The sequence below is a fragment of the Lactuca saligna genome, chromosome 7 (genome assembly GCF_052625555.1).
Source record: "Lactuca saligna cultivar CGN05327 chromosome 7, ASM5262555v1, whole genome shotgun sequence".
NCBI classification, from domain to species: Eukaryota; Viridiplantae; Streptophyta; class Magnoliopsida; order Asterales; family Asteraceae; genus Lactuca; species Lactuca saligna.
In genome coordinates, this window is record NC_136423.1 from 1,206,157 (window position 1) to 1,278,245 (window position 72,089).

Below are 72,089 nucleotides of genomic sequence, written 5' to 3' on the forward strand. Positions count from 1 at the left end.
ACAGCTAAAAATTGAAATACAATTAAATGAAAATAAAAATAAAAACAAAAATAAAAGAATAAGAATGAAAATAGAACGAGATAACCTAAAAACATAATCTCAAGAATTTAACCACTGTGACTGAATTTGTGACGCTAGGATCAAAGTTGTTGGACAGCCTTATTCCACTTGTCGGTACCCTTATCTTCACATCTTCGTCTGATCGATCACCAGTATTGTCGTCCACTTAAACACGAAACATTTGTGACAAAATTTGGATAATTTACCAATGACATGATACATGCATATATCTAAATACAACTTTATTATCATGATTGGCCCTAATTCTTAAATAGATTTTTCTTATGACCATTTAACTGACTACAACCAGGGATATTGTTTTCCACCTAAATTGAGCAGCAAGATCTACAGACAACCTGTATGTGTTCAATTTTAAATGTACTAGAACGTGTTTCCTGCTTCCTGTATGCCCCAGCCATCAAGGACTTCCAGAGTACTCCTTACATCAGGTGAGCAGACAATCATTAGGAGAGAGGATAGATTCAGATTGTTATTACTTATTACTTATAGTTTCAGAGGGATTGAGAAGTAGAAGGTTGCATATGTTGTGTACCAGGTCGGATGTAAGTCACGCAAAGGAGACAACATATGACTAACAGATAAGAAGACTTTCATAGATATTATTTGCAGAGAAATAGAGTTGCATATGTTACAGTCCAGGTCGGATCTCCCGATCACGCAGATGAGGCAACATATGACTGACAGACAGAAAGAAAGAAAACAATTTTCTACAGACCTAATTCATCGGAATTTACCAGTCACCCCATCCAACCGGAATTAAGGACAAATCCGCACATCGAGGAAAAGTGAATCCACAGTTCTAGATACGGGTTATTTAATGTGACCAGTAGATTCCCATGTATATCTCCCTGCTCAACCTATCCGAGCGTCGTGATGCCAGGCTAAACGGTTCTAACAAGGTCAAAGTTTGTCAAGTCCTTTATTTTATTAAGTTTAACTCTCCCTAGTCAAGTCCATTTAAAAAATTTCGTGCCTACCAACGCATCGAGTACAGAGCGTAAACGATTCAACTTAGGTACGTTACGCAGATTCAGATTGCCTGTTATCACCTGCTAATTTCATTTCCCATCACAACACCTACAAATAAAACTATCAACAATATTTTTGATTTTATGAGTTTTTATAGTTTTTTTTTGGAATTTTTTATTGTTTTTCGATTGTTGATTATTTCTCCCCCTAAATTTGTGCATGGGTGAGAATAGAATATAATAAGAATTAAAGGAAAATAAAATGCGCAAATTTAATCTATCCTAAGAAATTAAAAAGATAAAACTAAAAAATAATAAAATTAAAATAAATGAAAATAAAAAATAAAATAGGAATAAAGAAATAAAATTGAAGAATGAAGAAAAATAAATAAAACTTAATCCTCAAAACGAATCATTTTCAGAAAACCCACAAGCACATCGAAGCGAGCTTTGTTAAATGGCTTTGAAAACAAATTCGTCACATTATTATCAGTGTGGACCTATTCCAGCCGAATTAGTGAACGTTCATAACAATCTCTGATAAAATGAATCTTAATGTCGATGTGCTTGGTTTTACAATGTTGGACTGGGTTTTTGGCAATTTGAATAGCAGCTTCATTATCACAATAAATGGGGGTTTCTAAAAAATTTAAACCATAGTCCAACAACTGATGTTGGATCCAGATAACTTGAGAGCAGCACGCTGATGCAGCAACGTATTCCGCCTCCAATGTGGAAGTTGAGACAGTGTGTTGCTTCTTGCATTGCCACGAATTAGTCTGTCACCTAGGTACCGACATCCTCCAGAAGTTGATTTCCTATCAAGCTCACAGCCTCCATAATTACTGTCAGCAAAAGCATAAAGATCAAATTCAGAATTCTTCGGATACCAAAGACCCAACTTTGGGGTCCCTTTGATATACCGAAAAATTCTTTTGACAGCAATAAGATGTGAAAGTTTAGGATTAGCCTGATAACGTGCGCATTGACAAACTGCAAACATGATGTCGGGTCGGCTTGCAGTAAGATACATCAACGATCCGATCATTGATCGATAGTGAGTCTGATATACGGATTCGCCTTCAAGATCTGGAGCCAGAAGAGGTCATTTAGCCATTGGTGTTGAAGCAGATTTAGCATCGTGAAACCCGAACTTATCAAGAATATCCTCCACATACTTGGCTTGATGTAGAAGGATTCCGGTCGAATTCTGTTTAACATGAAGCCCCAAAAACATGGTCATTTCTCCCAACAAACTCATTTCAAACCGTTTCTTCATTACACATTCGAATTCTTTACGGAGCTGGGGACTGGTCGACCCAAAGATGATGTCGTCAACATAGATTTGCACTAGAATTTGATCATTGTCGACATGATTGATAAACAGGGTCTGATCGATGGTGCCACGAGAATAGACATGCTCGAGAAAATGCTTTATTAGAGTTATGTACCATGCTCGATGAGCCTGATGTAACCCATACAGTGCCTTGTCCAACTTGTAGATATGATTAGGAAATTTTGAGTTAACGAATCCAGGAGGTTGATCAACATATATTTCTTCCTTCACCTTTCCATACAAGAAGGCGGTCTTGACGTCCATTTGATACACGGTAAAGTTCATGTAAGAAGCATATGCTAGAAAGATACGAATAGCTTCCATGCGAGCTACTAGAGCATAAACTTCTGTGTAATCAAGACCCTCGACTTGCCGAAACCCACGAACTACCAGTCGAGCTTTATTTCGCACAATAACCCCTGAATCGTCCTGCTTATTGTGATAAACCCATCTTGTGTCAAGAGACTTCTTGCCCTTAGGTAACTCAACTAATTTCCAAACACCGAGTTTTTCAAATTGACGCAGTTCCTCATGCATTGCATCTACCCAACTAGGCTCATTTAGAGCCATTTTAACATTTTTAGGCTCTATTTGAGAGACAATGCAAGAGTAGAGACATATATTAACATCTCCACTCTGACTTCTTGTTTTAACACCGTCGCCCAGCTCATTAATGTTGTTATCGATCGGATGACCGCGTTGAATTCTTGAAGGTATCTCTTGGCTGATATCATTGAGAGAGACAGGAAGAGTGTGAATGTTGATACCTCCTTCATTTGCAGATTGAGCCGCTCCAGAAGGCTCTACCACAAACTCATTTGAGATAGATTCAGGAAAGAGTAGTTCCATAAAGGTTGAGGTAGTTGCAGAAGCATCATTTTGCATGAACTCTCTCTCCATAGGTGTAGATGGTGTAGCTTCAGCATCACGAGTATTAGTTTGGACTGAAGACTTAGGACTATCATGTTGCACAGATGACTCCCCCTCTGGTGTAGCAGAGGATTCCCCCTCTAGTGTGGCAGAGGACTCCCCCTCCGGTGTAACGGAAGACTCCCCCTCAGGCGTAGCGGAGGACTCCCCCACTGAAAATAACTTCTTAGACGGAACTAGGGACATCCCTTTGAATGATGAAGAGGATGCAGATGGAGCTTTGTAGATAACTTCTTCGTCTTCGTTTTCGTCTTCATAAATCTTCTTCCAACCAGAAACAGATCCAGATGAACCACTCGTAGACACACTTATTGATTTGAATAGCGATGTGTAGTCAAACAGCCAATCTGGACCCACTCTAGCGTCCGTCTCATTTTCTCCCAACCAACGCACGTCATAGGATTCCACAATCTATTTTGTCTTTTTATTGTAGACTCTATAAGCAATGCGAGTGGCATACCCTACAAAGTAACAATCATCGGCCTTGGCATTAAACTTCGGGTTGGTATCTAAGTGAAGAAGGGTACAAGGATATCCAAACACACGGAAATCACTGATTGACGGCTTGTGATTATATAGAATTTCATACGGGGTCTTCATCTGAGCTTTGTTGATCAACACGCGATTTTGAACGTAGCAGGCAGTGTTTATCGCCTCGACCCAAAAGAAGACTAGCAGTTTTGAATCACACAGCATCGTCCTTGCAGCGTCCTTTAAAGTTCTATTTCTTCTTTCAGCAACACCATTTTGATGGGGTGTGTGAGCAGAACTGTATTGACGCATGATGTCCTTTTCTGCGCAAAAGTGGTCGAGAACAAAATTCTTGAACTCTGTTCTGTTATCAGTACGAAGCGCCTTCACCCAATGGTTAGTCTCGTTCTCAATTAATACTATGAATTTCTTAATCAAGTCAGCAACTCCAGCTTTGTTGGATAGAAAGAAAACCCACGTAAACCGAGAGAAGTTATCAATCACAACCAGGCAATAAGAATTTGTGTTGATGCTGAGAACATTTACTGGTCCAAACAAATCCATATGAAGCAATTGAAGCAACTGGCTAATTGAGTTAACCTATTTTGGCAGGTGTGGTTTTCTATGATGCTTTCCTTGGGCACATGACACACATTTTTCAAACGTAATGAAGTCCTTGACAGGCAATCCACAGACCATCTCATTCTTCGCAAGACGATTCATGTTCTTGGCATTAGCATGACCTAGTCTTCTGCGCCACAACATTGTAGTTTGTTCGGAGATCTTGGAGAAAAGGCACGTACTTTGTTCATGAAGATTGCTATTCATATCAATGATATAGGCATTTCCATCCCTTTTAGATTTTACAAGAATCCACTCTTCTGGGATGACAAAGCCTGGCTTGAGAATCATGCATTCCTTATTAGTGAAATACGTAGAATAGCCCTTGTCACGAATCTGAGAAACACTTAACAAACTAAGCTTTAGCTCGGGAGCAAAATTAACATTCTCGAAACTTAAAACCCCATTGGAGATAGTTCCTCTTTGAGTAATTTTGCCACCATCTCCACCTGCAAAGGAGATCTAACGCCCGGGTTTCAAGGCTAAGCATTTTAGACAATGTAATAGTCTAGGTCAACTCTTGTAACTCTTTTTGAAGTAATAAAGATGAAATATTTGAGTATTATGTGAATTATGTGTATTTATGTGCTTATTATTTAATTATAAATGTATAATAAATAAAAGATAAAAATAAGCATCAAAATTAAAGTTTGATATAAGCCCTATATCTTTACATAATGTTGTAGTGGTCGAAACAAGGATTTCAAGGATATAAGGAACGCCGAAATCCGAGTTATAACGAAGAAGTTATGACCCGTCGAAGTTTCGCGACAGAACCGGCACGATACCGGGAAGCATAAATAGTGAATTTACGATAGAGCGAGATTTATCCTTAGCGATCTAAACAAAAGTCGTAGAATATGTTAAACTAAGAACATCGATAAAAAGAACGCCCAAATCTGACTTCTTATGAAGAAGTTATGATTTTTCGAAGTTTTGGATTAGCAGTGTACAACCCGAAATTCGAATATTAGATCGAGTGATTTTTAGCCAACACGACCTAAACGAGAATCGAAGATCTCATTAAGAGTAGCGTAACGAGAAAATGATGGGCGAAAACGGATGTCGGATGAAGAAGTTATGAGGATTTAACGGACCAATCCTGTCCCGGTCTGTTAATAATATAAAATTTAAAATCGAGTGAAAATTAGCCGACGAAGTCTAAACGAAAGTTCTAGAGTACATTCCCACCTTCGCGTGGATATAATTAACGTCGAAAACGGAGCTCGTATGCGAAAGTTACGAATTTTTAAAGTTAGAAAATGAAATTGTGAGACCTGGTGCGAAGTAGCTGACGTGGCAGCGCCACAGCCGTCCGATGCTGATGACAAGGCTCGCTTCTGATCAGCGCCACATCGCCTCGCCTTCACCCTACGCCCCGTGTACGAGATCCGGTACGCGCAGCGTACCTTCGGGTCTTATCCATCCGGAGTGGGAGACAGCTGGCTGCGAGCTGGCATCCATATCTGAGACTACGCCCAGCGTAGCCTCGGTACGCCCAGCGTTCCGAGAGGCTTCGCCCCTATAAATAGATGCGAACTCTTCCGGATTTTTCACACCATTTCTCATTCTCTCTCTAAAATCTTTCTCTCTCTAGGGTTTTGAACCCTCCCTAAAGTCTAGGTGAACCCCTAGCACCCTAATGAAGCCCCGAGGCTCCCGGAGTCCCGAGAAAAAGAAGTCTTTTGGTTTCGAAACGCTGCTCCAATTAAGTTCCGGTTTTCGATAAAATTCGTTGTAAGTGTGCTATGCTTACACAATTTTTAATATAGCTTTCAAATAATTATAGTAATGTTATTAGGTCCTTAAAATAATTATTTGGGCTATTATTATGAGTTATATTGAGTGTTATTAACGCTTGTATAATAATAATAATAGTCAGACTAATTAATTTGTCGTGGTTATCGTTAGACTAAACCCTAGTGGTATTGGTACTAGGTTTTATGAAAGGAAAAATCGTTTTGAGAGTATCGAAGCGCTGTCCGAGTGCTGAGTCACCACCTTTCAGGTGAGTGCATAGTTACTTTCAGCTTACACATAGATATGAAGTATTTTTATATAAATTACATGCTATGTGTGCATATTATCTGAATACTTGTTATCTATGCTGGATGAACGTTTTTATACATGTTTTCAATGATTTAAACTGTATATGTATTTTATATCTACGAAAATGTTGGGGTAGAACATGGGTAGATGTAATAGGTGATGTGTGATAAAATGATGAGAGGCCTCGATGTTGTTGTTGTTGATCCAGTCATTTAGTGGAGTATAGATGACAACCACGGACTCTTCTATATAGTCCAGTGGAACGCTGGCAGGCTCACAACCTGTAGGTGTTTGTGAACAATGTGTTCACCGCTGTTGAGGAACCCCCTTAGCAGTAGTGTCCATCCTGATGATGATCCTTAGGATAGGTCCCTTATGATAGATGTTTAGGGATGTAATGTGAGGATAACGGGAACGGGTAATCGGGTTATTGTTGATTGATGAAATTAATAAACTTATTTATTGTGGGTTGAAAACCCTATGTGCTCACCAGGATCCCCAGCCTGACCCACTCAGTTTCTTGTATTATAGGTAGTGGCGCATGAGCATAGATGTGATGTTTTGGACGAGGGATTACGGATATAGGCCTGTAGATATGAAATAATGTAGTAAGGCTTATACTGTATTGTTTATACTTATGTACTTTATCGAACATGACATCCCGAGTCTTTTAATGAAATACATTTCTAAGGAAATGCTTTTGATAACGCTTTATCATAATATTGTTTTGGGACAAATTCCGCAACTCTTTTATTAAAAGATTACTCTGATTTTGAAATAAAGTATACACAAAACCAGTCTTTTCTGGCCGTGATTTTGGGGATGTCACAAGAGATATATCGCCCATTAAATGATTGAATGTTGTGCAGTTGGGCGATATCTCCTGTCATATGCCGGGAACAGCCGTTGTCGACGAACCAGAGTCTGACAACATTTCCCCGCAACTGTCCCTGCAAAATGTGCGGGTTTAGTTAGATTTGGGAACCCAGGTCATTATTTTCCTAGGTGGTCCCGATGCCTTTTCAGATTGATAATTTTTGGACTTTTTAGAGGACACGGAAGATGAGTTGGAAGTTAGTTTTGGCAGCCATTTATAATTAGGTTTTCTAAAAGTCCTGGGTGTTTTTGAGGTTGACTGTTCATCAGTTTGCTTAAAGCATGTGAATTTTCTACCAGATTTGGTTGAAGACTCACTGCTGCTTCATGACAAAACCGACCTTGGCTTGGTCATGCTCGGTTTTGGCAAACTGCCTCGGACTTTGTGATGAAAAACCTTTTTATGCTTTTGAACAATGATTCGTTTTCTACTCTGATTATCTTCCCAATCATCATTCCAGGAACGATTTCTAGAGGACTTTCTAGTTAAAGACCTTCCCCTGGATCCATTATCTCCTCTTGAAAATTCGAAATGTACAAACATGCGATTTTGACAATTTCGAGCTATATGACCACCAACACCACAATTGAAACAAATATGTCTGTTATTTTTATAACTTGTGCTACATTGATCAGGTTTGTTTCCCATACTATCACACTTGCTTCTCTCACAAGAACATGAACAAGAAATAGGTTCTGAGGCAAGCGAGGGTACTTTAGATGGAAAAGTTTGTGGAATTGGTGGTTTTTCAACATTATTATCACACACATCAGAATTGTCAACCAAATTATTCAAACTAGATACTTTCAAACCATTTAAAACACCATTCAAAACAATATCAGAAGTAATAGAAACATCTCCAGAAAAAAACATTGTCACTTAAAACATCAGAAAAATTATTGTCTTTATTAAGAACTAAAATTTCAGGTTTGGACTCAGTTTTATTGTAAGAACACAGATCCTTCAACTTCGTTATGTGACTGATTCAAGGATTGATCTGCAGGAGAAGTAGAAATGTTAGTACTTTCAACATTAATAAATCCTCCCAAAACAAAACCAGATGGCTTTCCATAAACCATGAATGATTCATTGGTAATCTCTTCTTTGGACAGGGGCTTATGGTGATATGAATGATTAAAGGGAAAAGGCACTTGATTATAACCTAGACCCTTTGATTGATTTTTCTTAAATTGCATGCAATGGTCTATCATATTTACAACTACCTCACTGTAGACATCAAATTTCCTAAAGTCAAAATCAGCGGTTTCAAATTTGCCCTTTAAAGATTCAATTTCAGCCACTAGTTTAGTGTTCTGTTTCACTACATAATCATAGTTTTTGCATTTATTACTGTAGTCTTCCTAAAGTTTCCTAAAGTCTTTTATTTTTTATTCAAATTGGGATTTAAGTGGTTTTTGACCTTTTCTAAGTTGGTAACCTTCATATCTAAGGTCCACTGCTTCCCTTTTTAATGAGTCATTAAGTTCGCGAAGAATCTTAAGGCTTTTTACCTCACTATCTAATATCTCAATTTTCTCATGCAAAATTTTAACATAATCAATACAAGCTTGAGAACATGATGGTAGACTTACCTCAGTTGTATTAAGCTCATGAGAGGAAGATACCATCAATGCAAATTGCAGCTCCTTTATCTAATCTTCAGCTGCTACAATCTCTGTCGGAGCATCATCACAAACTTGTGCCAGGTGGGCATTTTCAGGTCTAGACAAGTTCAACGCCTGCATCTGATCCTCCCAGTCAAAAGACTGAGCGACCAAAGCCTTCTCATTGTTTGTTTGAGCACCACTTCGATTGTTTCCGACTGCAACTATTGTCCTGTCATTATTTAATCTTCTGTTTGGCTATGGACAATCACGAGCAAAATGCCCTGGCTCATGATAGTTAAAACATCAAAGTTTTCCCTTGTTGAACCCAACCTTCTTATCAGCACCCATTCTCCAGTTGTTCTTTCTAGTCTTTTTGGCAAACTATTTTTCCCTAAATACTGCCATGGCAATTTGCCATGTAATATCCATCTCCTCAACGTCTTCAGGGTGAATCTGATCAAGATCGACAAATGATAGTTGAGGTGGGAGATCTCCGGCTACGAGTGCATTGTAGCAATTGACAAGCCCTGAAGCAAGCGCAAGATTTTCATCACTCTCCTTTCCCTTTGAATAAGAAGCCCCAGTTGAAGATGATGCAGAGGAAGCTGATGGAGTGGGAAAGGTCTGCTTCTGAGCTTGTGGAGCAGTAAATGATTGACCTGCATAAGGAAGAGAAAACGATAGGGATGAAAGAGCATTGTTAGAAGAGATGCCAAGGTTCGCAACTGAATAAGAGTTCACATGGTTGATTTCCCGCTGCTTGTCATCAATATCACACGCCTTGATGACTGCCATTACTTCAGCGAGAGAGAGACGGTTGAGATCCTTAGTCTTCTTAATGACTGCTACATTCATGTCCCAAGATTTTGGGAGAGCATTCAGTAGCTTCTTGTTTATCTCTCACTTTGTATAGAAAATCCCAGCCACAGTCATTTTAGTATTGAGAGTTGTAAATCGTTGCAGCTGTGCTTTAAGAGTCTCACCAGGAACATAATTGAACATATTGAATTGTTGTCGCAGCATGTCTTAGCGACTCTCTCGCATGTCTTCGTTCCTTTCATAAACCTCAATTAGAGCTTCCCACAAAGCCTTAGCAAACGTATACTCTCTGAAACCTTGACCAATATCTGGTGACAGAGCCATGGTTAAGATAGCCAATGCCTTCTCCTGTTCTTCCACACTCTCAAAGTCCTCATCAGTGTAATTCTCTATCTTTTTGTCGACCACTTGCCCAGCAACTGTAGCGGTGATTCTGACTGGATCCTTGATAATGAGTTTCCAGATCTTGAAGTCTTTCATTTTTATATATTTCTCGAATCTGTACTTCCACTCGGGAAAGCCATCAGCAGACATTAACCTTGGAATTCGTGTAGTGGTGCCCATGATAGCATCAAGTTCTTGAAAATGAGTTTGACTTTGAGATTCCATTTTTTTATTGTTTAATAAATGTGAAATAAAATAAATTAATTAATTAATTAAAAAAATTTTGATTTGCTGTTAAATTGAGTTTACTGCCTAAAATTGGTTTGCGGCCATAAACTCGAAGTTTGCGGTCGAAAGGGAATACGGTCCAAAAGTTCACGGTTCAAGAATACGGTTGAAGATTCACGGTCCAAGAGGTTTGTGGGTTAAGGTTACTGTCGAAGAATCTTGATGAGATTACGGCCATAAACTGGGATTACGGTCGTAAGCTCTAACCGTAAACTCCCTTTTTGCAGATTCTCAATGAGACCAAAAACCCTTTTGCAGAAAAATGCGAACTTAGTCTCAAGCCAATAAGAACTTGCTCCAAAATTGATTGTAGAATGCCTTTGACACTGGTTCTGCTCTGATACCAATTGTAAAGTCCAAATAAAGGATCTTACCAGAGATCAACAACAAACACAATCACATAAAGCAAAAATAGAGACGAAGAGAGAAATAAAATAAATTAATTAATTAATTAAAAAAATTTTGATTTGCTGTTAAATTGAGTTTACTGCCTAAAATTGGTTTGCGGCCATAAACTCGAAGTTTGCGGTCGAAAGGGAATACGGTCCAAAAGTTCACGGTTCAAGAATACGGTTGAAGATTCACGGTCCAAGAGGTTTGTGGGTTAAGGTTACTGTCGAAGAATCTTGATGAGATTACGGCCATAAACTGGGATTACGGTCGTAAGCTCTAACCGTAAACTCCCTTTTTGCAGATTCTCAATGAGACCAAAAACCCTTTTGCAGAAAAATGCGAACTTAGTCTCAAGCCAATAAGAACTTGCTCCAAAATTGATTGTAGAATGCCTTTGACACTGGTTCTGCTCTGATACCAATTGTAAAGTCCAAATAAAGGATCTTACCAGAGATCAACAACAAACACAATCACATAAAGCAAAAATAGAGACGAAGAGAGAAATAAAATAAATTAATTAATTAATTAAAAAAATTTTGATTTGCTGTTAAATTGAGTTTACTGCCTAAAATTGGTTTGCGGCCGTAAACTCGAAGTTTGCGGTCGAAAGGGAATACGGTCCAAAAGTTCACGGTTCAAGAATACGGTTGAAGATTCACGGTCCAAGAGGTTTGTGGGTTAAGGTTACTGTCGAAGAATCTTGATGAGATTACGGCCATAAACTGGGATTACGGTCGTAAGCTCTAACCGTAAACTCCCTTTTTGCAGATTCTCGATGAGACCAAAAACCCTTTTGCAGAAAAATGCGAACTTAGTCTCAAGCCAATAAGAACTTGCTCCAAAATTGATTGTAGAATGCCTTTGACACTGGTTCTGCTCTGATACCAATTGTAAAGTCCAAATAAAGGATCTTACCAGAGATCAACAGCAAACACAATCACATAAAGCAAAAATAGAGACGAAGAGAGAATAAACCAAACTTGCACACGTTTTATATTAATAAACGTCTGGTACAACTTGATGAAAGACCGTGAACTAAAAATCATCAACAACATCTAAACGTCTAACAAACCCTCTATTTATAGGGACTATGACCGAGAGGAGTTTACGACCGTAAAGTGTTTACGACCATAAACTCATTACAACCGTAAACCAACCAAAACTCACTACTAATACACTTCCTACTATTACATTGCAAAGCCTAGACCAAATCACTAAATCGGGCCCTTCAAATGTTGTTCAAAATAAGTGGGGAACGTTTATGAGGATTGTCAGTATTTAGGGCTTGGGAAGTAACTAGGCCTTAGACACAAATATACGCATTGCGGTGAGACATAATTGGTGAGTACAAATCGGGTTATTCTGTGTGGTGTTAAGGAATTCAAAACATCATAATCAACATGGGAACTCTTTACAACGTGAAGTGAAGAATCATACGCATAATTAAGTTGCTTGATAAATCTATAAGTAACAACAAGATAATCCTCAATTCCACTAAATCAGTCAATTAGTTTTTCCTTAAAGTTCTTGTTTCCACATGCATACACTTCACTGTATTTTACTATTTCCTTCCCAGTTAAAAGAATTAATTATAAGGTGCAGGGACTAGTTTGCAATTATCTAATAGTTGAGTGGAAGGCTCTAGAACCCCCTTGGATAAGGGTGGACGAAATCTTTAGGGGAAATCCTAATAATTTCGTCCATAGGGGCTTGGATAAGGCCCTTGGGTTTGCTTAGGCCCTAAGCAAAGGATAACTAGGGTTTTCCTAAACCCTAGATCCCTCAGCTATATAAGGAGCCTCCTGGTTCATGTTTTGGTCACTCTTTTCTTTGGAAGAAACCCTAAGGGCCGAAATTTTGCATACTCCCTCTTCCCCCTCTCCTCTAATTTCCTTCTTGCTATTTTGGGTGTGATTCCATTAGAGGCATTACACTTGTGGTGCTAAGCTTCCAAGAAGATCAAGATCAAGATCAAGGGAATCATCAATTGTTTACTATAACAATTGAAAGGTATGTAATTACTAAACCCTAGTTTGTAGATTTCGATTATAGCCTCTCTCCTCTAGGGTTCTTGTTTTGCAATTCAAAGTTGTATGTTCAATAGATAAAACATAGATCAAAAGTAGGTTGCATGTGAACTTAGGAATTGTTTTCTAGTTTATTTGTTTTACCTAAAACCAATCACTTCCTACTATTACATTGTAAAGCCTAGACCAAATCACTAAATCGGGCCCTTCAAATGTTGTTCAAAATAAGTGGGGAACGTTTATGAGGATTGTCAGTATTTAGGGTTTGGGAAGTAACTAGGCCTTAGACACAAATATACGCATTGTGGTGAGACATAATTGGTGAGTACAAATCGGGTTATTCTGTGTGGTGTTAAGGAATTCAAAACATCATAATCAACATGGGAACTCTTTACAACGTGAAGTGAAGAATCATACGCATAATTAAGTTGCTTGATAAATCTATAAGTAACAACAAGATAATCCTCAATTCCTCTAAATCAGTCAATTAGTTTTTCCTTAAAGTTCTTGTTTCCACATGCATACACTTCACTGTATTTTACTATTTCCTTCCCAGATTCTCTATCCATATGCACACACATCACTTTCAAATTTAGTTTATTCAGTGATTGCACTTTTATACTTTTTGTTTAACTCGTGCCTTAGAATCTAGGCAAAGCAGCTAAGTTAGATAGAGAATATCACTTACTTGATCATGAAACATCCTTAGCCAAGTGGATCATCTTATGATAATGGATCATCCTCTTCAAGAAAACCATATGTGTTTGTATTGGTTTATGCATCATTCTTGTATATTATGAAGAAGGTCAAGACCAAAAGCTTTAAAGAACCATCTTGAAGCAACTTCGTGCTCTTGGACCAAATTTGGAGCAACAACATACAACTTGGACCCTCTTGGATCATCTCCTCATCTTTGGACCAACTGGACGAATGAATAAAGCATCTTCATTCATCTTCATCATCTTGAGTCACGTTGGACAATCTTCATCATCTTGCAACATCTTCATCATCTCGATCAACTGGAAGTACCTTGGAGCAATTTCACCAACTTGAAGGATCTTGATCACTTAGACTAGCTTGAAGCATTTTCAGTCATTTGGAGCATGTTCAAAAACATTGCACCATGTTCAACAACATTGGAGCATGATCAAGAACATTGGCACATGATCAACAGCTTGAAGCATCTTCAGCCACTTGATGCATCATGCCTATGTGGCTCATTAAGTCCACATAAAGTATAATAAATGTGCCATGATGTTTTGAATATGCCATACAAGTTTTTAATAAGCCATGCACGTTTAAAGTTATCCATGCACGTTTCATGTCGACCATGCACATCTCAAGTAGGCCATGCACATGTCAAGCATGTCATGCACGTATCGAGTAGGTTTTTCCTTAGGTTCCATTCACATATCAAAGATATCATCCATGCATGCACCACCTTTTCTTTCTTGATTCTCAAGGCATCATTCACGCGCTCAAGTTGCAATTCTCCTATTTATACATGAGTACCATCCAAGCCTTATGGGCCCACAAGTTGGCCCATGCAAGCCTTATTTCGGCCTATTGTGAAACCCTAGAAACCTTTAATTATAAATACCTCAATTCTACTTCTCATTCGTTCCTTTTCACTTTCTCAAGAATTCTTACTCTCATACTAGCTTGGATCAACAAGGGTTCGTGAACAACAGACGCGTATGCAACAAGAAAGTTCAGTTGGTGAGCAACAAGCAGCCTTGGCACAACAACAAGTTTGGATCAACAACAACCCAATTTTCAAAAATCACCTCTTGAGCCACAAGTCATTTCTTGTTCCAAAACCCTAATTTTGCTCAATTACCTCAATTTTGAAAATCACTCTTGAGCCATAAGTTTGTTGTTGCAAAACCCTAATTTGGCTTAACAACTTCCTTATTTTCGAAAATTCACTCTTGAGCCATAAGTTTCTTGTTGCAAAACCCTAATTTAGCTCAACAACCTACCTATTTTCGAAAATCCTCTCTTGAGCCACAAGTTTCTCTCAAAACCCTAGTTTGGCTCAGCAAACCCTAATTGTGATCAACAAGAATTTTGAATGCTCTCTTGAGCCATCCCCAAAAACAAAACCTTCTCTTGCTGATCAAGTAATTTCGAAACACTTTTTTTGGCAAACCCTAATTTCAAAACCCTTCTTGAGCCAAACCCTAATTTTAAAACCCTTCTTGAGCCAAACCCTAATTTCGAAACACTTCTTGAGTCTAACCATAATTTCAAAATCCCTCTTGATCCATCACTAATTTCGAAATTCTTCTTAACCCTCAACAACCCTCTCTTGCTCATCAAGTAATTTCGAATTCCCTCTTGAGCATCACTAATGTCAAAATTCTTCTTGACCCTTAACAACCCACTCTTGCTCATCAAGTAACTTCAAAATACCTCTTGGGCATCACTAATTTCGAAATTCTTCTTAACCCTCAACAACCCTCTCTTGCTCATCAAGTAATTTCGAAATCCCTCTTAAACATCACTAATTTCACAACTCCTCTTGACCTAAAAACCCTAATTACACCTTTTCTCTCTTGAGCCACAAGTATCTTTGTCATCAAGAAAAAACCTAAATCTTCTTGACCCTTCCCTTCTTAACTCATCAACGCCACATCTCTTGATCCCCACCATTTTTTTTCATGATCAACAAGTCAAAACCAAAACCCTCTTGAGCCTTCCCAACTTGCACCACTTTCTTCTTCTTCTTGAGCCACACTCTTGATCTCATTTTCTTATGTATCACTCAACCTTCAAAAACTTAGATGTGTCCTATATATACTCACTGTACAATCCTCTTGATCATCAACTAAATTTTGTAATCATCAACAAGACCATTCACCACTCTTGAGCCAAAAAAAACCTCTTGATCATCAACAAGATTTTGTGTTCACCAACAAGGGAATTCACCACACTTGAGCATCCACCCTCTTGATCATCAACAAGATTATGTGATCCCCTTTTGATCCACACTCAAGTTTCGATACCTTCTTGATCCACCTTCAGGTTCCGAAACCCTAATTGATTCACCTTCAAGTTTCGAAACCCTAGTTGATCAACATTCAAGTTTTGAAACCTTACCTGATTAAGACTTAAATTTCGAAAACCAAGTGAGCATCAAAGTCTTGGAGCAACATCAATTGATCACATCATCACCTCTTGAGCTACTCACAAACCCTAGGTGATCATTTTTTTTAAAAAAAAAAAAAACCTAATTCATTTTTTTTGAACTCTAGATCATTTTTTTGTTTTGTACAAACCGTAGTTTTCTTTTCTTTTGGATCATCATCAACTACTTGTTGGAGAATCACCATTCAACCTCTCTCATGTGGATCATCTCAAAAATCTAAGTAAGCATCATAATTCTTTTGTGAAACCCTAGTTGTCACAAATCAACCTCATGAGCATTATCATATGCTACATGTGTATTTATTTTTTTCCCTTTTTTTCTTTGTACATCATAGTCAACTTAACATTGATTATTGAATCATCACGTGTTTAGTGTTTATCATCATGTGGTCCATCATCATTTTCTGTTGAGCATCACATTCCTTGATCACTCTAGGTAAGTGTTCATTCTTTCTCTTTACACTCTATGATGAGCATGATGTACACCTTCTAAAGTTTTGTTTTCTCTTGACATAACATAGATTTGAATATCTCATGTGTCATTTGTGTTGACTTATCTCTCTGTCACTCATTGATTCAACAAGACATCGACTGGTAAGTAACATCTCTCTCGCATGTTCACATATCGTATATAATAATGTTACCCATCCTTAGTTGATGATTCATGTCTATACATATGTTCCTATGGTCAGGTTCCCCTAGCATTGGCCTACCACTTCTTTTAAGTGAACACCTCTTCTTTTTCAATCATATTGGGTGAGTAATTTTTTATTTTATTTCCATTTCTTATTTTTTTTATTTTCTTTTATTTCTTCTTGATCATTTATTCATCTTCACATACCATGCTTAGGTTATTTAGTGTTGAGTCTTTGATCAAATCTTTCTTGTGAGCATTATACTTATTGGTGCATATCTTGCTTTTCATACTCACAAGTCTATTACCTACACCTGTCTTCTTTAAGGTAATTTCTCTTCTCTTACTTTTACGTGATCTTTAATTTCATGTCTTTATATGTTATTTTAGGATCAACATATATTTTTTTCTTCCATTTTTCAACTTTATCTAAATCCGTTCACAATTCTATGTGTTCTTGGATTTACATAAATAGTTGTTAACTACTGTCTCTATGATACCTAATTTTATGCTAGTTTCTAAAGACATTTTCATTTGATGTACCGTAGTCATCATAGTCCATGACTTAGCAACTTTACTTGATCTTTGCACTTTTGCTATGATTAAGTAACATCAATTTTTTTGTGTTATTTTATATGACATTAATTTCTTTCTTTCCTACTCCAACTTGTCATGTAATTTGGTTTATGGCCTATACCCAGTGAAAATGAATTTGCACATTCTTCTTGTGCATAGTTGAATCAACAATACTACTCAAGTCACAATCTTGTTTAGTAAATTCAAATTCACACATTTCCACCCCCCCCCCCCACACACACACACACTTTTTTTCTTTAGTTAAGATTATAAGCTAACTATTTTTTAGCTATATTTATTTAACACACAATTCATTTTATTCTTTTTTGTTTTTTGTTCTTCTGTTTTCTCAAGACATGGTTTCCAAAGAAAGATGGCCAGACTTCTAAAGCAAAGTCTTCTCATAAGGCTTCAAACACTCATGCCACTAGACCTTCAACTAAGAGACACTCATCATCACCTAAAGTTGAAATAGCTACATCCAACTATATTGTACTTCTCAACACTCAGGAACAACCCAAAGAAGTCGGTGTCATAGTTAAATATCTGCATAAATGCCCATTAACATATGCACTTCTTTCTACTTCTCCAACTCCACAATCTCTTATCACAGAAGTCTTTCAGTCAACAATCATCTCCACAAGAGCAAGGTCTAAACAACTTGATGTTGAATTTAATCTTTTTCAAGCTACTTTGGTCCTAACTAAAGAAGAGTTTGCAGTCAATTTAGGTCTAAGCGATATTCCTCCTAAACCTCAGACATTTGTCACACCAACTTCTGCTCAATTGTTGACAATGTTCAAGGAAATGGGGTATAAATTTGAAGACGAACAAGAACCATGCCTGTCAAGAATTCAGAAGTTTTGTATTCCCACACCATGGCACTTTCTCAGTTCTGTCCTTACTAGGTGTCTCTTCGGATCAGTTGGTGGACGCAGTCGCGGTAAAACAAACCTTTGGATTCTTATGTATGGGCTCTTCTACGACATCAATATTTACTACGTATCTATTCTCTGGGAAGGTTTCCTTAATTTTCTCCATGCCTCAAAGAATAAGTTTTTAATTCATCATCCTCGCTGGTGGTCAATCATTATTTATGACGTCATCCATAATAGCAATCTTGCACCAGGATGGATTCCAGACGGCCCACAAACACATTTCTTATGTATGACACCATATCGGATTCGCACAACATTTGAATCTGGATCTTCATAACCAATCATCATTCTATATTCTATACTTACAAAGTTGGATGAAAATAGTGCTTCTCTATGCTCATCCCAGAATTACATCCAGGGAATTATTTCGCCTCCTAAAAAGAAGAGGAAACATTCTGATCATGCATCCACGAAGTCGGCAAAGAAGAAAAAGAAATCCAAATCAAGTCAACCGCCCTTACCTTATCTCCAGCCGTCTCTGATGATAATCATGGAGTAGATTTAGAGGAACCATTCTCTTCAGCTTACGTTTCACCAGCATGAGTTCAATCGGTTCTAGAAATTCCAAGCCATCATGTCTCCTTGGATTATGACTCACTTGAGGACAATAACCAAGATGATGATAAACAATCCAAACCGGAAACTATTCCTCAAGGTTATCCTGTACATGATAATCTCGATAAGGATACTCCAATGCGGACGGTAGATATTCCTTCCAGTGAAGTACTGATAGTCGATGATGAGACAAATGACATGCCCATTGTCCTTTACTCCAACGCATCTACCAGAACTTTCAGCATTGATCTTGATGACTATTCTCCTTCAACTCCAAAAGAGTCTCAAGAAAAAGATGACGTTAACGAACCAAATCTCTCATCCTTTCAATAAGATCCTCATCAAGACAATGGTACTCCTAAAGAAACAAATGAAGACAATACCACAAAACCAGAGCCTGTGCGCATCAGACTTATTGCCGAAATGGTAGCTGATGGTATTGTAGAGATTTGCTTTCACACATCTTCTCACTCTCAATATCTGCAGAGCTTTCAAGAAAATCTTGAATGTATGGAAGCAAATATGTGTATCCTTAATAAGAAACAGAAGCACGGGTCAAAACACTTCAAGTCACTATTGAAGATTTTGAAGGCACAACTGCTTGTATCAAAGGACAAATTGCTCGTAAACATGCGGAGGATTGAAACTCTAGATCAGAAAATTCATAACACTATTGAAGTCTGTCTCTCTCCGAAGAATTAGAAGATAGATGACTTCATTCAGTCCTTATCCAATCTAGAGTTTGTCTATGAAGCCAAATTAGATCATATGCAGAATCATGTTACTGCTCAAGACCGCTATATCTCCACTCTTGAGAAGTTCATTGCTGAACTATATAAATTGCATCCTCCTCCACCTCTCCCTTTCAGGCATTCAGTGATTACATTCAACGTTAATAGGATTCATTAAGATCTGACATAACAAATCTATCCAAATCCAATTCTAATAAAAACAATAGCTCATCAGGTGACATATCTTCCCTTCAGAAGACTGTTCAGTTGCTAGTTGATGAAATCAAGGCTATTAATAAACAATCTTCCACTTTAAATCTATGTGATCTTCAACAAAAGGATGCCTCAACTGATTACTTGACTTGATCTTAGCAAAACTATCTGGTTCACATGAGAGGCCACCTGAACCAAATGGGAAAAAGGTCCACAAGACCAGATCAAGTCAGTTTCCTGTCATACACCAAATTCCAAACTCACCAAATGAGTTTGAGAAAAGGAGATATGAGAAAATACAGTCACTTGACAAAACGGCTGCTGATGCATGATTAAAGGCTCAACAAAACAGAGAAAAGATAGCGGAGAAAGAAAAGTAACTCATTCTTCAACAAGGGATCAAAGATCCATCTCTAAAATTTCCAAGAAGGAAAGATGTTTACTTCTCCAAACCTGTCACCATATCAAAACCAACCACTCAGCCAAAGCTTTCTCAAACTGATCCTAAGGATAAGGGAAAATAGAAGATTATCTTCAAGTCTAAGAAGGAATTAGCTAAAGAAGCTCAAATGTGGATAGATGAAGAATTAGCTAAGCAACTGAAGGCTAAGGAATTACAGTCTAAATAAGAGATTCTTCGCAAAAGGAAATCTTCAGAGATCTCAATTGAAGAAAGGAGTACATGGACAGATGAAAAATTTAGAGTATCTTCACCTAAAAGAACTATCTTCTTTAACCCTGATAGAGATTCTTATCAAAAGGTAAAGGTCATCAAGCCCACAAATTCCTTCATACCTCCTTCATACCTCACTAAAGAAAACTGGGATATTCCTGCACCCCTGAATGGTATGAAGTTTAATTTATGACCAAGTGCAATTTATCTAGTTGAGGTTGATATAAACATTTAAGAGCTAAAGAAAAGATTCTTTATGAAGAAATCAATTCAAGTTGTACCTGTATGGTCAAACTTCAAGATTGCTTTAATTAGCAAAATTAACATACGAAAATTCAGTAATATGCCATATGCATTCTTTCAAGTGAGAAGGACTGACAACTCTGAATTCATGTTTTTTGAAGCTGATTTCCCTAAAATAAACCAAGTTAATATCATATCACTGATCATTTGGTTGAAACAAAGGGTGAGTAAAAATAAAGCGTATGCAGATGTTCTAGAACGCCTAAGGCATTTGTGCTCAACATGGTTATTGATTTCAGTGTTGACTGGGAGATTGAACAGCTATGAGAAAAGGAAGCTGAGGAACCAAATGTGGATCTAAATATGGAGAATGAGTTGCCTGGGAACATTCTAAAGAAACCACATATAGGTGTTGTATTCTCTTCTAAAGGTCGACTGAAATTCATGAGAGCCTCCCAAAAACATCTATTCTCTTATGAATTCATTAAAGGCATTATTGGTTTATTGAAGAGAACATGAGATCAAGATGAATCGCTAAGAGTGAAGATCGTTGAAGAACTTACATGGTTTTTGAGTTTTCGGAAATGGTTAATAAACTTGAGAAACAAAGCTTAGATTATGTTTTTTTTTGTTTTGTTTTTTCGAACATGTGGATGATGTTTTTGCTACTGATAATTTATCTTATTGTTAAAATTCATCTTGCATGTTATTACTTTTATTTCTTCTTTTATTTTTACTCCTTATTTCAGTAACCATCACATAGGGGGGAACTGTTGGAAAATATTTGTATGTGATTGTCACTTGAAATAAGTTGAGTCATTTTATATATATCTCTAACAAACATTATCAGAATGTTTCAGGTTGGAAAGATATTGAAGATTCAACAAGTGTTTGAAGAATTAGATGTTGGAGCACTTGAAGCTTACATGGAGCACCTGCTGTTGACATGGAGCACTTGTTGAAAGCTAGTTGGGTCATCATGATCTCAGATGACACATCTAGATCATATGCGGAGCATCAAGATGCTGATAAATCATTTGGAATATTGATGGCTCATCAGAAACATTGTTGGCACATCCACAACTCTATGGCTCAATAGGAGTTTATGGCTCAACAAGAATACTTGGTGGCTCAACTCAAGTCAATGGATCAACATGATCACGTTGATGGCTCAACAAGACTGCACATGACTCATCATGTACAATGAAGGCATGCCCAAATGCTCAATGGAACATGAATTTCGTCCATGGTCCATCGTGAACATGTTATGGTACATCTTCAAGTTAAAGACACTATCCAACGTTCAAGAAACTACTCAACATGATCAACAACACTTCTGGAAGTTGATGACATCCAAGAAGACAATTGAGCAACATGATGCTCATCACAAATTCAATGTTGATCAAGAAGGTTCAAGAATTATGAAGACTCATAACTTAGATGGAACCATAACGGAATGCTAATAGAATTGGAATATTCTATCCCTTCTCCGTTAAGTAGGGCAAATGTATCAAATGATGAGTAAGTCATGATGACGTGTCAACACGTTATTGGTCAAGCCATGTCATGGGCTTTTCCAAAGCCTATAAATAGCCCCCCTGGGATCCATTATAAAGTTGCTCTTTTCTGATCATTCCTACTCATTCTGCACAAATTGCTGCTTAGACTAGTCTTCAGAGAGCCATTTGAGAGTTTTAGTGTGTTTTACATTCAAACACTTGTAATTGAATCTCCATGAATAATAGAAACATTTAAATCATTGATCTTGAACATTAAAAAACGTTTTTATCATTAACTTGTGATTCACAACTCTTTATTTTCCGCACTACTTGCCACGTGACAATTCTCAAACTCTGTTTTAGTATTTTCAACACTTGGACTATTCTAGTCTAGGCTTATTGAATTTTTCTGATTTCTTCATTAGTTTGGTATTTTTAATATGTTTTTTACTATGGATTATTTATGTTTACTTGTTAGCATGTCCAACTAAATCTACATGCTTCTGTTAGCTAGATGAAGTTGGAACTCATGGTTTTAATATATTAACTTAGACTTTTCTTGTTGGTTATGTCTTATGTTTGATTGGTATACCTAGCATGCTTGATTTGATAGTGTGATTGCTTAAACTTCTCATTCTGTGTAGTTAGTGATCATTAATCTGCATGAATTTGAATACCTAGTAATTTAATGAACATTAGATTAATAGAACTAAGATTGAACCAATCTTAGTTAAGGAATTAAATTGTTAAATTTAGCTATGCTAGAGAACTCATATCGTGACCACAATTGTGCTTATAAATCCAATCTTACATAGCTCCAATTCTATGTAATAAATTGATTATGTGTTAAATTATGTGTGACCATACATAGCCCTACATGAATTAGTTTAATATTGGTAATTTTGGAAATGAATTGCTAATAACATTTTAATTGGTAACCAACAGGAATTGTCATAATCAATAGTTAAACCATTGAAGGAAGGTGGATTCAAACTAACAGAAATGTTTTGTTTATTGATTGAATTGTGTTAAGGAATTAAGTTTATCTAAACTTGCAAAATTAGATAAAACCACTACTTTGTTAGAAAATTAGGTTAATTTAATAGTATGTAATTTAATTAGTTAAAACCGTTCCCTATGATCGACACCCAACTTACCTAAATTATTCTGTAATTTAACTAGGTACACTGCCTAGGTGCATTTTAGTTAGTTAAGTTAGTTAGGTTAATAATTTAAATTTAGTAGGTACTTTTGTGCACATCATTATGCTTCTAATATTCCGTAACTGTTCGATCTGGTTCGGGGCAATTAGGTCCCTCCCTATGTATGCAGATCACCTATACTCATGACAAGCTATGTTTAAGGTCTGGATGCCTAACTATATACAATGTTGGTATACACTGGCCTATACATGCAAACTTGCTCAACCAAATCAAACAAAACAACAACATAATAAACTAATTTTAAAGACACAACACAATACAACATTCGATCTGTGAATGATGAAATTTATGTTTCTTATTTAGTGGTGCAATGCATGGGGACAAAAGTTAATATATGTGTAGGATGTATGAGTGGTATTTTACTTAATTAATGCATAGAAAAAAGGACTTAATACAAATTAAGGAGGGTTTCCAATTCCATCAAGTCCTAACTTTAATTGATTTTTACACTTATTAACCTTAATTTCCTTCATTTTCATTTGTCTAAGTGAAGTCATTTATTGCCACTGAAGCATGGACAAGAGCCATAGCACCCCTTCCTCAGTGTAGGCCGTTAAAAAGTTCATTTCAATCCCAAAAACATCAAGGTCTTGACCACCACCACCATGGTTGATGAACAACAAAGAGATCTCACAGTTAATGCTGGACGTGGCAAAGTTGACAAAGGGGCACGCAAGTGGGAACTCAGCTATTTGAGCATATGCAATTGCTCTTCCTTCAGACCAGTCTATGCAGGTATTACAATCAAGCAAGTGGTTGAGTATGCAAGCAACTTTGTTGGAGTCCTTTCGTGCTATGAGCACCGAAACACGAACCTCCCGTGCTGAAGAAATCGACAATGATGTTTTTACCGGCAAGGTTAGCTTGTACTCAGGACCTTCTAAATGATCCGTCAGCCCGGGGACGATCCCATCCGGCGGGCTTAGATTTCCTTCACGAAGGGCAGGGCCCGAGGCAATTTCTGACAAGAGTAACCTCCCATGGCCTTCGTCTACATCCCATATATCGATATAGAAGTCTAGGTCACTCAAGGAGATCCCTGGAGCTAAGGAAGTCGGGCGATGATCCTTTTCGCGTGTGTAGAATGCCTTGAATATCTTGCGGTAATTATTTACCAGAGGAGACACAGATATTGAGGGCCATTTCTTGATGCAAAGACACTTCCACAGATAATCGTCTTGAGCTACATTTTCCCATTGCTTGCATACTACCATACATGCAACTAAGTCGGTTCCTTCAAGTAGCGGAAAAACAGCCTTTAGTATTATCGACATCTTATTCTTGCCCGCACAAGAATTTGCATTACTCATGGTCAGCTCTTAATATTTTCCTGCAAACATATATATTAATTACATATATGTGTATATACAACTCCATCATAAAATTTTATAGGTACATCAGTCTTAGTAAGACTGATTAAAATCCGGAAAACTTTATGTAGTTAATACCTTAGCCTTCAAAAAACCAAATTAATTAAAAGGTAGTAACACATCACAAAATCAGACGACATGCACGATCGATCAGCGGATTAGAATTACTTATTAATAGACTTCATTGTACCGTACCTAGTGCAACTCCATCTATATAATTAAAATAGATTTGAGTTCATAATTATTTCAAGAATGTTGATAACATAACGATGCTAGCAATGCGAATTAAAAATTATATCATATCAACAACAATTGCTTTAGATCGAACAAACTCACAAATCCCCGTAACTGTTTATCAATTTCAACATAAATACAAACATAAACAAACAAGTAATTACTTTTTTTGTTAGAATCATACGGTTCTTGAAAGATCGTTACAGAAAATTCATGATATATAGCTAATGCACGAGAGAACAGAACATTGAATTGAATTGAATGATTGAATCACATTTGCTTTGGTAAATATCAGCTATGTATGTACGTACATATTGGGCATTGGAGTTTATAAGAGAATCAATAATTAATTAGGATCAATATCCTTGAACATTCAAGAAAATTATATTATTACATAATCGATAGCACAACCGTATTGATGAAAACTTACAAATGCAATATCGGAGAAAGTACCAAAATCCCTAACTTTAATTATCGCTCCAACGTCTTTCAGATCCTTTACATACGACATGTTTTTTGTAAAATGAAAATTATGCATGTGTTCATCAATTCTTCAACTTCCAATTGCAACCATTCATCTATTTTTTATTCAACATAGCAACCCTTCATCGATTCAGCTTATCCATTTTAGCCCTTGCATTTCCAGATCTAACTTTTATATATATATATAAAGGTAAATTTGATAAATGTTTTATTTAGAAAAAATAGAATTTTTATTTATGTAGTAGATGTAAGACCGGTGTACTCTACGAGTTTATTAAAAATAATAGTTTAATATAAAATTGTAAATATTATGTATTAAAAAATACTTTTATATAAATATAAAAAATATCATAAATAAAGCAAGTAATTCAATATACACTAATAAAAAAATATTGACATTTAATATATATATATATATATATATATATATATATATATATATATAATGATTTAAGATTTAATTATAGAAGATTTAAAAGAGAAATTAAAGAAACAAAATATTTATTTTGAAATTTAATAGATTGATTTAATATATATATATATATATATATATATATATATATATATATATATATATATATATATATATATATATATATATATATATATATATATATATATATATATATCGACCTTCACTAAAATATGAATTTTAAATTTAAGAAAATGAAAAACCAAAAAAATATAAGGGAAAAGAATTCAAAAAACCCTAGAAAATGACATATGTAAAACATAATGAAATGATGATATTTGAAAAAAGTAATTTTCATTTTATAGATTAGATTAAACTATCGTTTTAAAAATATTAAAAACCTGCCTAAAAATGAATTGAGATATATTGTATGGCGTTCTTATAATAATATCATTATGTGACGAACAAACAAGTTTTTAATTCTATCATAATTATCCATTTTATTCCCTCGATCGTTAATACGTAACATCACTTGTTTATTTTTCATACTTCTATTAAAAACTCAAATTTATATTTCTAATCTTACCAACAACAGAACACCTGTCATAAAAAAAAAAAAAAAAACATATAATCTGCTAAAATTTTAGGGATAATAAATGTCATGAAGTTTGAGTTGCTTACATGTTAGATACATCAATAAGGACATTTAAGAAGGTAACGATGTAGCATTCAAGCGGTTTCGTGGTGTAGTTGGTTATCACGTCAGTCTAACACACTGAAGGTCTCCGGTTCGAACCCGGGCGAAGCCAATTATTTTGCTTTTTATTTGTTCACAATCCACCAAAAAAACAACACCAACAAACAATTTGCCCCCCCTTCACCTTTTTTTTTTTGAAGACTTGAAAATGAATGTCCAAAATTCACAGTTTCACGGACTTGCTTAGAGACAGTCTTAGACACTGCCGACAGTTTCCCCAAATTCAGTTTCAGAAAAAAGGGTTATGATTTACGAAGAAATTAGGATATTCAAGCACCACCAAAATTATGAAGAAGCAACGTTTAGAGTTAGAAGGAGTGTTGAGAAAATCATGGTACCGGTTAAGATTATCGGTTCGTTGCCCATCTAGGGTTCCCACTTGGGATGCCATCGTCCTCACCGCTGCTAGCCCTGAGCAAGCCGCACTCTACGAGTGGCAGCTGAAACGAGCTGTACGGTTGGGTCGGATTTCGGATTCCACTGTTACTCTTGCCGTACCCGATCCCGACGGTCATCGCATTGGTTCAGGCGCAGCTACTCTCAATGCCATTCTTGCCCTAGCCAATCATTACAACGCTTCTCAAGTAACCTACTAAACTCAGTATTTAACATCATTCATTCATTCATCATACTCAAATCCAACAAACTGATTTATTACTCGCAATATTTACATAATAATTATTCTCTTTCAAAACTCACATCCAAACGCTTCTTAACCACGATTTTCGCCTGTTGCCCATTGCTAATTACTTATACTTCTTCAGCTTCAACTCTAAACTAAACGCTTATGCTTCTTTCTGCCCGCATTTTCTCATTTTTGTGTTATTAAGATGCTACAATTGCTCAACCAATGCTTCTGTTTTGACTTTTTTAATCAGATGGGCTTGCACCTGTAATTACTATTTCAGATTTTTTTTTTTTTTTTTTTTTTTTTTTTTTTTTTTTTTTTTTTTTTTTTTCTCACAAGGAATTATAAGATTTACTGGAAAACATTACCATTTCTTTTGCTATTATAGATCAAAAGTGCATTTTGGTTACTGGAGAAGGGATGAAACATGACTATGCTATATCTTTGTCAAACCATGAAACGCATTTCTTATGTTCCAATGAATTTTTTTTTTTTTTTTTTCATGCTTTCAAGTGCCTTTGTCTTTATTTTGCGTTATCAGATTCCTCAAGTTTGATTCTTGCTAGTGCATCATAGGTTAATGGGATTACATTTATGCTCATCAGGTAGCAGACAACTGCAGTGATGGATCTTATATACTATCCCATGAAAGGTCGGAAAATGAAGTTTCCACCTCAATGGTTAGCCTCATAAGGAAAAAACATATACTGCTTCTTCATGCGGGTGGTGACTCCAAGAGGGTCCCATGGGCTAATCCCATGGGGAAAGTCTTCTTGCCACTTCCATATCTGGCAGATGATGACCCTGATGGACCAGTACCCTTGCTTTTTGATCATATACTTGCAATAGCTTCTTGTGCACGACAGGCTTATAACAATGAAGGTTACTCTTCTGTTTTAGTTAGCACGAGACAAGATTTTTTAATCTTCCAATTACAGTTTTTGAAAATATATTATATTCATCATCTCCAGGTGGGCTATTCATCATGACTGGTGATGTGGTTCCATGTTTTGATGCATCTGCAATGGTTCTTCCTGAGGATACATCTTTCATCATAACTGTTCCTATCACTCTTGATATAGCTTCCAACCATGGTGTGGTTGTGGCATCCAAAACTGGAAACACGGATGAAATTTGTTCAGTGTCTCCTGTAGCAAATCTACTTCAGAAACCTAACGTGGAGGAGCTTACTAGACAGCATGCGGTTCTTGATGATGGTAGGACATTACTTGACACCGGTATCATAGGTGTTAGAGGTAAAGCATGGGAAGACCTTGCTATGCTTTCTTGTATGAGCCAACCCATCATCTCACAACTAGTGAAAACTAAAAAAGAGGCAAGGAATAAGGAAATCATATCTGTTTATCTTGTATTGATACCGACTTTGTATGAAGATCTTTTTTCACTTGTACAGATGAGTTTGTATGAGGATCTTGTGGCTGCTTGGGTACCCTCAAGGCACGGATGGTTGCGTTCAAGACCTTTTGGCGAACAACTTGTGAGGAGTTTGGGGAAACAGACCATGTACAGCTACTGTGCTTGTACGGTGAATATTGTTTGATTGATTCCAAAAAGTTTTTTTTTTTTTTTCACTTGATTATGAAGATTTTACATGCAGATGATCTGTTGTTCTTGCACTTTGGAACATCAAGTGAAGTTTTGGATCACTTGAGTTCAAGACTTGTAGGGCGAAGGCATCTGTGTTCCATTCCTGGAACCACAATGTCTGATATTGCAGCATCTGCCATCATAGTTTCTAGTAAAATCTCAGCCGGGGTATCAATCGGTGAAGATTCTCTTGTATATGACTCATCGGTTTCAGATGGAATACAAATCGGTTCCCTCTGTATAGTAGTCGGTGTCAACATACCAGAAAAAAAGTTCCTCCTTCCTGATCGCCATTGTCTTTGGGAGGTTCCTTTGATAGGAGGAATAGGATTAGGATGCAGCCAAAGGGTTATTGTGTATTGCGGCCTTCATGATAATCCCAAAAACCCTCTTTCAACTTCAAAAGATGCTACTTTCTGTGGGAAACCATGGGAGAAGGTTCTACATGATTTGGGCATACATGAAAATGACTTATGGAGCTCTCAAGAAAAATGCTTGTGGAATGCAAAGCTGTTTCCAGTTCTTCCATATTCTGAGATGCTTAGCCTTGCAAACTGGCTTATGGGGTTAGAAACATACGAAAATAATCAAAAGTTTCACTCTTTATGGAAAATGGCACGACGTCTCAGTTTGGAAGAGCTGCATAGATCAATAGATTTCCCACAAATGTGTTTGATTTCTAGCAACCATCAAGCGGATCTTGCAGCTGCAATTGGTGAAGCTTCTCTTAGTTTCGGCTTGCTTGGGAGGAATTTGTCTCAGTTGTGTCAAGAGGTTTTGCAGATGAAAGATTCAGGAGAGAAAATATGCAAACATTTTCTTTCCTTGCAGTCGCAAAATTCCAAAATTGTCCCTAGAAGCCGAGCTTTTCAGGTGCAAGCAGATCTCCTTCGTGCATGCGGCAATCATGTAGAAGCATCTGAAATCCAACACCAAGTTTGGGCTTCTGTTGCTGATGAAACTGCTTCAGCGGTCAGATACGGCTTTAAGGGTTAGCACAGACACTGTTACATTTTGAGTTCAAAGTCAATAATCCATTTGCTCCAAAAATATATAGTAGTACAAATAGGGTCCTATCCTAATCCTGCAGTTTCCGTTCAATTTTTGGACATGTTCCATGTAAAATGACTACACTGCCGTTTTCTGATTTTTTATTACTAATTAATTCATTTGTTAAATTAATTATATATATAAAAAAAAAAAAAAATCAGAAATGGGTAATATGGTCGTTTTACATGGAACGTGTCAAAGGAAACTGCAAAATTAGGACCCTGTTTGCAAAAAATGAAAGTTTAGGTTCGAAAATGGAAAAAAAAAAAAAATGAAAGTTGGTTACTGTTTTGGTGTGTTTACTTGAGTGGCAGAGCATGTTCTGGAATCATGGAATTGTAAAGGAGGAAATGGGAAGAAGAATAATAAAAAAGTGAAGGTGGAGTTGCCTGTTCGGGTTGACTTTGTTGGCGGTTGGAGTGATACTCCACCATGGAGCTTAGAGCGGGGGGGCTGCGTGTTGAACATGGCTATAAGTTTGGAGAATTGTCTCCCAATCGGAACCGTGATAGAAACCGCGGAGACAGGGACAGGGGGAGGGGGAGGGGGGATATTTATGACGGATGATGCCTCAAACGAGTTGCACATCGAAAAGGAAAAGCTGTCCTCCATCTCCCCCCCGTTCCACAACAAGGACCCGTTTCGCCTTGTGAAATCCGCTTTGCTTGTTACGGGTGTTGTTCATGACAGCAACATTATGGGAATGGGTCTACGGGTCAAAACTTGGGCCCATATACCTCGTGGAAGTGGGTTGGGGACTTCTAGCATCTTGGCTGCAGCTGTTGTGAAAGGACTCCTCCGTCTCATTGATGGGGATGAAAGTAATGAGAATGTTGCTAGACTTGTGCTGCTGCTTGAACAGATCATGGGCACCGGAGGTGGCTGGCAGGATCAGATCGGAGGTCTATACCCGGGTATAAAGCTGACCACCAGTTTTCCAGGAACACCCTTGCGTCTTCAAGTCCTTCCCCTTTTGCCTTCTCCTACATTAGTTACGGAGCTGCAGGAACGTCTGCTTCTTGTCTTTACCGGTCAGGTATGTTCTTTTTTTTTTTTTTTCTAAAAAATTTTTGAAAAAAAAAAATATATATATATATATATATATATATATATATATATATATATATATATATATATATATGTATGCAGGTTCGACTGGCTCACCAGGTGCTACAAAAGGTGGTAACGCGTTATCTACAAAGGGATAATCTGCTTATATCAAGCATCAAGCGGCTTGCTGAGCTGGCTAAAAGTGGGAGGGAAGCTTTGATGAACTGCAACATAGACGAGGTAGGAGAGATAATGATGGAGACATGGAGGTTGCATCAGGAACTTGATCCTCACTGCAGCAATCAATTTGTTGATGCTCTTTTTGGTTTTGCTCATACTTATTGCTGTGGGTATAAACTTGTTGGGGCTGGGGGTGGAGGATTTGCGCTGCTTCTTGCCAAAAATGTTCAAACTGCACGCCAATTGAGACATGCACTTGAACTTGAACAAAACAGGAAATTGTTTAATGTCAAGGTCTATAATTGGAGCCTGTCTTGATGTTTACCCACTCAAACATAACATTCATGGTGTATGCTGTATATGTACATTCTTCATATATCTTGGTGGGTGTGTGTGTTGTGCAACATTATGTAATTTTCTATAATCTTGTTACAAATTGAATCAATACTCAACTTTACGTTTTATACAACTTTTCCTTCTTGTTTTTGTGCAAGAAACCTGGATAGGCTGTTTTTTGATGAATCATTACAACCTTATCATAAGATGTTTTGCAAATAACAATTTAACTTTATACTCTAGAAAAAAAAAAAAAAAAAAGTTTGAGGACTTTTTATATAGAGATTTCAAATCCACTAAAATATAAGTATCGGCATATAAAGGAGTTAAGGATGTCTTGTGATCAAAACCCAAGTTTCCATTCGCCATTTTTTTTAATATATAATTTTATGGCTTCAAAAAGTAGTTTTTAGTTTATAAAGTACCTTGTCAATATGATCAATCATACGAAGCTAGTTTATCAAAATCTAGTTAGTTTATAAGCAACTTTATAAGTTATGGTAAGTTATTTTCGAAAACCAGTAAATTACAATAAACTAGCTTGCGAAACATGTTTTATCATAATTACAACACTTTGGGATGGGTACAACATTATATACAGTTTACATTTTTTGTTAATATTTTGCAAACAATAACATTATATACAGTTTACATTTTTTGTTAATATTTTGCAAACACTTTGGGATGGGTACAACTACGTTCTCTGAACTCATCGCGGAGGTTATTCGAGTGAAATCGCTATCCATCAGGAAAGTGATTCACACTCATATCTGTATCAATGAGCTTGAAAACAATTAAATTTTTTGTTTAATATTTGAAAATTTAAAATTTTAATCGATTATGCAGTCTAGGACCAATTATGACCGCCTAACTTCGATTTTGATCGTCTTTGACCCTCACCAATTAAGCTGGCCGGATAGCCCTAATCCTAATAAGTTCAAGGCCGTCCAGTGATTAATCAGCTGTCTAAATCGATTTTTGCAACACTATGTATAATATATTTGTATATGAAGAACACTATGCAAATGTCACAAAGATGCTAATCAACCACTATAAAGTTGCACTGCAATCCCTTCTTTTAACGACTGTTGAATATAGCTCTCATGATTCGATTCGTATGTAGGTTAATGGATTAACAGACCTTATCTTCTATACGTCTTATCGAGTGAGGATCAAGAAAGGATTATATTAAAAAACAAGAAAACAATGAATTTTATTGGTGGAAGCAAGGAGAGGCAAAGTATATGTAAAGCGTTTAAATTGAAATACACAAGACACAATCCCTAATTTCTCTCTTTATACATACACGTTCTTGGATACCCACAACGAGTTTTTTTGAACGGGTAAAGAATATAGGGAGGTGTAAATAGCCTTCAAGGTCAAGAATCTCTATCTTCACCTTATTATTATTATTATTATTATTATTATTTTCGGTTAAATTCTAGAAGCAGGCAAAACCCATCTGCTACATTGATCATGGATTTTAAACACTGAGTATTGTATTATAATCAGCATTTGGTACTAGTTGTTGATCGGTGTTGTTGCGAACCAATCATATTTCTCCAACTGTGCGTGTGAGATGAGATAACACACGTTGAAAACGGTGGAGATCGTTTACCCATCACAATTCACAATGTGGTTGACTGAAACGGCTTAATTTTGGTTACAGATTGCAAGAGGAAGAAGAAGAATAATAAATATGGGGATTCTTTCGAACAGAGTTGAAAAGAGCGAGATTAAAGCCGGCGATCATATCTACACTTACAGAGCTGTATTTGCTTACTCTCACCATGGTATCAATTCCATCTCCCTCTTCCCCCTCTATGCTTGTGTGTCAAAATCATGTTACCGATTCAGACTGTAGTTAAAGAATTTGTACATTTTCTCGTCAATTTGAAATGTAGCATTATCAATTCGCCGTTAGGTACGGTGTTTGCAGAAAATTTGTGTTAACCCTAATTTCACAGAATCCTTTCAACCAGATAGATAAATAAAATAGACCATAATAGCATGTTGTTTGTAATTGTATATGCAGGTATCTTTGTTGGAGGTAACAAAGTGGTCCATTTTACTCACTTCACCACCCCTGAAGGGGAGAGTGAGACAACAACTAGTTCGAGCACCTCTGATGAAATGTCCGAAATACCCTCCTCCTGTGAGACATATCCGGACTGCGGCTTCCGACAACCTAAAAGCGGGGTGGTTCTCTCCTGCTTAGATTGTTTTCTGCGAAATGGAGCACTCTACAGCTTCGAATACGGTGTAACCCCAACCATGTTCCTTGCCAAAGTACGGGGTGGCACCTGCACCACTGCGACGTCAGATGGTCCGGAGACAGTCATCCACCGGGCCATGTATCTGCTTCAGAATGGGTTTGGGAACTACGACGTGTTTCAGAACAACTGTGAAGACTTCGCTTTGTACTGCAAGACTGGGATATTGACCGTTGACAAATTGGGAATTGGAAGGAGTGGTCAAGCGTCTTCTCTGGTTGGTGCACCGCTGGCGGCTCTTCTCTCTACCCCTTTGAAACTGTTGATCCCGAGCCCCGTGGGTGTTGCTACGGTGACAGCTGGCATGTATTGTATGAGCAGATATGCTACTGATATTGGAGTCAGAAGTGATGTTGTCAAAGTAGCTGTGGAAGATTTAGCTGTCAACCTTGGCTGGATGGATGGTCTACAAGAAGCCTTTCAACGAAACCAAAATTCAACTTCAAGTCAACCAAGAAGCAGGTAGCCTATTCTACGTTCATCACTCAAACACAATAATAAATAGTAATACATTTGTTCCATGAAAAATCTTTGATTGTATTTGTTTTTGTTTGTTTGTTTGTTTGTTTGTTGACGCAAACAAGTATGATTATCAAATATCAGTTATCATCATCTCTAGTCTCTAGACTCTAGTTGAATGTGAAATATGATTCAGATCAGTCGTTCAAAAATCTCTGTAGAATAGATGAGTTTTATTTATTAGAAATGTAGGTACAAAGTTTTGGCTAGAGAGCCAAACGGTACTGAAAGCTTGTGATGGTTACATCTACATGATGATGATGATGATGATTTGAAGGTTTGGTTCCTTTATTTTTCTTCATGTTGTTGTTGATAACAACAAAGTTGTCAAATTGAGCTTGTGCTGCCATCTCCTCTACTTGAACAGCAATTCCTTCTACCCGCTCTGCAATCTCTATTAACAATGATGCCATCGTAGCCATTGGAAAAATCTTCATTATTGGTACTATTTCAGGTTCAGGTTTGCAATTTCTTGAATTTTCTTCATTTGATACAGTAGTAGTGGGCACCAAGACTACTGCTCGGTTGGATAAATCTTTCAACACATTCTGGAAAGTTTCAACTGCAAACTTCATCTCATGTACCAAAATATCTGTTTTAGTTGACTTTCTCATGGTCTCCATTGTTATAGCTAATTCTCTCAACACTTTTGAGGAGGATGAGCTTAGTGTCATGCATATTTGCTTCATATGCTCCTTTAGCAACTCGGGTACCTGTAGAAACTACAATCACTTTTTTTTTTTTTTTGGTACACTCGTATATAATATTACATACCTGCATCCCTGAAACCTCAGAACTGATATAACCTCTGAGAGTCTCGATGCAGTAAGCACAAGTGCGCATGGAGGCACCAATTTTGAGGTATTGTTTCCATGGATGTCCATACTTGAAAGGTCCATGAGCAGGCTCCCATCTAGCAAAGTTGGCCTGCACAAACCAAGATTATATACTCATATCACTATTATGACTATGCTTACAGTTTGTTGTGTTAAAAATGTATGTAAAACCTTAGCTACTTCTGTTGCCTTTGAATTAAGCACACATTTGTAACCCTCCAGTTTTCTATCAAAACTTTCCCCGTTGAAGTAGTCTGTTACACACCCTGCAAGTGCAAGTGCCAATAAAATGAACAAAACTCACATACAAGGCAAACTCATATTCATACATACCATCCAAGGAATCTGCAAGCTTTTCTAGGTTTTGATAAATAAGGTCGTGAAGGTCTTTGCCAGCCCAAACTGGATACAAAAACATGCTTGTCAAAATGCAAAGGGAGGTTCCAATGGCAATGGTGGAGACTCTGTTTCTAGCTAGATCCAACAGTTTATCCACTCGATAACCAGACATGGACACAAAGCTGAATGTCAGGATGAATATCATGGCTCCATAATCGAATCGAGCTTTCACCGATGGTATAAATCTAGAGAACGTAGCTACTGAAGCTGCATATACATATTAATTCATTTTCTGTTTACATCATCTAAAAAAATCTTTTAAACTCTCACCTACAATGAATACTGAAAGCTGAAGGACGAGTGGTTCGAGTTCGTGTCCACATTCATTTGCCATCCAATGCACACCAAGCCCTATAGAGCCTGCTAGGAAAGTTGCACCCACTCGATTAAAGGATTTAGCTATTGTTGCTCCTGATGCATTCATTAATCATATGTGTAATTAGTAATATATATACAACAATATATGTATATATCTATATCCATATGACGTAGTAAAGTGAGATCAAACCACATGTATTTGTATAATTATATCGTGTACTTGCGTACCAACAGAGTATTCGAGAGCTACAACAACGGTCATAACGGCCCACATTGCATTTCCACCAACACCATCATAGAGTGGTCTCATGTAATACAAAAGGGAGACCAGAGAAAGAGCAATCCCTACTTTCACACAGTGGATCACTTTCTTTGGCTCACTTGCTGCAATTTCCCTAGCCTTGTCAAAAAAAACCCCAATCTTTACCAAACAATGCATAATCTGCCTATGCATTCTTTTAGCTACCCCTACCCCCGCCTCGTCTGCAACTAAACCATCATCTGGTGAACTTTTTCCCACATTTACCTTCCATTCTACATGTGCTACTCCTCCACTATTAGATTTAGACGCCCCCGCCATTTCCAACCATGTTGCCATTTTTAATGTTTAGCTACCTGTCTACCCCTGCAACCTTCAAGATGAAATCGACTTAGGAGAAGAGGTGTACAACAGGCTTGGAACCACACTCTATATTTATATATAATTCAATTTTATGTGATGACAATGTTGCCATTTCACTTATTTTTTTATTCTGGCTTTGGCTTGTGTTAAGGGTGCGTTGTTTATTATTTATTATTTATTATTATTTTTTTTGTATTATTTATTATTATTATTTTTTTTTTGGTAGACTTCTTATCTTATGTCATACATTTTAAGTTGGAATGCAACTTCAATGGGTGCCATGCCATCTTTGCCAACTCCTCTCATGCCCACTTCACCTCAGAATATGCAACCCAATTAAATGAATTTCAAGTTTCATTACTTTTATCATATATATATATATATATATATATATATATATATATATATATATATATATATATATATATATATATATATATATATATATATATATATATATATATATATATATATACACACAATAATTTACTTAAATATTGAGTTTTGGCGGTGTATAACAGCTTAGCAAACAATAAACTTTATATTATATTACAAACAGTCTACATTTTATGGTTTTATAGGGCGACCTAAGTTAAGTCCTAAGTTAGGTCATCAATCAAAAATTCTATGAATTTATTAATGTGGTAAAAAGCATTTCCACATCTCATTATCCATTATTATTTATTATTTATAAGTGGTGCTACAGTTAGGTCATGACATTTCTTATATTTACTGTCCCCAAATATTTTATTTTCTATTGCTAGTTAGTTAATGCCTTTATATATATATATATATATATATATATATATATATATATATATATATATATATATATATATATATATATATATATATATATATATATATATATATATATTCTAATAAAACAATACATTAGCCGCCACGTGGCAATCTCTTAGAACCCCCGATTTTTCCTGCTCATATCATCTAACTGAATTCCCTATATTGCCCTTCCACTATTTATTCTCAGCAAATACGTTAGTCAAATCACGTCTCCCCTAATCACACCTTCTTCGGCTCCAAATTCGTCTTCTTGATTTGGAAACCAGATGCCTATTCAAATTTAAAATAAACCTTCTATTCCTCCATCAAATTTCTCCCGAAATCAAAGATAAAGTACAATATGAATGTTGCCAAGATTTTAAACCATTTCAAGATTCCACCCTTTCAACGGTCAGACACAACTACGTAAGAATAATGAGACTCTCCCTCTTTCTCAGTTCCACTTTCATTCTAGCTCTGACGTTGGAAACAATTAAAACTTTCCAACTTGTATGTGGTAAATCAGCTCTCAATAAATCTCAAGCATTCATCCATTCCTAGAAATCAACAATCAGTGAGATTTTTTTGATGTTGATTACCAAGATCGGAATGAATTTCATGGAAATCCGTTAATTCCATCTCCTTATTTTGTTTGTGCGGGCTTTCTCATATTTACTTTGAACTTTCATTGTCGAAGTATTCATTCTTTATCTTTTTTATTCTTCTTGGTTATTGAAATCGATTACTTAAAGTTGGTTTTGTAAGTTTGAAGTTTCTGGAACCCTAATGCCCTGGTATATCTATTCTCGCATACGTTCCTTGAGGATCAAAGAGGTAAAAATCAATAGTCGCTTATTACCTAAATTTCACCACATAAATTTGTATTGCCTTGATAAATTTTTATTTGGAAAATCCATTATACAACATTCTTATTCAATTTACAGTCCACTTTGTAGTAATTTTACTTAAAGGCACTCGATTTGGAACATTACCTACTTCACATATTTTCTTTTTAAGTTCATATAGTTTTTTTTCCTACTTGATATGTTTGTAAATCACTAATCGTATTTGGAACATTACCTATTATTGTATCATCTTATATATTTTCATCAGATGTTGATAAAAATGATTTTCAATGGAAAACTATAATCTATCATTTTTTAGTTCATGTAAGTTTCATATACCATGTGTTTAATAAAATGCCTAAGAGAACCATGAATTATTTTTTAAAGATTCAAACATCTATTTCTTTCTGATTGGACTATGAATTCTATTTTAAAACTCTTTTAAGATATAACTTGAACATCTAAACTCATAAACAATTATCAACTGCATCCATAAAACTATAACTACATTGTAAAAAACAAGGAATTCAATAAAATTCAAACTTTAGTGAATATACCTAACAACCTTATATAAGTTTAGGTACCTAACCATATCATACTACGTAATTTTGTATCATATTTGCATTGTAATCACCCAAAGTTCTTAAAATTCAACTTCATAACTTGATTGCTTCCAAAATCTTTGGATTTTCACCATTATCATCCTTCAAATGACGTCTTTCTATCGGAGACCCCCTGGTGGGCTTCATATACTACCGTTACAAATCAAATAGTGTAGGAAGAATATAATGGTGAATATCTGAAAATCTTGGAAGTAAATCAAGTTAAGGGTTGAACTTTAAGAACCTTAGACGATTGCAATGGAAATATAATGCAAAACAATATAAGGTTGTTAGGTATATTCACTTTACCCTATATATATATATATATATATATATATATATATATATATATATATATATATATATATATATATATATATATATATATATATATATATATATATATATATATATATATATATATATATATACCCCAAACATGGTTTCGTTGTAGAGTCACAGAACAGAATAAAAAAAAGTATAACGGGATTGCAGTGAGCAGTGAGCCTGTGGATTTCATTTGACTTGGCCCATACAAAGCCTATAAGCACATTTTAGCCCATAGTATACTGCCAAGTTCCAAGTTCAAGTTTGCTTATTATTTATATTATTTATGGACAAAGTTGTAAAAATGGTGCTCTAGTTGGACGAAAAGTGTCATCTTTTTTCCAAAAAGCTTTATATTAGTACCATTGGTCCAAACTAGTTTTTTATTTCTGGTTCAATTTTTCTTTTTCTTTTTTAATAAAAATATATCTTAAATGACATATTTGTCATTATTTTTTTTTCTATTTATTAACAATTTTGTATTTTTCTAATTAAAAATTAAACAAAAAAATGTAATCCCACCCCTGATCATCCTACGTTCACATGTATGCTAGCCTATATTTATCGCATGTGTTGTTTTTAGTGAGTTTATGTATGCCTAAAGAAAAGAGATAAAAATACTTGATAGAAATCGGTGGGAGAAAAAAATAAAGATAATCAATGTTCCTGGATATCACTTTTCTTAATCGATAGTTCATCCATAGCTATGTAGTCGGTTTCCAAATTAATTCAATGCAGAATAATCCACAAGACGGCACTTCTAGTTGTTGGGCACGAAACAACTTACTAAACTCATATATCGAATGTTCAGATTCTTAGGGGAGTGGAAAACGTGGGGTGTGTGTGTGTATATATATATATATATATATATATATATATATATATATATATATATATATATATATATATATATATATATATATATATATATATATATATATATATATATGAGAAAAGTGAATATACCGTTAAGGGTATATAAGCTTAGGCACCGAAACACATCATAATACCTCATCTTATATCATACAATACATTCTAATTGTCCAATGTTCTTATATTTTAACTTCTAACTTGATTTACTTCCAAAAAATTTATAAATTATACATTTATCTTCCTCTTACATAATTTTATTTTCAACTATAATATATATATATATATATATATATATATATACATACATATATATATATATATATATATATATATATATATATATATATAGCCTAGTATGTGTTTAGAAAAAAGATGTGATATAAGAGAAATATAATAGTGAAATTTCGAATATCTTGAAAGTAAATCAAGTTAAGGTTGAAATTCAACAACATTATAATGAATATATCAAACAAAATGATGTATTATGATGTGTTTGGGTACCTAAGTTTATATACCCTTAAGGGTATATTCACTTTTCCATATATATATATATATATATATATATATATATATATATATATATATATATATATATATATATATATATATATATATATATATATATATATATATATATATATATATGGGAAAAGTGAATATGTAGCTGTTATGTACCTAAGCTTAGGTATAGAACCTTTTAAACGATGTAGTTTTAAACAAAACAAATCCAATTTCATTTTCTTCTAGCTTTGTTTTAATAGAATATCATTGAATTAAGTTCAATTATGGAATGAAAAAGATCAATTATATATATTTTTATTGCAAATAATTATTGAAGTTTATAGAGAAAATAAAAAACCAATATTTTTAACGAATATAACTTAAGCGTTTTGTCTTTCAATTGAAAAACTATATCCAATGATTTTGTAAAAAGCTTGATTGAGTTATGACATGTTCTTTTATCTTTTATTCTATTAGTTTTCATTTAAAATTTAGTAGGGTTGATTAAATGGTCACAAATTTTGATGCTTTAAGTTTTTAGATACAATGAAGAAAAAGAACATAAATTTGATCGATTTAGTAAGTCACATGATTAAAGAAGAATAGTAAAAGAGATATCATAATTTGTTTGGATATAAATGGATCGAAATTACATTATTTGGAGGGTTCTATATATAAGCTTAGGTACATGATAGCCATATATATATATATATATATATATATATATATATATATATATATATATATATATATATATATATATATATATATATATATATATATATATATATATATATATATATATATATATATATATATATATATATATATATATAGTACCCATTAAATGGATAAAGATGACAAAATGATTGTTTTTCGGAAGTTATAAATAGTCAAGGGGCAGTTAAGATCGTACCCAAAACATCTAAAGTCTAGAAGGCACTTCAAAGTTCCAACGCATTTTCACTTCAGAAATCCGTAAGGCTTTTCAGACTTGGATAGATTTTGACTTTGTCAAAATCAAATCCTTATACTCATCTGCTACGTCTGAACATCCATGTTCAGACCTCCTAGCTTGTATCACTAATTCTAATTTCCCTTTGGCACTCGTATAATTAATTCTAATTTCCTGAAATGACTCGATGGCGTTACACTCATCAACAACTTTAAATGGCAACAATGGTGCAAAAGCAAACATTACATGCTTTCACACTAGTTACTGCTCTCCATAGTACATGCAAGTAAACTACATAGGCGAGAGTTATATATGCTACTTATGACACCATCAGGAGTGAATATATATATATTTTTAAATGTGGGAAACCTGCCGAAATGAGAAAAAGAACATTTCAGCAAAATAGTAATTAATGTAGAAAGAAAGTTCTAATATTGTTTGAACAAGATTGATTATACCCTAAAACTCGGTCTGGATTCCATTTCCAAGGATACACACACTAGTACTAATGCCACTTGTTTAATGATCATCATCTAAGCTAGTAATATGGCTACTTGATTTAAGCCTCTTGATCAGTTATACAACGTTGACGAATCCCCACCACCCAAACTCCCATTCCAATATCCACTTGAATTTCCTTGTCCCATACTTTGTCCACTCTCCCTTGACGAATGGTGTTGGTTCAAGGCTCCAAAGGGTAACATGATTCTTTCACTTTCACCTTCCACTTGATTTCCTTGAAAGCTTCCATCCCCTAATTGAAAAGGAAAACCCAGCGTTGGCTTTGCGTCTTGGAGACCGAATCTTGTTCCATTCAACATTAAATCCCAGCTTGTTGTACCTCTTGTACTAAAAGAATTTAACCCATCAGAAGAAGATAAAAAGCTGGCATTTCCGTTTTCAATCTTAGGTAGCTTTAGGAAGTGAGAGAAGCCAAGATGATATTGTTGTTGTTGTGTGGGTTCATGGGTGGTGAAATTTTGAGAAGAAAAGTGTGAGAGGTCGATTGGTTTAGGCATGGCTGACGCTGACGCTGCTATGGATCTCTTGTTTTTTCTTGAGCCACCACCAACAGGGACGCTTCTGAGGGACCCACCTTTAGTCCAGTACCTCTTACAAGCCTTGCAGAAGTATCGTGGTTGTGTTAAGCTGTAATTGTTGTAGTAACAGAACTTGGTGTTGGTGGAATTGCATCTTGGACAGTTGAGAGCCTGTTCATGTTGTGGCTTTACCTTCTTATCTTCCACTTGATTATTATTATTATTATTATTATTATAACTTCCATTATCTGTACCATCCTGAAATCAAACACACACATCGGAAAAAATTCAGGGTTTTTTCTTCCATATATATTAACTCATGTATGTTATAGTTAATGATGCCCCTACCCATATAGTTTTTCATACATAACGTCTGTTTTTTTTTTTTTTTTTTTTTTGTTAAATTGCATAAACTATTTAAATAAGACCAAATGACAATTTTACCTGTACATTTCGAAAAACAGGTTTCGTAATGTTCATCTTAAGTTTATACAATATTCATGAGTTTTAACGTTAGAGCATTTTGGGAGGGATAAAGAAGAAAGACAAATAGGTGTTTAGTGTCTTAATTATTAGTTTTTTTTGTCTTAATACATTAAGTCGTTCTGTCTATATTAAGGGAAACAGATTAAGTTCTTTACGAGCTCATTAATTAAGTCAAAAAGAAACATGTTTAGTTAAAGATTAATAGATAGAAAGGGAAAACGGACAGTGAAATTGGAACAAGAAACAAGGGATTACTTTCTGTCTTGCAGGATCCCAAAAAAAAAAAAAAAAACAAAAAAAAAAGTTACTGCACATCATGTTTTCATAAGAAAGTTAGATGGATAAAAAAAGATGGAGCGAGCGAGGTTAATAATTTGCATGATGGTGAGTGTTTGTATTTGTATATATAATAAAGCTTAATTACCTTTGGCCATTGAGCAGCATCCATGGGTTAATTCCAAAAGAGAGTGTTTGAATGGTGTTCTTGATATATCGAATCCTATAAATTAGAGACAAGCTAGCTAGGAGGAGAAAATAAATGAAGGTAGCTGTGAAAGAATGTTTTTGGAATTCCTTGTGGTTTGGCTTTATTTGGAGAGTTAGATTTGTATAATGAGGCAGATGGAGGATTTTCTTTTTGACTTTACTGTTGTGAAATGAAACCAATTTAGTGGGTGGGTAGTGTTTGTTTATTTGTTTAGTGGAAAAGGAAGTGGAAGTGGAAGTGGAAGTGGATCGAAGTGGAATTTAGAGTTATGAACGGTCCATTTCCTGTTTCTTTCTTTGACCTCTCCTCTCTTCCATTCATATATTGTAATATGTATAATGTATTGGAGGAGAATAGTAGACCCAATTAAGCTAGCTGTTCTCATGATGATGCCTTCTTTTTTCGATCCCGATATTCCATATTCAAGTTAAACAACTCCCGATTTAATCCACATAATGATCAATCCATCAATAAATTAAAGTTTTTAACTCTTACTTTGCATGCCTTCTAAATCAGACTTTTTGAATCCTGTGTTATGTAAAGAGATAGCTATAGCTAGTGGATTTTGGTCCAACCCTAGTTTTGTTTCAATTATATGTTTTAAATTAAATTCATGCTTATATATATATATATATATATATATATATATATATATATATATATATATATATATATATATATATATATATATATATATATATATATATATATATATATATATATATATATATATATCAACATGTTTTGTTAAGTAAATTAGTTGCTTTTACACAAATAGATAGAAAAGCAACGTCCCCACTTAATGCTCGTACCGTGGTGATTATGTTCAAAATTTACAACGTCACATGATTCGGAAACTTCAATAAAACTTCTTTCAAATAAAGTAGGTTGAACTTTTATTACTCTAACGTTTTTTTTTTTTAAATATTGATTTATAATTGTGAAAATGATAGATTTTGCAACAAAATATTAGATTTTGGTATCACTTATTTCTCACAAATTTGAAACTTAATTGATTTTTATAACCGTAACTTTTAGAGGTTGTTTTTTTAAGGAATTTGTGTTTATGATTATAGAAATTACCACTATTGTAAAAATATGTGTTAGGTTCCCGATTAATCCCTATGTGCTAGTTGAGCGGTTAGAGGGCTCCTAACGATTAATAACTACATACAATTGAGTGAAACAATATAAAACTATGAAAATTTTAAGGGAGAATTTCATATATGCCCTTCTTAAATATCAAAATATCATATTTACCCAACTTAATTTCTAAATATCATATTTACCCTTCATAAAATTTCTAAATATCATATTTACCATTCATAAAATTTCAAAATATCATATATGCCCTTTTTAAACATCATAATATCATATATGCCCTTCTTAAATATCAAAATATCGTATATGTACTTTTTAAACATCAAAATATCAATGGTAATATCTAAAATATTCTTCATCTACAACATAATCAACAAAAAAACTAAATAATCAAAATATAGATTCCATAGAGAGGGTTGAAGATGAATATTTTTGTTTGTCAAAAGGATGACATTCCAGCAATTTAGAAGTTCATATTCCATTATTATAGACGTAAGTATAATATCGTTAAAATTTTTAATTATTATAGTAATTTTAAGTTATAAAAAATGATTATAAAATATTAAAAACATTATAAAAAAGGATTTGGGCAAATATGATATTTTGAAGGTTTATGAAGGGTAAATATGATATTAAAAAATTAAGTTGGGCAAATATGATATTTTGAGGTTTAAGAAGGACATATATGAAATTCTTCCAAATTTTAACACTTTGAAGAAGTTCTATCTCAATAAGAACTATTTTAGGTATAATTAATGTTGGATTAATTATATTAATTTATTTTATTATGATATTAGTTCTGTTTATAAATTTTAATATGATATTAGTCATATTTAAGTTTTTAAAATTCAACAAATTAGCAATTAATAGTCCCCGATTAATCTCCGTCTAACTGATTAATCCCTTAACCTCAGTCTACCGACTAGTTAACATCGAATGTTTTTTACAACTTGCAAATTACTAACATATTAAATTAATCATAAGATAAGACAGAAGTTAATTATCACACTTTAAACTTTTATCGTCACAGGTTTTAAAAAGTTTGTTGTCATGATAATTAGTTATGCTATTTTATAAATAATATGTTCTGCACGTTCAAAATTTTATTATCAGATTAGTTAGTATTGTTCTATACTACTTCATTATGATTGAATAAATCATAAATGTGGCTACTTTCTTTGTGATATTTTGTTTGTTTGAAATATAATGTATTTTTAAAATGATAATTTTTTTAACGCAACTAGTTTTTTTACCAACACTGTAAAAATGATTCTTCATTATCACTTAAATATTTGATTATAGTTACTAACCATATATTTTTTTAAGTAAATTTTAGTTTATGTTTTTTTCAGTAGTTTTTATAGTATTTTTTACACAACAATTTATAATTTCTTACTCGTACCAGCTTGACTATTATAAAAAAAAAATTAAATATCTTTTATTTTTTTCTTTCTATCTATCTTTCTACCAATTTAAAATATCACATTTTAATAAAATTAACAATATTTTATGATATTTGTTATCATTTTATATTGGTAAAAAGATAAAAAAGCAGAAAATATAGGAGGATGTTTAATTTCTTTTATAAAAATATTTGAAATACAAGTACTCATTAATATTTAAATAATCACGAATTACATAAATTTATACATTTATGAGATCATGTATATATATGTTTTTAATTAAAAGTTTGAATATACTCATGATTATTTGTAACGTAATCGTTCTATCATATTTGAAGGCATGTCTCTTTCGAAAGAAAATATTTGAAGGTATGACTATTGAGATATCCATCCTTCAATTTTAATGGGATTCCTAGATTTTGGTGTGCCATTACATTTTCACACATATTTTTTTCAACTTTTATTAAAATTAACCACCGAAATGGACCCATTGGGAATAAAATAAAATTAAAAGTACAAATTCGATGAAGACTATATGAGTCTTTCAACTATTATTGATTATTAGTTAATTAAGTGAAATAAATCCAATAAACATGAAAGTTAATATACTAGAAAAATATATGAATGTTTCTGTCTTTTTGTGACAAAAATTTAATAAAAAAGGGGCAACGAGTGAGAAGCCGACAAAAGCAAGTGTGGTGGGGGGATTCGTAATGAGGGTGGGTGGACTGGAAATACAATGACACCCCCGACCCATCCGGACCCGGACCCTTTTTTCTTTGAAAAATCATCCTTGATCAGTTGCCCTGCCCCACACACAAAGTACCCCCGGCCGATGCTTTTCTGCTATCATCTTTTTCTCTTATGATGTGAATTAGATAGTCTATAGATTTTGTTCGATTATATATATATATATATATATATATATATATATATATATATATATATATATATATATATATATATATATATATATATATACTACTTATAAAAGAAATCTAACTATTTCCATAAATAGATTGAATATAATAATATTATTTTTTTAAGACGTCCAAACTATTAACCTTGAAGTACAACCCATTTATAATATAATAATATTAAAACTTTAACCATATCTTTTATCCCTTAAAAATCTCGTATCAAATTAATAGAAGAATTCATTTGCAAATTGAATCCGTCAATCTCAACACTTCAACCATTTGAAGCGGTCAATGTCAACAATTTATAGAGGATCTCTTCTCTCACATTGGTAACAAACAATCTCATAATATCTATCTTCGTAATCCCTTCAAAGTAAGAAATATACGCACACTCTCTCGAAGAACCCTAACCAGTAACCAAGACAGTATAACCACCACCACCACAGCCGCTCAGCCTCCTTTCGCCTTCAATCAACCACTATCACGACTACCGCCCTTCCTCTCACCCACGACATGAACTTTCTTTTGGAACATAACATTTTTCTTTAAAAAAAATATCGTTGAAAGAAGCTATTTGTCCTGCCGCTGTGCGCGGGTAACGGCTAGTATATATATATATATATATATATATATATATATATATATATATATATATATATATATATATATATATATATATATATATATATATAGGGTTAGGTTCATTTGAGACCACCTATATTTTGTGAGACCGTGAGAGGCATTTTTTTTTTTAGTTAATTCATGTTCCGAAAATAATATTTAAAATTTTTTTTTTTGAGTTTTTCAATTATTTTGCATTTTAAAATTATTTTTAGAATATGTACAGTGTAATATTCTATTTAGAATATTTCACGTGTTTTTAAAAAAAAATAGAATTTTTTTTTATTTTATTTTTTATTTTTTTTAGTTAATTCAAGCTCCGAAAATAATATTTAAAAAAAGAATTTTTAGATTTTTCCATTTATTTTGCATTTTAAAATTATTTTTTAGAATATGTCAGTATAATATTCTATTTAGAATATTTCACGTATTTTAAAAAAAAAACGGAAATTTTTTAATTTATTTATTTATTTATATTTTTTATATTTTTTTTAGTTAATTTAAGTTCCGAAAATAATATTTAAAAAAAGAATTTTTGGATTTTTCCATTTATTTTGCATTTTAAAATTATTTTTAGATTTGGTCTCACGGTCTCACAAAATTATAATAGTCTCAAATGAACCTGAACCTATATATATATATATATATATATATATATATATATATATATATATATATATATATATATATATATATATATATATATATATAGTTAGGTTCATTTGAGACCATCTCTATTTTATTATACCGTGAAATGCATTTTTTTTAGTCAATTCAAGTTCCGAAAATAATATTTAAAAAAAGAATTTTTGGATTTTTTCCATTTATTTTGTATTTTAAAATTATTTTTTCGAATATGTACAGTATAATATTTTATTAGAATATTTCACGTATTTAAAAAAAAACATGATTTTTTTTAATGTTTTTTTAGTTAAATCAAGTTCCGAAAATAATATTTAAAAAAAAATTTAGATTGTTCCATTTATTTTACATTTTAAAATTATTTTTTTAAAAAATGTACAGTGTAATATTCTGTTAGAATATTTCACGTATTTTTCAAAAAAAAAATGGATTTTTTATTTATTTATTTATTTTAGTTAATTCAAGTTCTTAAAATAATATTTAAAAAAAAAAATAGATTTTTTCATTTATTTTGCATTTTAAAATTATTTTTTAGAATCTGTGAGTATAATATTCTATTAAAATATTTCACATATTTTTCAAAAAAAAGGGCTTTTTTATTATTTATTATTTTTTTAGTTAATTCAATTTCCGAAAATAATATTAAAAAAAAAATAATTTTTGGATTTTTCCATTTATTTTGCATTTTAAAATTATTTTTAGATTTGGTTTCACGATCTCACAAAATTAGAATGATCTCAAATGAACCTGAACCTCTATATATATATATATATATATATATATATATATATATATATATATATATATATATATATATATATATATATATATATAATCATTGAAAAATTACAGTTTTCTGATAATCCAATAACTAAAAGTTTAACGTACGTTAGATAAAAAACTGAAGGCTATGATTAAAGGTGACAATTTTGTAATTATGAGCACGTATATTGGCATATTTGGTTTTAAAAATAGATGATAACAGTAATTTTGATATTAAAAAAACAATTCCAAGAAATTATCTTAATTAATAATTTTTTCCCTATGTCTCTCTCTCTCACAGTTTATCGAACCATCTCCCCTAGATCTTGTATCATCCAGGAAAAGTTAATGTGGTAGTTGATGCCCTGAGTCATAGAGCAATGAGTGCTCCGATTCGAGATGTATACATGTGGATGACGGTGATGACCCCAGTCTTAGATACCATCCAAGAGGCCCAAGTGGTGGCCATTAGACCAAAGAACCTCAAGAGAGAGCAGGTAATCGAGTAGGTTTCAGAGTTTGAGACCGATAGTCAGGGGCTTATGAACTTTTATGGGCAGATATGGGTGTCATATACGGGTGGAGCTCAACGGATTTTGATGGAGGAAGCCCATAAGTCGCGGTTTTCCATCCATCCTCGGGCCACTAAGATGTATTTGGATTTGAAAAATGATTATTGGTGGCCCTGTATGAAGAGAGATATAGTATGGGCCGTCGAGAGATGTTTGACCTGTCGCAAGGTCAAGGCAGAGCACCAACATCCTCATGGATAGTTACAGCCTATAGAGATTCCTCTATGGAAGTGGGAACAGATAACCATGGACTTTATTACAAAATTACCAAGGACTGCGAGGGGTGTTGGCACGATTTGGGTGATTGTCGACCGATTGAACAAGAGTGCTCATTTCCTGGCTATAAGTGAGAACTCTTCTGCGGAGAAACTGGTTGAGGTCTACGCTCGAGAGGTGGTGGCTCGGTATGGAGTGCCGACATCGATAGTGTCAGATCGTGATGTGTGCTTTACTTCTAGGTTGTGGAAGAAATTTCATGAGGAGTTGGGTACCCAGATCCACTTCAGCACCGCATATCATCCGCAGATAGACAGGCAGAGTGAGCGAACGATCCAAACGCTCGAGGATATGTTATGCTCTTGTGTTATGGACTTTGGTGGGAGTTGGGAATGCTATCTTTCCTTGGTTGAGTTTTCATACAACAACCATCACTCCAGCATTTGGATGCCTCCCTTAGAGCTCTTATATGGGAGGAGATGTCAGACTCCTATCTGTTAGGGGGAAGTTGGGCAGAGAGTAATGGGGAGCACCAAGATAGTACTCAAAACAGCAGGGTATATTCATCAATTTAGACAGAGGTTGCTGACGGTCCAGAGTCACTAGAAAAGTTACGCAGATCGGAGGTGTTCAGAGCTAGAGTTCCAGGTCGGAGATTTTGTTCTCCTGAAGGTATCCCCTTGGAAAGGGGTGATCAGATTCAGGAAGCTAGGCAACCTAGGCCTTAGATTCAATGGTCTGTTCAGGGTAATTGCCCGGGTGCACAAGGTAGCTTATCGGTTAGAGCTACCTGAGGAGTTGAGCCAGATTCATAACACTTTCCATGCATCCTAGCTAAGAAAGTGTGTAGTCGATGAGACAGCAGTGGTTCCTTTAGAGGACATTCAGGTCGATGAATGCCTGAATTATATTGAGAGACCTGTATCGATATTGGATAGGAAAGTGAGGACTTTGAGGAACAAGGATGTGCATTTGGTTAAAGTTCAGTAACAACATTGTAGAGGTTCAAAATGGACTTGGGAGCCGGAGTCCAAGATGCGCGAGCAGTACCCAGAGCTGTTTCCAGAGGATGACCTCGAGGGTGAAGTATTATCCTAGTGCAGGAGAATTGTAACATCCCGAGATAAGGTATGTATTGATGACCCTTACTTTTATTGCATTATCAAAGTTAGCCTTATTTGTGAAATTGGTGGCAAAAGAGTATGCATGCTGTACGCATGTGTACGCTCAGCATATTTATGTGTGTCTTAGGGACGTGGAGGCCACCTAGTACGATGGGCATACCACAGGGTACGCTGGGCGTACTAGGCTTAGAGTGTAAACCCTAATTGGGTTGTGAGCCCTATTTAAGGAACATGATGACCTTATTTCCATCCTTCAACTCCCCTCAAACCTTAAAACTCAATTTCATAGCTTGTGTGAGCATTTGAGGCTTATTGAGTGATCTTGTGGGATTCTTTTGTAAAGAAGGAGCTTTAAAGGAAGTAGAGTTGGTTTCCATGCTTTTCGATCCGAGTTTCCCTATGGTTGGTGCATCATTTAGAGGTATTAAGCTCAAAGTTTTCTCATTGTTTTGATTAGTGCTTGCTTTGGTCCATTTTTAGGGTTTTATGTCCCAAGCTTGAAGCTTTATGAGTTTTGATGAACTCCAGAGCATAATACATGTCCATTTAGGTGTTTCTAGTCGTTTGGACTCGTAAAAATGTGATCTTGGTTGTCAAGATCTCTCCATGCATGAGTTATGAGGACTTTTGTAAGTAAAGGATGAGAGTTTATGAGTTTTAGACTTGTCCAACCATGATAAGGCTTAAAGTCACCAACTTTATGAAGTAATAGACTCTAGTTAGCCCAGATCTGAGATTGTAGCTATGGTCTTACAGATTAAGACCAGGATAGTGAGAAAAGTGAGTCTGAGATGTACACCGAGCATACTCCTAGCTACGCGCAGTGTAGCGCTTAGCCACCCTGACACATGCATGGAGGGTTGTACGCCCAGTGTAGAGGGTTGTACGCCAGGTGTAGAGGGTTGTACGCCCAACATAAGTATTAGGTGTTGACTTCCATTGACGTTTAAGGTTTTGGTCAAGTTGTGGACTTTGGAGGCCATGGAGGGGTAAAATGGTCTTTTACCGTTCTGAGATTTAGTAGAGGATCTTAACCTAACATCTTGTGGGGGTTGTTAATATCAATTATTAATTAGAGGTATATGTGATATATGTTAGGTGGAGTCTAGACCGGCAATTGAGGTGCAGGATATACTTGCTTTACTTTACGAGGTGAGTCTTCTCCCTATACTTACCTGAGTGGTAATTACTGTGCGACCGGAGGGTCTTATTTTTGTTATTAACCGGAGGGTCATATTTGCTTATACTGAGATATGTGATATTATGCTGAACCATCCCAAAAATACAGTCCAAAATTTTTATTTTAAATCATTAAGAAAACCATAATATCAAACATCATATAAAAATCATAAGTCATGTATCTCGAAATACCATGAACATTTGTCAAATATATTAGAGTATAAACATCCCAGCCTAAATAAATGGTGCATGCATTAAAATCATCCTGAGCTCTTCCCCTTGCTACTGGAAGTAACTAAAACCAAAACTGAAAACTGTAAGCATGAAGCTTAGTAAGTCTCCCCGGACTACCACATACCATACACATAATCACATAATAACATAAATTGGGCCTTGCCCACTACATCGGGCCCGGCCCGACATCAAACCAAAGTCCAGTATACATATAAACATATCAATAAAGCATATAACATAAACACATAACATAAGCATATAGACATTCCTCGAGCCCCGCCCGGCATCGGACCGAAATCCAGAAACATATAACATAACATATTAGCTAAACATTCCTCAGGCTTTCCCCGGCATCGGACCGAAGTCTGGAAACATATAACCTACATCGGGCTAACCCCGGTATCAGACCTTAGCCCGGAACATACTAGCATATATATATACAGACCGACATTGGCGCCTTCGACCCGTTCCTACAGGAGGAAAACTCACCTCACAAAGCTAGATGTGAAATCTCGTGTGAGGAATCTCTGGCGGCTTCTCCAATGACTCCCCGACTATCATTATCACAAAATCACTCAGTCAAAATCCAATAATTCTTCTTAGGGCAAAATGACCACTTTACCCCTAGTCAAAGTCAACATTCTGGTCAAAGTCAACATTCTAGTCAAAGTCAACGTTCTAGGTTGACTCAACATGCCGAGTTGACCCATCAACTCATTAAGTTCTAAAAATCAGGAACCCTAAAATCATGATCCAACTCGTCGAGTCATCCCCCATGACTCGCCGGGTTCCCTTGCTACTCGTAGTCATGATAAAGCGAGTCAACTCATCGAGTTCTACCTAGTACAGAATCGAGACAAATCAACTCAACTCGTCGAGTTCCATTTATGGACTCGACGATTTCCTCAGTTTGTTTGGGCCATCTTAATGGATTAATTCCCTACTCTTCAGATCAAAGATTCAGATTTTGTCATATACACTGAAAATGTCCTTTTAAGGGTAAATTTTCCAACTTACCCCTTAGTACCTTTACTTAATGGGTTTAGCTCAAACCCTAACTCTTTAGGACCTAGATCTTGGACCATAAACCATTCATACTGCAAACTAAACCATACAAACAGAGATCTAGACTCTAAACACTACACGAACACGTAAAGCTTCCACCTTTCACTTCATGCAAGTCCTTTTGGAGCTTAAAAGGCCAAAATGGCATCCTATATCTTGCATGGGGCTTCAATGGTCATAAAGTTTGCACCTTTAAGCCATGAAAGCCCTCCATGATTCCGGATCCGATGGTTCACTCACTTGGGACGTCCAAATACCCAGCTCTAAATCATGCATCGGATAGTTTGCCTCGTGAGGCTTCAACTGCCTCGAAGCGTAAGCTATCACGTGACCTCACTACATCAAAACTACACCCATCCCCGTGATCAAAGAGTCACAGTAAACCACGAAGTCGTCGACGCCCTCTGGCAAAGTCAGAACTGGTGCCTCGAATAACCGTTGTCTGAGAGTCTTGAAGGCTACCTGTTGCTCAGGCCCCCCATGGAATGTCACTGACTTCTTGGTCAGTCAGGTCAAAGGAACAACGATCTTAGAGAAATCCTGAATAAATCTCTGATAGTAACCCTCTAGACCAAGAAAACTTTGAATCTCAGTTGGAAACCTCGGAACCTCCCACTGCATCACGGCCTCTAACTTGGCCGGATCAACCAAAATACCCTTTTGGTTGACAAGGTGCCCAGTAACTGCACCTCGCGCAACCAGAACTTACACTTGGAGAACTTTGCAAAACGTCTCTTCCTCCTCAGAGACTCCAGCACATCCCTCAGGTGCTCCTCGTGCTACTCCTGAGTCTTGGAGTAAACCAAGATATCATTGATGAAGACCATCACATACCTATCCAACATCGGTTTGCACACGTGGTTCGTGAGGTCCATGAACTTGGCAGGAGCGTTGGTGAGTCCAAACAGCATCACCACAAACTCACAGTGACCATAGTGAGTCCTAAAAGTTGTCTTCTGCACATCTTCGTCTCTGACTCACATCTGGTGATAACCCGATTCCAGATCAATCTTGAAAAACCAAGATGCACCCTATAGTTGGTCAAAAAAATCATCAATCCTCGGGAGGGGATAACGGTTCTTCATCGTTACCTTATTCATCTCCCGGTAGTCTATATACATGCAATGTGACCCGTCCTTCTTCTTCACAAATAGGATCGGGGATCCCGATGGTGAACTGATCGGCCTGATAAATCCCTTGTCTAGCAGCCCCTACAACTGCGTAGACAACTCCTGCATCTCGGGAGGAGCCAATCAATATGATGCCTTGGCTATCAGAGTCGCGCCAGGGACTAGGTCAATCCTGAACTCAACCTGCGTCTCCAAATGTATCCCGGGCAAATCCACTGGCAATATATCTGAGTACTCTCGTACGATCGGTACATCATCCATTATCACCTTACCCTTATCCCGGGTATCCATGACATAAGCAACATAACATGTGCAACTCTGTTGAAGGTAACGCCTAGCCCTCACTATTGAACACAAAGTCGGTCCACACCGCAGCCTCTCACCCCGAATCACTAACCCTCCGCCACTAGGAGTCCAAACTCTCACTAGCTGTTGCTCATAGTCGATCACTGCCCTATTGGGGCTCAATCATTCCATACCAACTATAACCTTATTCGCTCGCAGGGAAATAGGGACTAGATCCACAGAAAACTGCTCATCGAACAACTGTAGTGTACATCCTCGATGAACCCTCGCAACCCGAATGGTCCTATCATCTGCTATCTCTACGTCAAGTGGGCAATCCAACTCCACTGGAGCCCTTACGAATCTCTTACTGAGTGCGAGCGACACAAAATATCGGGTAGCTCCCGAATCAAACAGTACCAAAGCTTATATACCATTCACTAAGAACGACCCTATAACAAAACACATAAACATAAACAATAATCAATAGAAGTAAAGAGATAAGAAAAAGATACATACTTGTCACCACATAAGGAGCTGCAATTTCCTCTTATACTGTCAACTGGAAAGCCCTTCTCTTTGCCACAGGCGCCTCGGACCGGGCCTGACGGCCATCTGTAATTCTCAGTGTAGCAGGAGCGGGTGTTGCCGCCTGCCCTGATGCTGCTACACTCGGGCACTAGGAGCGCTTGTTTCCTCTAGGATTACAATGTAAGCAAATTAGATATGATATTGTGGTGGTGGTAGTAGTAGTTGTACAATCTCTACTCACATGACCAGTTCGGTCGCACTTAAAACAGCCCGAACTCCCTGCCTTGCACGTACCTTCGTGTAACTTGCCGCACTTTCCACAACGGTTGCGACCTTGTTGGCTCCTAATTCGGTGATCTGATACCTTGGACTTCTTTCCCACATTCCATGATTGGCCCCCTCTAGTTTCCTCTTCTTCTCCGTATCTAAATCCAACTCTCTCTCTCTCTCTCTCTCCCTAACAATCATATCTTCCAGCATCTTACAGCTAGATCGACTCACAAACTGGCGGATATCACTCCACAACATCTCATGGTATCGGGCCTTCTTCATCTCCTCGTCCGCCATGTACTGTGGATCGAGAAGAGACCTCTCCCTGAACATAGCAGTGATATCAGTCATTGTCTTAATCGTCTGCTGGAAATCCTGGAACTCCCTAGCAAGCTTTTGCACCTCTATCATAGGTGAAAACTCGGCTCTGAACCTAGCCGAGAAGCACTCTAGGTCATAGTGTTAAGGGCATCTTCACCCAAAGCATGCCCAACCTCCTCCCACTAGTCACGTGCCCTGTCCTTCAGGAGACAAGAAGCAAGTCAGACCTTGTCCCCCTCGGGAACGGAAGGCGTTGGCGACACCCACCAACCACCTACTTCTAGCACCGATCCCCATGATAGTCGGGATCTCCACAAGTTTTGAACTCCCTGAACATCAGTGCGCAAGACCCCATCATGGCTGCCACCTCGGTGGGGAATGCACTCAGTCTCTCATCTAAAAGCTCCAAGATACCCTCCTTGATCATGCCGAATATCATAGGATTCTGGTCCAGAATATTGCGTGTGATCTCAGATGAGATGAACTCCCTCATCTAGGCATCTAGTTGCCTGGCTCCAGAGCCCGAGACTGTGTAATGCCCGCAGATCCGGGCTAGTCAATTTAGAGATAATGAGCGTCAAAAATGAGTTTTTGACAAAAGATTATTTAGAATAAATAATCTTAACCAAGTTGTAGAATATGTCTCAAGGGTTCCGTACATATAAAGAGCGCTAAAATTCGAGTTATAACGAATAAGTTATGGCCGGTCGAACTTTCGCGACGGAATCGACACGACACCAGGAAGCGTAAATAGTGAATTTTAGATAGAATTAGCCTTAGTGATCTAAATGAAAGTCGAAGAATACGTTAAACCACGTGCATCCATAAAAAGGACACCCAAATATGACTTCGTATGAGGAAGTTATGATTTTTTTGAAGTTTCGGCTTAGTAGTGTATAGCCCGGAGTTCGAATATTAAATCGAGCGTTATTTAGCCAACACAACCTAAACGAGAATTGAAGATCTCATTAATAGTAGTGAAACGGTAAAAAGACAGACGAAACGGACATCGGATGAAGAATGTATGGATTTTTAACGGACCAATCTTGTTTCGGTCTGTTAAAAATATAAAATTTAAAATAAACTCAAAATTAGCCAAAGGATTCTAAACAAAAGTTGTAGATTACGTTCCCACCTACGCGTGGATATAAAGAACGTCAAAAACGGAGCTCGTATACGAAAGATACAAAATTTTGAAGTCGGAGTATGAATTTGCGAAGCCTGATGCGAACTCAATGACGTGGCCGAATCCCAGTCGTCCCTTGTTGCCCACGCTTCGCTTCGGATGGGTGACACGTCGCACTTTGGACGCCCAACGTAAGCTTTGGATGCCCCGCGTACCTTGTATGCCTCGCATACAAGCCTCACACGCCCAACATTCTACCCTCCCTCGGTCCGCAAGCAGCCATGTCGCCCCAACCTTCTTCCGACGCGTGCCTCGTACGAAGCCACCTTACGCCCAATGTAGGGCCTTGGTACGCCCAACATAGACCGAGGTCTCGCGCATATAAAAGGGGGTCGAGGCTGCCATCTTATTCACACCAAAAATCTTCTCTTTCTCTCACTAGTTTCTCTCTCTAGGGTTTCTAACCCCCCCCCCCCCTAAAGCCTAGGTGAACCCCCTAACACCTGAAGGAAGGCTCGAGGCTTCCAGAGTCCCGAGAAAAATGATCTTTCGCTTCAGAAACGCTACTCCAAGTGAAGTCTGGTTTTCTATAAAACCCGTATTAAGTGAGCTACGCCTACGTTATTTTTAATATAGCTTTTATTTAACTATAGTAACGTTATTAGGAACTTATAATAAGTAATTGGGATATTATTACGGGTTGTATAAGTATTGGTTAACACTTATATAATAGTAATAATAGCCAAGCTATTAATTAGTCTTGGTGAATATTAGTCTAAACTCTAGTAGTAATGATACTAGGTTTTGTCCGAGGAAAATTGTGTTGAGAGTAACGAAGTGTTGTTCAAGTGCCGAGTCACCACCTTCTCAGGTGAGTGTATGGTCCCTTTCATCTTACACATAGATATGAAGTATTTTAATATAAATTACGTGCTATGTGTGCATATTATCTGAATACTTGTTGTCTATGTTGGGTGAAAGATTTTTATACATGTTTTAAATGATTTAAATTGTATATGTATTTTATATCTACAAAATATGTTGGGTAAAACATGGATAGATGAAATAGTTGTTGTATGATAAAATGATGAAAGACATCAATGTTGAATGTGATTCAGTCATCTAGTGGAGTATAGATGACGACAACAGACGATACTAGACACTCCAGTGGAACGCTAGAGGGCTCGTAACCTGTAGGTGTTTTTGAACTAGGTGCTCATTAGGTATTTTTGAACTAAGTGTGTTCACTATGTATTTTTGAACTGAGTGTGTTCACTAGGTATTTTGAACTGAGTGTGTTCATTAGGTATTTTTGAATTAAGTGTGTTCACTAGTTATTTTTGAACTAAGTGTTTGCCAGATGTTTTGGACTACGTGTTCACCAGTTCTAATCTATAAACCTTGTTAATGATGGACTTCTTACCTATTCCTTAGGATAATCCTTAAAAATAAATGAACGAGGAATAGCTTATTCTTAGGGTAGATCCTTAAGAGTAAAGAATATAATGGGGATGGGTAATTGGGTTGATTGTTTGATGTTTAAACATAATAATTATATTATTGTGGGTTCAAAACACTATGTACTCACCAGGTTTCCCAATCTGATCCACTCAGTTTATTTATATCATGGGTGTTGATATGAAGTCACATTACAATGAGAGATTAAGAAGATATAAATCACTAGTGATAACGAATGTAAGTTCTGTTTATGTTTATGTTTCCGTATTGACGATGACATCCCAAATGTTTTAAAATGAATAAAAATACTCTTCTTTGGAAATTATTTGATAACGTAGTTATCATGTTTTACTGGGAACAAATTCCGCAACATTTTTATTAAAAGAGGTACTCTGAATTTTATAAAGCATAAACAAAATCGGTCTTTTCTGGCCGTGAAAATGGGGATGTCACAGACTGATCCCCCAGCAGCACCTGAACTGCCGACTGGTCTAGTGCGTAGTGTCACCCTACTGAAAAACACACCATAACAAACATCAAAATACTCATCATATCTCGAGGGATCACATATACTACAAGTGTCCTGGATTCATCTCATCCTTCCTTGATTTGAGTACGTATCCTTTGCTTTCAATAGTACCGGCCCATACTACCTTCCACATTTATCCGTACTTTCCTCAAGAAATGCCTTGAATCCACCAAGTCCCTTCTAGTACTACATCTTCACATGCTAATCTCATCCTAGGCTTGCCCTAGGGTAATCACCAACTCAATCTCCACCGTCATATGCATAAGAAGTCCCTGTTATCTCCCCCTAACTAGCTCGCGAAGATATCACTAAGACTAGATAATTCTTCGAATGAGAGGTCCTACCCTATAATGGTTAAACTCAAAGGAGAGCTGCGAAATAAGGCTAAACCTTACCTTCAAAAATTATTTAGTCCTCGCAATATATAACTTAGTGTATTTGTTTACTAGTTAATAAAAGATAACTACAACTCCTAAATGCAAAAAGCAAGCAGCATTCGAGCATTGAGTAAACATAATCAAGCATCCTCTACTCAAGCAATCAATAGGCACATAAGGCATCCTTCCTAGATCCTTAGCCTAATCTAGCATGCAGTTCTTATAACCATATCATAACATAAACTTGTATGGGTAATTTGGGAGTACTTACTTGAGCTCGACTGATTGCATGCACCACACCCTTTACTCTTCTCAAAAATATTTTCACTTTTTAAGATTCTTTTTATAAAGAAATTTTCTTTTGAAAATCTTCATACCAAGTCCTTAGTTTGAGTTCAGACACACCTAAGAGTGTGCTCGAATCCTTCAAACCAAGGCTCTGATACCAACTTGAAACATCCCAAAAATACGGTCCAAAATTTTCATTTTAAATCATTAAGAAAACCATAATATCAAACATCATATAAAAACCATAAGTCGTGTATCTTGAAATATCATAAGCATTTGTCAAATATATCAGAGTATAAACATCCCAGGCTAAACAAATGGTATGTGCACTACAATCATCCCGAGCTCTTCCCCTTGCTACCAGAAGTACCTGAAACCAAAACTAAAAACTGTAAGCACGAAGCTTAGTGAGTCTCCCCAAACTACCACATACCATACACATAATCACATAATCATATAAAAGCATACATTGGGCCTTTCCTGCTACATTGCCCCCCACCCGACATTGGACCGAAGTCCGACATCGGGTCCGCTCGACATCAGACCGAAGTCCAGTATACATATAAACATATTAACAAAGCATATAACATAAACACATAACATAAGCATATAGACATTCCTCGGGCCCATCATGCATCGGACCGAAATCCGGAAACATATACCATAACATATAAGCTAAACATTCCTTGGGCTTGCCCCGGCATCGGACCGAAGCTCGGAACATATAAACAAGCACATGCAAGAATCACGAAGACTTTAAGCATACAAACATTCATCGGGCTTTTCCCAGCATCGAACCGAAGTCCAGAAACATATAACCTACATATGGCTAACCCAGATATCGAACCTAAGCCTGGAACATACTAGCATACATATACAGACCAACATTGGTGACTTCGACCCGTTCATGCAGAAAGAAAACTCACCTCGCAAAGCTAGCTGTGAAATATCGCATGAGGAATCTCTGATGGCTGCTCAAACGACTCCCCGACTATCATTATCACAAAACCACTAAGTCAAAATCCAATAATCCTTCTTAGGGTAAATTGACCACTTTACCCCTGGTGATATGTGCATATTTAGCTATATATTTCTTATAGAATTTTAATACTTTTTGGCTAACTTATTGCAATTTATGGACAAAAGGTACTTAATTATGTTTAGAATGTATTTTCAGCGTAAAAGACATGTTCGGAAGCAAAAGAATGTGGGAAATGCAATTGGAAGCTCGAGAATTGAAGAAAGAAGAAAAAGATTAAAAAAAACATATCTACTCGGCGAGTTGGATGCTTACTCAACGAGTAGACATGAACATTCGTGAAACAATAAAAGTCCTTGCCGTACACGGATTTTTAATGAGGGACTCGGCGAGAATCCTCTGTTTTCAGAAATCTATAAATAGGACACAAGAGCCCGAAACTAGAGCCTTCTTTCCCACCCTTGGGGATTAAATTAACATGGGAAGTGTAGTTGGAGCTCTGGAACTCGTGGATCAACCCTAGCCTTCAATTTTGAGGAGACCAAAAGGCATAAACACATTCTCTTTTCTTAATCTAGTGTTTACATCATGTTTAGATCATTAGGTTTAGCTTGTGAATAATTTTCTGCTATGAATATGAGCTAAAAACCCGTATCTTTTGTTTAGGGTAGACAACTTTATGACTATGGTTTGATTTTGTGGTTGGATTAATTTTAATTGGTGAATTTTGTTTGTTGAAGCGTGTTAAAGATCCTTATGTGTTAACAACAACTATTTTCTATTAATTAACAAGTATATTAAGCTGCATGAACATCTCTTAATTGCTTATCTCATATGATTTATGTGAAAACATTGTTATATTCCTAGGAATAGTGAACATGAAACTAGGGTTAACTAGAAAATAGGTAAGTTAATGTGTGAGCTTGTGTGACGAACCATCATACAAAAAGTTAATTGAATTAGTAATTTAATTAGCTAACTACAAGTCTTACCAAACCCGAATCTATAAACTAGTAAACTCATTAATTTAACCAATTGGCCACTGTTTGAATTGATTTCTTTTCTAAGGATTAGTAATAATGAACACGAACCTAATCACATTAATCGGTAGCCAATGACAAATTAATCCATTGCACTTGCCATAAAATCAACCATAGGAATAAAGAAGTTGACCTTGAACAGAAGTCTCCTTTAATGTTGAATTTAGTTGATTTTTACTTGTTTTAGTTGCTAATTGTTTTGTTTGAGTGTTAGTTAAGTGCTTAAGTTTCTAGTCTTGAAAAACTAGAGAAAACAACTTTTCTTTTATTATTTGTTTTTTTAGATAATTCTAGCAGTTAGTTTAATTACCGTTCCCTGTGTTCGACACCCTGCTTGCTTAACTATACCACCAATTAACAGGTACACTACCTTTTGTGTGTCTAATTTATAATTAAAAGTGGGATTAAAACTAGTACATTTTACACATACCACCTGGTCAAAGCCAACATTCTGGTTTGGGCCATCTTAATGGATTAATCCCCTACTCAGTTTGTTTGGGCCATCTTAATGGATTAAGCCCCTACTCTTAAGATCTAAGCTGCATATTTCTCATATACACTAAAAATGTCCTTTTAAGGGTAAAGTTTCCAACTTTACCTGTTAGTACCTTTACTTAATGGGTTTAGCTCCAACCCTAACTCTTTAGGACCTAGATCTTGGTCCAGAAGCCATGCATACTCCAAACTAAAGCATACAAACAGATATCTAGACTCTAAACACTACATGAACATGTAAAGCTTCCACCTGTCACCTCATGTATGGCCTTTTGGAGTTTAGAAGGCCAAAATGACATCATATAGCTTGCATGGGGGTTCAATGGTCATAAAGTTTGCACATTTATGCCATGAAAGCTCTTCATGATTTCAAATCTGATGGTTCACTCACTTGGGACATCCAAATCCCAAAGGTCAAGCTACTTGGACCAAAAACCTAATAAGATGATGATAAAGAGATCTAAAAAGCTACTAAGCAATTTTGAGACTTGCTTACCATAAAACGATAAGGAAGAAATGAAGTCTCTGGATCTACTATCTTCTTCTTGAATCCCCAAGCTTCTCCCTCCTTCACAAGCTTCAAAACACATAAAGTTTCACTCATAAATGGCTCACAAGCTCACAATTGCATTAGGATTTTTGAATCTCGCGTTTGGTACTTGGAGGCTGGAAATGAGTCCATCAAGTGAGGATTAGGATGCTTATCTAGGGTGCAAAACCCCAAAATTAGGGTTTCATCCTGACGGCCCTACTCGTTGAGTTGGGGCTCTCAACTTGTCGAGTAGGTTACTTAAAATCCCACGTCTCTTTTAATCTCTACTCAACGAGTTTGGGGCTCCCAACTTGTCGAGTTGCTCTACAAAAATGAATAAATTGTAATTTAAATGCATTCCAGGAACCAGACGTTACATATGCATTCTATCTTTGTGAATTATGTTGTTATATTACTTTGTGCGTATTTATTGATTTATGACCGGAGGGTCCATACCGAGTCGTGAGACCGGAGGGTCTTCACAGACACATGACCAGAGGGTCCTTATCGAGATATAACCATGAGAGGCTAATTATTTATGTATGTGGTATTTTGGGGAACTCACTAAGATTCGTGCTTATAGTGTTTGTGTGAAATGTGTTTCAGGTACATCTCAGGATCGTGGGAAGACGTTGGTATGACTGTACACAACAACTTGATGATTTGTGTTTTGAGGATTCTGGGATATTTGATAAATAATTTACCGATGTTTTGTGTTTGGAAACATTTCAAATTGGCTTGATAAATGTTTAACTATGTTTGTGGAAAAGTTCCTAGACAGCTTAGATTTATAATATATATATATATATATATATATATATATATATATATATATATATATATATATATATATATATATCACAATGAGAAAGAGATTTAGACCCAAAAGTAAGAACATCCTTAAGAACATTTAAAGACTTGGTAGTTGGATGTCCCAGTTTGTTCTGTCAAGTAAATTTAGAGACATGACATGTTCCTTTATTTAGAGAGGGTATCCTACCTGAAGTATGAGATCCTTCAAGATAGTACAGCCCCCAGACTCATTAACATTCCACACAATCACCTTGGACTGTGATCCTGAACAACACAGTTAAATTCATCAAAAACAACTTGACATTTATTATCTTTACATAATTTGTGAATAGAAAGTAAGTTAATATTAAAATAATGAACAAAAAAGACATCAAATAAGGTCACTGATTCAGACAAATCCATATTACCAATTTTATTTATTTTTGTAGAAGAACCATTTGGACGATCAAATCTAAGATCTAGTTTAGAAACATCCACAACATTATTCAAATGAGATTCATTTTTAGTCATGTGATGATTTGCCCCCAAATCAATGACCGATTTCTTATTGGAAACTTTATTACACACAAATGAGTTGCAACAAACACGTCTTATATTTGTTGTAACCTTACTGGTCCTTTGTTTCTCTTTATGACATTCAAAAACTTTGAGTATTGATCACTTGTAAGAAAAAACTTATCAGAAGTTGAGTTAGATCTCACATAAAACATAGAGGAATTAGCAAAGTTAGAAGTAGCAAAATTATTACGAGAGAAATGATGGGTTTTGAACACTACAAAAATCCTATGGTGCACATGAAACCCTAATGCTTTGGATCTAAGTTTTCTCAAGTTATACATGCCATATTGAATCATCCAAAGCATAAACCCTAACTAGCATACAAGTTATGAGATATACAACATAAAACAAGTTAGAAGAATACCTCTTTGTTGTAGCTTGCAATCTTTGACCTTTAAGAGCTTAGTATCTCAAATGTGATACCTTTAATAAGTCACAAACACCAAAAGCAATGGAGTATTATTAGAGAGAGGTTGGGAAGCACTCAAAATCGGCTAGGGTTTCTCTTAGAAGCATAGGGGCCGATTTTGGGTGTGCCAAGGGATCTATTTATAGTGTAGGATCCTTAGGGTTTAAACATTGAAACCCTAAGGTGGCGTTTGTTTGACATAGAACTTAATTAAACACATCAATTCAGTCCTGACCATACTCGACACATAAGTCAACACAAAATCATCGAGGGGCCCACGATATTGCTTTTAATCCTCGTAGGATAAAAGGAACATATAAAATTCGACTTATATGTTTGTACTAACAACTTGTTAAATCATACACAATAATAGTTTTATAACATCAAGTTACTAATGTGTTTTCGTATTATCAATGCATAACCAACTCGTAATCAATAAATCATATATCTTGGTTTGAAGACTATACGATATTATCGTCTTACAATCACTCGTGATAAATTCCATGAAGTGATTCATGTGAGCGTGGGTTTAAACCAAGACTATGTTCCATGTATTTATCCACACAATATCTTTAAGAATAGAGGACTGTATGATCCCTTATATAAAGGACTTGTCATTGATTTGATCAGAGTTTGACAACGGCTTTTGAGAGCTACGATTGCTAATCGGATTTTGAAGATGCGTTGGCAGTTATAGTTATTAGACTTATCCAAGTGGGAGACTGTTGGATTAGGTGTCTAAGCCCATAACTATAATTGGTATGTACTTGACCCGATAGTAGCATGGTCCTTTTAGGTAGTAGCCCCAACTTGCCGAGTCCGACAATGGACTCGTCGAGTTCATCAGACAGATTGCAGATTTTGATTTGCTTCAGCTTTGAACAGTTAACCAATGCATCAATATAATAGAAAACACCCTAAGCTCTGATACCACTGATGGATTGTGAACACTACAACAATCTTATGGTGAACATGCAACCCTAATGCTGTGAATCTAAGTTTTCTCAAGGTATACATGCCATATTGAATCATCCAAAGCATAAACCCTAACTAGCATACAAGTTATGAGATATACAACATAAAACAAGTTAGAAGAATACCTCTTTGTTGTAGCTTGCAATCCTTGACCTTCAAGAACTTAGTATCTTAAATGTGATACCTCTAATAAGTCACAAACACCAAAAGCAATGGAGGATTATTAGAGAGAGGTTGGGAAGCACTCAAAATCGGCTAGGGTTTCTTTTAGAAGCATAAGCGCCGATTTTGGGTGTGCTAGGGGATCTATTTATAGTGTAGGATCCTTACGGTTTTAACATTAAAACCCTAAGACGGTGCTTGGTTCATAGAATGTTTTGGAAGGAATTGGAATCTATTAAGGAATTGGAATTTGTCTTGAATTGGAATCCAATTCAATATTCTATTTAGTTAGCAGTAAATGGAATTTGAATTCAATTTTATATTTTGTTTAGTTGGCGAAAAATGGAATTGGGATAATGTAAAATGACAAAACTATCCTTCTTGGTTTTTGCTTACTTTTACTTTGTTTTATAACTATATGTAAATATATATTATATAAATTATAAAAATAATAAACGATGGTGGTGGCGGCAATGATGGTGGTGGTGATGGTTGTAGTGTGTGGTGGTGATGAAGGTGGAGGTGGTGGTGGTAGTGGCATCACTAGTGTTGATGGTAGAGGCAGTCATGGTTGTGGCGGTGGGTGTTAATGGCAGCGGTGGTGATGGTGGATGTCGGTGGTGGTAGGTACGGGTGGCGGTGACGATGGTGGTCGTGGTGATGGAAATAGAGGTGGTGGTAACAATGATGGTGGTAGGGTGGTGGTGTAGCTGGTAATGCATGTTATGGGTGGCGGTGTTGGTGATGGTGACGGTGGTGGTGGTAGTGGTATCAGCGATGGTGATGGTGGTGGTGGCGGTGGTAACGAAAGTGGTGGTAGTGTTAGGTGGTAGTGGTGACGACATCATTGGTGACGGTTAGTGGTGGTGGTGGTGGTAGTGGTGGTTGTGGGTGGTAGTGGAGATGATGGGTGGTGGTGGAGATGGTGGGTAGTGGTAGCGAAAGTTGTGGTGGAGGTGGTCACAAGTAGTGACGGAGGTTTTTCATATTTAATGTTAAAAATGAAAAGGGTAATATGGTAATCTTCAACATTCCTACTTGAAGGAATTTAAATTTCCTCATCTTTTAGATGGAATTTATTTTCCCTCAATGGAAGGAAAGTTGGACACATTTAAGAATCCAATTCCTTCTCAAAACTTGAACCAACCATAGGAAAGTGATGGAATTAAATTCCAATTCCTTCTGATTCCAGTGAACCAAACGACCCCTAATTCACTTTCTTAGGCCTTAAGCAATCCAAAAACCCTTATGATAAGCCCCCATATACGAAATCTTCATTTACCTTACATAGATTTCGTCCGACCCTAATCAATATGGATCATTAGCCCAAACTATAAGTATCACTGATTTACCTAATCAGTCCCTATTAATTTAATCAGTCTCTTTTGATCACTAAATTAATTCCAAATTAATTCTTAATCAATACTAATTAAATAATATGATTTCTCAATTAATATATTATTCCTATAATATATTAATAAATCACAATTAACCTCATTCTCTAATATTCATCCTATCAAATTGCTATGGTAAGGCAACCCAAAATGACCATGCTACTATCGGGTCAAATACATAACAATAATAGCTATGGGCTTAGTCACCTAATCCAACAAGAAAGACTTATTAAGATTTTGATTTTCATTTCTAAACTTAAAATCCTTGGAAAATTTAATGAGCTTATAACATCTCTTAATGGTATGTCCCTTTAAACCACACTTGTTGCACTGTAATTTGTATTATTATGAAACTTGTTTCTTTTTTTATCATTAAATTTTCCAACAAAGGTAGAAGCCTGAGGCTTTGTGGAAGTTTAAGCAACGAAACCACCCTTTTGATGTGATTCCTCATGAGAGACGATGGAAAAAAAACAGTTTTAATAGAAAGAAGTGATTTCATAAGTAAAATATGACTTTTAACTTGACTAAACGTATCATATAAGCAAGATAAAAATTGCATAAGTTTCATTAAATTTGAATGGTTATTAAACTGAGCCGAGGCTTCACATGTATACTCAGCCAAATTAATAAGCCCACCAAACTCTTTCCACAAAGCATCAAGCTTACTATAATATTCAGATACTAACGAACCACTTTGTGTAAGGGAATTAATTTTTTTGATGAATATTAAAAACAACTGAATCATCAAATTTGTGATAAATATCATTCAGTTCGGACAAAATATCAGAAGCAATCACAACACAAGCAAAATTAGCATATAATGAGCACACAACATTTACACGTTCAATTTATGAGTTTTAGTGTCATCAACAGTTGGTTTAGGATAGGTTTTATCTAAAAACCCTAGCTTATTTCTACCTTTTAGAACCCTAATCATAGAACTCTGCCATATTCTAAAGTTCTTGGTACCAGACAGTTTAAAAGTAATAATAGAAACAACATCCTTATCAAATGGATGTAAGAATAGAGGATGGTCAAAATCATAATGATCTGGACTCTTTGTTCCAGATCCAGATCTAGGAGTTGGAGTTTCTCCAATCATGATTAATACACCCTACGTAACAACCAGACTGAATTCCCTTGGCAACACCGACATTTGTACTAAACCATAATCTAACCAGCTTTCAAAGGGAAGACAAGCTAATACAAACAAAGGACCAACAACCTTCTGTTATCAATAAGTTGTAGAAACCACAACAACAAAAAACAATATAACAGACACAATTGGACTTAACATTAGCCGTTAGAAATAACAAGACATTAGATCTAACATTTACTCTCAGGCAACGGCGATGTTGAGATGAAGTTCATCAAACGGAAACCGATGAGCAATCAACAACTCCGATTTAACAAGCAAAAAAAAGCATCAACAAGAAACACAATCGGAATGTAGATCAAGTAACAAACCCGTTGAACAAAAGAAAATCCTAACTTGAAGGAAGAAGAAAACCCTAATTCGAATTAGACACAATTGGATGAACAAAAAACGACCTAGGACTTAAACATGCTCCGATACCAAGTTCAAAAATTCAAACTAATCACAACATCAACAGATCTCTTAATAATGGAAATCAAGATCCAATTGGTTCTCATATACTTACAAAATAAAATCTCACTACAAAAAACACTCTCACTCGAACGAGATACATAAAAGAAGATCAAGACACCTTACAACTCTAAGATCAACAACACAAGATTTATAAACAAAAAACCTAAAGTTTGGTGAGAGGAAAAACAAGAGCAAATTCAAGAGTGTAGTATGTGTTATGAGGCACACAGCTTCCATTAAACATTATACACACCAGGTACAACATCCGGATCAAGTACGAATTAACCCGGTACCCAACCCTTAACCACATCCGGATTACGGTCCGCGTGTTTATGTAGTTTCACAAATAGTGATCCGCAACCCCTCTAGAAAACAAACATAACACAAAACAACCCTACACTAAAACGACTCATAAATATAGTTTAATAAATTACATTTCATAGCCTGAAATAAACAAAACTTACAATGTGAATCTTGCACAAAATTCTTCAATATTTTAACAGTAAATAAAGAGCTGGATGAATAATTATGGGAAGTAAAATATAAAGGAATGGTATTAAAATTATCCATGCAAATTGCAATGCGGGTACAATTTGTGGGGTTGGTTGGTTCGACTTCCAGGTCTAATCAACAAACTGCGGGCAGGGGCAGGGGCAGGGGCAGGGCAGGGTTTTGAAAGTTCATTATTAAAGTTTGAAGGACCGGACCTCTGATCATGCATTCAGGCTGACACTAACTGAAAAGTTCATCATTATTATTATTATGATAAAAAAAATTTATACAAAACAAGAAACAGCAAAGAGTAAAACTGAATCATGAATCATGTTCTAGTTTCTCACCAGATTGTTGTTAGTAATAGATGTATGATTCATAACTAGTAGTAATAAAAGATTAACAGGCAGGTCGGCAACAAAACAACCTAAGTAATTAAGTTGCAGGCTTTCATACATCCTTGCTATGCAATATGCACGTTGCATGTTTTGTTTTCAACCTCAATTACTCTTACATAACTTATATTACTGGTCCAGTTCTGTTCTGGTCAACCCCATCGCCATTAGTTGACCAACTCCAAAGTACCTAGACCCATCTAACAATATTTATTAATACATGATGCTAATTAGTTGCATACACGATTGTGTATCAGAAACTTACAACTTTCTAGGATTTATTCTCGGGGTATAAAACTACTGTAATTACTTCTCTAATATAACCATTCCATAGCACAAAGGTACTCTACCCTTACCATCCATGGAAGTGGAACTCTCAAAAATAAAAAAAATCATAAATCATTCACCAACTTAATGAATATGCCCAACAGACTTACATTCATACATGTACACTCTACTGTACATACACACAAAAAAAAAACATATATAAAACTTTTCCTTAAAACTCATAATCATTATATCATCTTAAACTATCAACTCAACTTCATACGCATACTTCCTTCAAACATACATCCCTCAAAAATCATAATAATTCTCAAACAAATTTCTCCACTTACTTACAATCCTAAATCAAAAAATATACACGAGAACAAAACACTAACAAACAAATATTCAGTACACCTATGCGTAAACGGATTGGTGCACAATTTGAAGGAAAACTCTTGTACTTGATAAAATCCCCAAAACCAAAAATATACATATATAATACCATTGCTAATCTCGCCAACACTGGATTTCATAAAGAAAGACTTTGTCATTCTCCTCCTAAGAGCTCCAATTCAAACACACACACACACACACATGAGAATCTGTAATAGAAGAGAAGAAAATTTACGGGAATTAGAAAGCCTTAATGAACAATTAATAAAAAGTAACCTATTAGCACAAGTTATAATAGAGATCCTAACAAAACAAAATATTATCAAGACTATATAGAAATACAATGAAATTAAACCTAATTAAAGTTGTTACCCAAGCAAACCAAAAGTTAGATACACGAGCATCCGACGTTAAATCCACAATTACACAGGAGGAACCTTAGTGGGTTCATGGTGAGACTCATCGACGAAGATGACAGGTTTTGTGAGCATGAGCGGACGATCTTTTGCCTCCTCTTCATCGTCTCCTTCGTCAAAATCGTCATGAGAGGTGCTGAGATTGATGCATGAACAGCGTTCGAGTGAGGTGAAAAACGCCGACGCAACGCTATTTCCAACCCAATTAGCCATCCGATCAATCTTGTCACAAGATATCATCCCACATGCGTTATGATCCATCACGACCTGATTTGATTCCATTTATTGGATTTTTAGATTCAATTCAGAAGTTTGGATTTGGGTAGGCGAGGTGGAGATGGAGGTGGGGAGAAGCGTATTTGTGTTCGTATGAAGGATTGGGGGATGCCTTGTGTTTGAGTAAAGATTCTATAATTATGTTGATTTTGATGCCTCTCTACTACTTATATTCTTTAGTGTGTTTTGAATTTATTAAAGCCGAGTCTTTGGTTTAATTTTTACAGTTATGAAAAAACTTATGAAAAAATCTTGTAAATCACTATAACAAAGCCTTAAAAGGATTTAGAAAAAAAAAAAAAAAAAAAAAAAAAAAAAAAAAAAAAAAAAAAACAATTAAATTTAAGATGAATTCGTAAAAATAGTTTAAATTCAAACTAAATTTATAGCAAAACTTAAAATCTAAGCCAAAAATATAAATTTTGAAAGAAATAGTAACCTATTTAACCATAACCTGATATATCAAATAACCATACAAAAAACATGAGTTTTTACTTTTTAAAACATAAAATCGTCAATTTGTCTAATTTTAAAGTATTTTGAAAAGTCAATTTCAAAAAATTAGTGATAGCCATTTTATAAATATACTAGCATCAACAAGTATAGACAAAGTTTAAAATCCCACAAATTAATTTAAAATATATCCAAAAAAAATTAGGATAATTATCGAAACATATGAATAATTACTTAGTGACCATGTAATTATTACATAAGACCCTAAAATCGGATATCCTTTCCCCACTCTCGAAACCCTTACATCCTTGATTACCCAACATGTGGATTCAATGGTCGCAAAGCGTAGCGTGTGTAACTTACCTACACGGTGTCTGTAGCTTACCTACGCAATGCGTTGGCGACGACAGGAGTTCTGGTTTGAATTCTTAACAATTCTTTCTCCATCAAGAGCTTAGAATTCTTTCAAATGACTACAAGGGCATATATTCTTAATTCTTCTTTCTTTTTTGTTGCATTAGATCTGTTTAAACATGTATTAGACTATACAGTTCATGAGTTCTTTGTTTCTATTTTGATATATGCTCCCATTGTGCCTCTGTGGCCTTTTAATCCTCATAACCCAACACATATTTTTTTAGTAAATTACACAAATGGTCCCTATGGTTTGGAGTAATTTGCATGTTTGGTTCCTAAATTATTTTTTTTAAACTTGGAATGTCTCTATTGTTTGTTTTTGTTACGCGCTAGGTCCCACTGTTTGTTTTTGTTACACGCTTGGTCTCTGTCTTACCTAAAAAGATATTATTTAAATAAGGAAAATTTGTAGGGTAAGTAAGGTAAAGTGAAGGATGGGGTTGGGAGTGTGTTTATTTAAATAAATTAAAAAAATCAAGGATAAAATAGTCTTTTTAGATAAGACATGGATCAAGCGCGTAACAAAAACAAACAGTGAGGACCTGCCGAGTTAAAAAAATAAATTAGGGACCAAACGCACAAATTACCCTAAACCAT

At 35.6% G+C, this 72,089-nt stretch overlaps 4 protein-coding genes, 1 long non-coding RNA gene, 1 other non-coding gene and 1 pseudogene across 12 annotated transcripts; 3 read left to right on the plus strand and 4 right to left on the minus strand.

The window, feature by feature from the left end:
- Positions 1-23,646: 23,646 nt before the first annotated feature.
- On the minus strand, positions 23,647-25,402 carry LOC145006482 (F-box protein At5g39250 pseudogene; annotated as a pseudogene). Its single transcript, XR_013662911.1, has 2 exons — positions 25,321-25,402; positions 23,647-24,616 (listed from the first exon to the last, which is right to left on the minus strand). The product of XR_013662911.1 is annotated as an F-box protein At5g39250 pseudogene (transcript).
- A 1,118-nt stretch (positions 25,403-26,520) lies between these two features.
- TRNAV-AAC (transfer RNA valine (anticodon AAC)) lies at positions 26,521-26,594 on the plus strand. Its single transcript has one exon. It is a non-coding gene; the product is annotated as a tRNA-Val (tRNA).
- A 51-nt stretch (positions 26,595-26,645) lies between these two features.
- On the plus strand, positions 26,646-31,527 carry FKGP (L-fucokinase/GDP-L-fucose pyrophosphorylase). Of its 3 annotated transcripts, none has more exons than XM_078962892.1 (7): positions 26,646-27,126; positions 27,776-28,052; positions 28,142-28,506; positions 28,585-28,711; positions 28,789-29,769; positions 30,137-30,864; positions 30,978-31,527. In XM_078962892.1, exons 1-7 carry the CDS (start codon positions 26,830-26,832, stop codon positions 31,374-31,376), a joined length of 3,174 nt encoding a protein of 1,057 aa, XP_078819018.1. In that variant the 5' UTR covers positions 26,646-26,829; the 3' UTR covers positions 31,377-31,527. The 3 variants fall into 3 exon arrangements, with proteins under 3 accessions (XP_078819018.1, XP_078819020.1, XP_078819019.1); XM_078962894.1 differs by having other exon boundaries at positions 30,996-31,527; XM_078962893.1 differs by having other exon boundaries at positions 30,143-30,864.
- A 1,046-nt stretch (positions 31,528-32,573) lies between these two features.
- On the plus strand, positions 32,574-34,326 carry LOC145005187 (NC domain-containing protein-like protein). Of its 2 annotated transcripts, XM_078964243.1 has the most exons (3): positions 32,574-32,772; positions 33,064-33,187; positions 33,430-34,326. In XM_078964243.1, the coding sequence occupies exons 2-3, from the start codon at positions 33,094-33,096 to the stop codon at positions 34,131-34,133; spliced, it is 798 nt and encodes a 265-aa protein (XP_078820369.1). In that variant the 5' UTR covers positions 32,574-32,772; positions 33,064-33,093; the 3' UTR covers positions 34,134-34,326. The 2 variants fall into 2 exon arrangements, with proteins under 2 accessions (XP_078820369.1, XP_078820368.1); XM_078964242.1 differs by lacking the exon at positions 32,574-32,772 and having other exon boundaries at positions 32,817-33,187.
- Positions 34,327-34,340: 14 nt separating this feature from the next.
- On the minus strand, positions 34,341-36,413 carry LOC145005186 (aluminum activated malate transporter family protein). 3 transcript variants are annotated; one of them, XM_078964240.1, is made up of 6 exons: positions 35,968-36,413; positions 35,692-35,832; positions 35,356-35,622; positions 35,194-35,288; positions 34,961-35,113; positions 34,341-34,908 (listed from the first exon to the last, which is right to left on the minus strand). In XM_078964240.1, the coding sequence occupies exons 1-6, from the start codon at positions 36,335-36,337 to the stop codon at positions 34,393-34,395; spliced, it is 1,542 nt and encodes a 513-aa protein (XP_078820366.1). In that variant the 5' UTR covers positions 36,338-36,413; the 3' UTR covers positions 34,341-34,392. The 3 variants fall into 3 exon arrangements, with proteins under 3 accessions (XP_078820366.1, XP_078820367.1, XP_078820365.1); XM_078964241.1 differs by having other exon boundaries at positions 34,341-34,899; positions 35,356-35,628; XM_078964239.1 differs by having other exon boundaries at positions 35,356-35,628.
- A 5,226-nt stretch (positions 36,414-41,639) lies between these two features.
- On the minus strand, positions 41,640-43,528 carry LOC145005937 (dof zinc finger protein DOF5.3-like). Its single transcript, XM_078965041.1, has 2 exons — positions 43,198-43,528; positions 41,640-42,545 (listed from the first exon to the last, which is right to left on the minus strand). Exons 1-2 carry the CDS (start codon positions 43,219-43,221, stop codon positions 41,820-41,822), a joined length of 750 nt encoding a protein of 249 aa, XP_078821167.1. The 5' UTR covers positions 43,222-43,528; the 3' UTR covers positions 41,640-41,819.
- Positions 43,529-69,795: 26,267 nt separating this feature from the next.
- On the minus strand, positions 69,796-70,756 carry LOC145007587 (uncharacterized). Its single transcript, XR_013662999.1, has 2 exons — positions 70,303-70,756; positions 69,796-70,139 (listed from the first exon to the last, which is right to left on the minus strand). It is a non-coding gene; the product is annotated as an uncharacterized LOC145007587 (long non-coding RNA).
- Positions 70,757-72,089: the final 1,333 nt, after the last annotated feature.

Excerpts from the sequence above, each read along its gene's own strand:
- LOC145005186 (XM_078964239.1), bottom strand. The coding sequence starts at position 36,337 with ATGGCAACATGGTTGGAAATGGCGGGGGCGTCTAAATCTAATAGTGGA. Across the intron at positions 35,833-35,967 it reads AGCTCTCGAATACTCTGTTG|GAGCAACAATAGCTAAATCC; the intron begins GTACGCAAGTAC and ends TGAATGCATCAG. Across the intron at positions 35,629-35,691 it reads GCTTTCAGTATTCATTGTAG|CTTCAGTAGCTACGTTCTCT; the intron begins GTGAGAGTTTAA and ends ATGTATATGCAG.
- LOC145005187 (XM_078964243.1), top strand. The coding sequence starts at position 33,094 with ATGGGGATTCTTTCGAACAGAGTTGAAAAGAGCGAGATTAAAGCCGGC. Across the intron at positions 33,188-33,429 it reads ATTTGCTTACTCTCACCATG|GTATCTTTGTTGGAGGTAAC; the intron begins GTATCAATTCCA and ends TTGTATATGCAG.
- FKGP (XM_078962892.1), top strand. The coding sequence starts at position 26,830 with ATGAAGAAGCAACGTTTAGAGTTAGAAGGAGTGTTGAGAAAATCATGG. Across the intron at positions 28,712-28,788 it reads CATGTACAGCTACTGTGCTT|ATGATCTGTTGTTCTTGCAC; the intron begins GTACGGTGAATA and ends TTTTACATGCAG. Across the intron at positions 30,865-30,977 it reads TTCTTGTCTTTACCGGTCAG|GTTCGACTGGCTCACCAGGT; the intron begins GTATGTTCTTTT and ends ATATGTATGCAG.
- LOC145005937 (XM_078965041.1), bottom strand. The coding sequence starts at position 43,221 with ATGGATGCTGCTCAATGGCCAAAG. Across the intron at positions 42,546-43,197 it reads ATGCTGCTCAATGGCCAAAG|GATGGTACAGATAATGGAAG; the intron begins GTAATTAAGCTT and ends GTTTGATTTCAG.